Raw genomic sequence first — 72,089 nt, 5'->3', positions numbered from 1 at the left:
CCAACAACCTTGCATGGGATGGCTCAGAGTTGGTACAAGGGGCTGCCCGACGGCTCGGTATATTGTTACGCCGACCTAAGGGACGCCTTCTTAGCTCAGTACTCTTGCAATAAAAGGAGGGCCGTGGAGACATCGGACCTCCTGACTATCAAGCAGGAGGGAGGCGAGTCTCTCCGAAGCTATGTAAAGAGATTCGACGCTGGGTTCAAAGAGATTCGTGAGCTGAACAATGAGCCGGGCGCCTTCGCGATGAAAGGCCTCCCAAGGGGAGACTTAAAAAACGAGCTCATCAAGTGCGGCGGTTTGGGCTTAGACGCCGCTAGAAAGATGGCCGACCAGGCCATCAAGGTGGAAGACTATCACAAGACTTGGGTAGGTCACAGCGAGGCTGGGCACTCAGAGAAAAAGAGCCACCGGGAGGACAACCCGGATGAAAGACGCCGTGACAATAATAGGTCACGGTCGATAGATCTGCCCAGGGAAGCGAGCTCGGCGGGCGCCGGGGAGTTCGGGAACGTACCACCAAAGGCGGTGCGGTGGTGATGACACCCCCTGGTTGTATCTGCCGCCGAGGTCTTCGCCCGAGCAAGGGCGAGGGCCGAGAAGGGGAAAGGCCCCCAAGCCGAAGGGGGACGGTGACACGAGCCGATCGTGAGTACCACGGCCACACCGGTCACCTTACTGACAACTGCCGGCATCTGAAGAATGCCATTGAAGAGCTAATCCGGAAGGGGAGCCTCGGCAAGTATGTTGCCAAAGGCCAAAAGGCCAAAAGACCGAGGCCGGCGGTTCAAATAAGAAATCCGTCTTTGAACGGATAGGAGTGATCCATTTTGTCATCGGAGGCAACGAGAACGGTGGGTCCGCTCATGGGCATAAACGGCACCTGAACGAGCTGTATCAGGCCATCAACTTTGTGCCCAAAACAGCGGTCCCCGCCTCCAACATCCCCGACATGACTATTGGGAAGAAGGACTACGAGGGAGTCATCGCCCCTCACAGCGACCCACTTGTAGTCCACTTGGACATATCCAACCACCTGGTCAAGAGGTGCCCGATTGACACACAGCGCCTACACGAACATCATGTTCGGGAGTGCTTTCTCAACCTTGTCCGAAGGTTGAAGACTTGAGCCCCGCACCAATCCGTTGTACGCTTTTCCGGGGCCGGCCTGGTACCCACAGGGTTGATCGGACCGCCGGTGATGTTCGGCGAGGGGAATGCGGCGAAGAATGTCCTATCTGAGTTCGTAGTCATTGACGGCTCGTCCGCCTACAACGTCCTCATAGGCCGCGTCACTCTGAGCGAGGCTGATGCAGTAATGTCAATCCGAGCCCTGACACTGATGTATGTCTCGGACCGGGGGGAAGCGCATAAGCTCGTCTCCAAGGACGAGAAGGACGAGGTGGTCAACACCCAGATATCCGCCAGAGGGTGCAACATGCAATCCCTCAAAGTGGCGAAGAAGTCAGGGAAGGGGAAGAGCCCATCCTCGCAGCAGGAGGGCGATCCGATGAATACCGACGTCGGCATGGTTGAAGGAACCCCGACCGACCAAGAAGAGCCGCATCCCGGCGTATGGGAAATAACTACGACGGGTCCCCCACGGCGAACGGCTCGGGAGAGCGCCATTCTTATCACCAGCCCAAACGGGGACGTGTTTGAGCACGCCTTGAAACTTACCCTCTCGACCTCAAACAACGAATCCGAATACGAGGCGGTGATAAAGGGAGTCAAGTTAGCTAGGGCTGCCGGGGCGGAGCACGTCGTGGTGAAAACATGCTCACTATTGGTGGCCAGCCAAATCAGAGGAGAATGTGAGGCTCGAGACGACGGGATGGTAAGATACATGGAAAGGGTAAAAGCCGACACCGCCAAATTGAAGTCCTTCCAGATACAGTACATTCCCAGGTCTGACGCTCCCTCAAGACACACCGGCTGATAAACATGGAGGGTGCGCCTTTGATAAGCCATTGGGACGGACAATCTCGGAAAAATTTTGTATAGCGGCGGAGGTGCCCGAGACAACTGTGGGCACCCCGACGCATGTTTATTTCTAATGAAGAAAGGTCCCAAGTTTTCCATCAAAGTGTTCATTTCCCCCCATAGTCACTATCAAGAAGCAGGCGCCGTCGCAGTCACCCCAAGAAGTAGACGCTACGGCAGTCACCCTAAGAGGTAGACGCCGCAGCGAGCCACTCCAAGAGGTAGACGCCACGGCGAGCCACTATCAAGAAGCGTGCACCGTCGCAGCCACCCCAAGAAGTAGACGCTACGGCGAAATCACCCCAAGAGGTAGACGCCGCAGCGAGCCACTCCAAGTGGTAGACGCCACGGCGAGTCACTATCAAGAAGCAGGCGCCGTCGCAGTCACCCCAAGAAGTAGACGCTACGGCAGTCACCCCAAGAGGTAGACGCCGCAGCAGTCACTCCAAGTGGTAGACGCCACGGCAGTCACTATCAAGAAGCAGGCGCCGTCGCAGTCACTCCAAGAGGTAGACGCCACGGCAGCCACTACCAGCGCAGTTGATACTCGCAAAAGCGATCAGCATGCCTCAGGAACGTTAAACACAGTTGAGATACGCATTCTAACTGCCTCGGCCAGACCGAGGTAGAAACAAAAGAAGCGCTCAATTAATAACGTAAGAAGACAATTCAGACGAAGACAAGAAAAGACCTCGGCCAAGCCAGAGGCAAAATAAGCAAACTCTTATTAAAAATGACCAGGTTACAAAGTGAGGAAAATACAGACGACGGCCGTCCCCATAAGGATAAGCCAAAACACAACCTACCAAAGTTGTAAAAAATACAAGGAAAAGAAAGGCAAAAGGTTACAGACATATCATTTAAGCGCCAAAAGATGGCAGGGAGGAAAGGCTTAATAATTGGCCCCCGAACAGCTAAAGCTATCCGAGGCGCCGGGTGAGCCTGGTAACGACCGCTCGTCTCCCTATGCTCATTCTTTGCTTGCCATCGGCGAGTTAGCAATCGTCCTTAATGGGCGACCCGAAGTCGTCTCAACACCTCGGCGACCTCACGCCGCCTTCATCCTCTCGGCTTCTTCCTTGGCCGCCTTAGCCTTCTCAGCAAGGGCCGCCTTCTCCGCGGCCGCCTCTTCCTCCTTCTTCACCCTTACCTCCTCCTTGGCCTTTTCCTTCGCGGCTTCCTCCTTAGCTTCGAGCTTGTCATCAAACAGCTCGCCAAATCTATCCCACGGAAAGGAGCCATCGAGAGGGAAGAGCTCCTCAATCACTTCCCTGGCAGCTTCCTCGGCCGTGTCCCGCGATCAAGCGCACATGTTAGGGAGAAGAACGGTTTGGAGTCTCTCAATGTCCTCCTCCCTTTGGGCAATGATAGCATCCTTGTTCCGGACCACCTTCCCCTGGGCCTGGAACAAGCCCCTAAATTCGTTCCTCTGTGTGAGGTAAAGGTCGGCGTGCTTCTGAACGAGGTCACGCATCTCCCGCAGCTTAGCAGCTTCAGCCGCCGGCCTCGGCCTTGGCTCTCTCGGCGAGGACTTCCTTTCAGCGTCCTCCCCCCGTTTTCTCTCGACGGACGCCTCTTGACCTCGGCCTTGGCCCTCTTAGCCTCCTTGTTCGCCGCGTCAAGTTCCGGCCTTAGCCGCTCGAGCGTGGGGCGACCTCGGCCATGGTCTTCTCTGGCTCCATAATGTGGGAGCCGGCTAGCTGAGTCCATTTCGCCAGCCTCTTGCCTATTCTCATCCCCTCCGCCACAAGCTCGGTGGGGAAACCTTCGAAGTGGGGGATCGACGGTGACATTCCTATCACCCGCCTTCTCAGGCTGCTTCTCCAATTGCCGCACAGTGAGAACGGCGGCTGCCGACGGTTGATCTACAAAAAGTCAATTAAAGCATCCGTGTCAGTATACATGGACATATCGGAGAGCCTGTCATCAGGAACGCCTAATGAACCGGCTAAGTCTAAGCCACAGGATATATCTGTACCATGCTTGGCTTTCTTGGTCGGAGGGCCCATTTCCTCGCCGCCCTCAGTAGCAGCAGCAGCAGCAGGGGTAGACCTCTTCCTCTTAAGGACAAGGGGAGATCCCTCCGCATCGGAGTCCTCCCCATTGGTAATGTCAACAATCACCACCGTCTCCTTCTGGACTGAAGGGATGGGAGGTGGAACTGATGTCGATGCCGTCGCCGCCGAAGATTTCGTCTTCCGCGTCCGGCGCGACACGTTACTAGCAACCTTCGCTTGGGCCGCCTCCACATTCAAACCTTTCAGCTGCTGATCCATGAGATCATTCGGCGACGTTCTGCGATCACGGGCCAGAGCCTTAGGATGCAAATCAGCAACGGTCTTGTCCTTGTGCAGCCCCATTCTCCGAAGGGTATCCTCAGACAGGTCCGGTCCAAAGTGGTCTGCAAAGGAAACAAAGCAAGAGTTAAGTAGAAATAAATCAAAGATCAAGAAGCAGAAACATTGAGAGCAGAGATGGGCCTCACACCGGCCCCACTCACCCTGCGCTAGGGCCGGTATGAGGCCGACATGGCAGAGCAGCTCATCCTGAAGAATGATCTGCGTCGGGGGAATCCATCTTTTCGACACCCCACTCTTGTCCGTCTCAAAGAGCCTCATCGCCAGCTTCTCATCCTCATTAAGAGGGACCTTGCTGGCGTCCATCTTAAGCTTTTTCCGGGTGACCCATCTGTCATGCTCCGCCTCAGTCTCGCACCGCAAATTAACTTGATGCTGGAAGGACCGGGGCAGCGGATAGTCATCCGGTACCTCAACGTACACCCACCGATCTTTCCAGTCCTTGCAGGAGGAAAGCTTATCGACGGAGATATAACCCGGCTCCACTTGCACGCTGTACCATCCGACACGACCGGGAAACGACGGCCGAAGGTGGTGAAGCCAACGGAATAAATTAACCGTTGGGACCTCCTCCTTGAAGAGACAGAGCCAGACAAAGCCGACTATGGTCCTAATAGCCAACGGGTGCAGTTGGGCCACGGCGACGTTCATGGCTCTAATGATAGCCATGACGTAATCATTCAGCGGAAATCGGAGCCCGTACTCCAAGTGCCGGATGTATACGCCGGTGCAACCCGGTGGGGGACAACAGATGGCCTGGCCCTCCTCAGGGATAACAATTTTGTACCCCCTGCCAAAGTAGAAATGGCCCTCGAAAAATGTCTCGCCGGAACAACTGGCGAACTTATGGGTCCATACACGGTCCAGGCGGACCTTACAGGCCTCGCCGTGATCCATAACGTACTGCCTCCCCTCATCAGGATGAGCCCTTTCGATCATCATCACCGATCATCACCGTCGTCATCATCATCATCATCGTCCTCCCAATCCTCCAAAGCTTTTGGATCGACTTCGGAGACGGAGACCTAGGGCCCCTGCACCTTATCGGGATGGCATCTAGCATCTCCTCCTCATCAAGACGCGGTGGGGAACCCCCGGCGCACGGTTACTAGGACCGGCATCGCGAAGACATGATTCACAACGAAAACTTAATGAGAAGAATTAAAAATTTGATTGTTTACCTTGAAGAAAAATGCTACGCCGGAGTAACAAGTCTGAAAGCTAGAGAGAAGTTTCGTCAAAGAAGGCTAGAAAGAAGAAAATTTTATAGAAAATGAAATTGGTGGCCAATTTCGGGACTAATCGCCTATTTATAGGAAAAGCCCATGAAGAAGGACCAATCGGGCACACCCATGAAACGTCACCAATCAAAGAAACGGACACGTGTCGGACATGCAACCACGGAATGTCAATCGTTGCAACGCTTGAACATCAATCAATGCAACAAAGGACCAAGCGTCTTCAACACGCCCCTTCAAGGCTCTCTGCCTATTCATCTTCCTCAACAAATTCCTAAGTATCCGTTTCTCCGCCGGCCACACGATCAACCAAGCCAGAAAGCACCGGCCAGGGGGCAATCAGAAACAACCGGCACTCTCCACCCTGGTCTCAGCCAGCGTCATTGCCTTTTCCACATCGGATGTCCATTACACAACCATGTGGAGGGGGGATATGGTACGGCCATGATACGATCAAGCCGAGGAAGAAGAAGCCGGGGCAGAAATTTTTACTTGCGCATAATATACGCTCAACATACATCGGAGCCCATACCACGGCATAGACTACGCTGGGGGCAAATTGATGGGGCATATTCTCCACCCGCTGACCAGTCAACATATTGAGCAAGGTCAAAGATATCCACAGCAAGTCAACGGCTTAGACAGCCTAACCGACGCCACCTGTCGGCCTATCTCTTGTGCCTCGGCGGGGACAACTAGCCAGCCGAGGCACACATCCGCGAACTCATATCCAAGACCCCTCGGCGGTGAGTCAACAGGGCCCGCCGGCCTGCCATGGGTCCCTCGGCCGAGGGTAGATCAGTCTTTCCACCTACTAGCCACTTGGCCACTACGTGACAAAAGGTGAAAGTCTATAAATACTCCTCAACTATCATTGAGGAAAGGATCCACAATTTAACCTAAGAATCACTATTCATCTGGTAATATCTTCCTTATCTCTCTACAATAAATACTTGACCAAGTAACAACAACTTATATCTCTAAGTTTACTGACTAGAGCGTCGGAGTGAGTTCGCTCGGCCCAAAGCCGAGCCCTCAGTTTGCTCATTGTTTCAGGAGACCGCAAGGAGGATTCAACCAAAGACGACATTCTACAAGCACGGGTGGTAACGTATAACTGCTCTGGAATTACACCCGGAACAGTATCAATGATGAAATAAATTCCGATTTCATTTGATATTCAAAAAAAAAAATCAACTATCTAAATTTTTAAATTTTCTAGAGATAACCCGTGATTTTCACGGGTAATAAAACTAGTTTTACTATAAAAATGATCACATAAAGCCGTCTGAAACCTTCAGACGGAATTAATCCGTCTAAAATGAGAATTAGTGATATTAAAGATGACACTATAAACCTACTTTTGATTCTACAACTAAAAAGATCCATTAGCCTATACCCAATGTCCTTTTGATTTAGTTCTTTTTCCTTTAGACCACCCCCAAGCAAGGTCATGACCTAGGTCATGAGGGGGTGGGTCATGTTAATCAGAAATTAAGCAAAGGATTAAGACGACCCAAGGTGTGGAGAAGGTGTGCAGAGGTCATCCCATGACCTTCTTCCATATTCTTGACCTTGTCGATGACCCAACACATGTCATCTTCTCGTTTGTTCTCCAAAAATAAAAAGGATAAAGGCAATTAACTTGTCAGCCGACCTGCAAACCATCCCGTCATTTCTGTGAATAAGTAACAGATTCAATAACTAGTTAATTACAAAACTAAATGAGAAATATATATTAAATTTTAATAGAAAAAAATATGAGCATATAAAAACCGGCTTAATTTTTTTATTATCTATAAAATGAAATCAATTTTGACATATTTTGAGTTTTGACCTAATTAAATCCGCGAAAGTGGTAATTAGGCCCCTTAACTCTGATCAATTGTGAAATTAGGCCCCATAACTTTTATTTGGAGCAATCAAGCCCCTTAAGTTTCATCAAAAGTGAAATTCAACCCCATTTTTTAAATTTACACAAGAATTTTAATTAAAAACAATTTATATTAGTATTAAACAATTTATTAAATAACTAAAAATTACTAATTGCAACTTTACGAATTTTTACATAATTTATTAATCATTGAAGAACACTTTTACATACATATTTAGTAAATTGTTTATAATTTAATAACATTCATACATATATAATAAATTATCTATATATTATAAAATTCAAAATAAAATAATTCTCAATATTTAATATAAATATAAAAGTTCTAAAATTATAAAAAAAAAAAATTTATATTTGATAAATTATATTAAAAGTGATATGAATATAAGAATTTGGTGAAAATTATGAAAATGGGGTTGAATTTCACTTTTGGTGAAACTTAAGGGGTTTGATTGCTCCAAATAAAACTTATGGGGCCTAATTTCACAATTGAACAGAGTTAAGAGGCCTAATTACCACTTTCCCGTAATTCAATCACTGAAAAGGTTATCGAAATAGAGTGTATTTATTTAGACACAAAACATTCAAATTAAAAAAAATTAACAATTAAGTTAATCAATTAATTACCTCAAGTAAGGTTGTAATGGTGATGGTCGAAGATATTCATAGAGGTAATCGATGATGGTGACGATCTGTAATTTGAAGATGTGATCTGGGTAGGTGTTGTTGATGACGTTGATGATGGATGATAATAGGATGAGGATGATTCAGAAAAGGGGAAGGGAGTAGCGTACGATTTTTGGTGAGGGAGTAAATAGTTCGGGGGAAGAGAGTATTATTTGGGGAAGGTGCAATCTAGTTTACACAAATTGAAGACGGACACCTTGTGACGGATAGTGTCCGTCCCAAACAAGACTCTTTATATAGTTTAATGTACGACATAAAATTGAAATATTTAGCATATTGGAGCATTTTTATTTTATTTTATTTTATTTAGATATATAAGAAATTGTAAAATTGAAATTAACTTTTATAACTTGTTATTTTGTTAATAATGTGAAGTGAAAAAGTAAGAGAGATTTTGGTGGGGTAGAGAATGTGGGCAAATGATTGAATATGTGGGAAAGTGGAAAACGATTGGGTTGATGACCTAGGTCGTGAGCTTCTGCAAGGGAGGGTAAAAGTGAGTCGAAATTAATAAGGTACGATTAAGAGTAAAACGGGATGATGACCTAGTTAAGGCGACCCTTGCTTGGGGATGGTCTTACTTACTCCTTTTAACCAACAGTTACCTCAAAACATTTCTTTAAAGGGTGGAATGACCGTTTACTAGGTTACTATTTATCGTACTAAAACCCATAATTCTTTCTTTATTTAGTACAAGTGAAGTGTCATTTCATAGTTTAAAAGAAGATTATTACCTACGGGTTATAGACTAACGGTCGGTCAATAGTCCTATGAAAATTCTTATATCCAACGGTCAGTTTTGTTGAGCGGTCTATATCTCTCATATACAGTAACTTTGGGTGGTCCATTATCTAATATTAAACCGACATGCATGCATGTTTTGACGTATGTAAAGAATCTACGTTGCTGTTTATGATATGAATGTTGCTTTGCTTAGCTTAGCTTGTAGGAATGAAGCTGCTGCTTCTGCTGCAAATCTAATACTCCTACTTCACACTTCAATTTCTGAGTAAATAATGATAACTATTTTGAATTTCATTTACCGATTCTTATTTAAGACTGTTTTAACTTAAGACGGCTCATACATCCGATTATAGTTGTGAGAGCATTACAAGAATTTAGTGCTCGGACGACTAAAATTCGCAACCGGTATCCATTGCCAGATCTTGGTCTTATACTCTTATATGTTATAAGCAAGTTTAGGGTGTTTTAATTTGTAATGTTATGTTATAAGCAAGTTTAGCTTGTAGGAATGAAGCTGCTGCAAATCTAATAGTACTTCACACTTCAAATAAACTTTGTAAAAACAATCATGTGTTAGAATTATTGTGTATGCACGAATAAGGATTGACAATAATGAAAACCGCACCGAATCGCTATGCTTTCCTAATAGAACAATTCGACCCTTACTTTAGTGTCTGGGTTGTATCGAACTTTCTATTGAGATAAGACGGTTGCCCTCTCGTATTCGACCTTTGAATACGAGAGATATAATTAAGAAGTATTTTGTTGTAGAATGTTATATGTTCCTTGATGCAGTAGAAGATTTCGTTTCACTGTAACTTTTCCTTCTCATCCCTTTGTCTATTTATAATAACAAAAGAGGGTATAGGGAGATGTATTTCTGAAGAGTCACAACTCTTCAGAAATTCCAGTTTCAATTAATTAAAACCCGAGTAATTTAATTACTATCAACCTCCGTCATAGTTATTCGAACCGAATAACTATACCGTAATTTCGTAAATAATTATGCGAGTGTACACTCCGTACTTCCCGAACTCACATTATATTATTTAGAAATTACCCATCTACGAACCAATCTTAATTACGCTAAATGAACCGGTAATTACTCTTAAATCACCAACATCATGACCATTTAGAATTTCACCGATCCTTAGCTTGGCTTGTTTAAGATTGTATTAATTGAAGAAGGTTCTTACATCTGATTGAAATTGAGGTGGAAATAAAAGGAGGTTGTGAGAGGTTTTATGCTACGCTAAGACGGTTTAAGTAAAACTAACTGTGAGAATTTATGGCAAGTCTAGCTAGGGGTGTTGTAATTTGTAAATGTTATGTATGTTTGATGACGAATATTTTGATGAGACGAATTCTTAGGGTTTGCTTAGATGAAGGGAAATAAAATGATGGAATTAACAAGAAGGCTACTATATTTGTTTGGTTAGCATATAGGGTTAGATAAAAACATAGCGAGACAGAAATTGAAGGGTGTATTTTCGGTCCTTAGTCTAATTAGAATGTCTCAAATATCGGAAATATTTGGAGAGAAAACTCTATCTATCTTGTCCTCTAATTAATCTCCTCCCCTCTGGTTCCTTACCATCAAATGTCGTTATTTAAATACACCCTAAGAAGGATTATTGCATTAACTATAAGGTTTTCATATGTTTTGTTTTTATTATATATGTGAATTATTGTTTATATCAAATTAACTAAACAAGAAGTCAGTAAATAATGTTACAAAGAAAAAAGAATCGTGAGATCACAAGTTTGTAACAGTCACAAGTAAGATTTACTAATGTACATAAATTAGGTTTTGCAATACACAACATATATTCATGACTTTTGTTGAGAACACAGTGTTATGAAGTCTATTGAGTAATGACCCCTAGAGTTAGGGTAGTGTCCCAGCAGCTTCGAAATGGACTAGTCCCTTCTTGATTATTAACTGGTTTGTCACTGTTTATGACTTAATATTTACACTTTAAAGCTTCTATCCTCTGGTCTGTCACCTCTATACTTCTGATTTCTATAAGTTTCATAATTTTTGCCCACTGGTGGCAACTTATCCCTTCAAGTCCCCCATAAGACACCTGTTTTAATACCCTGCAGTCCTGCACTATATTGTAGCGTAAAACTGAGAGTTCGATACTAATCTCTTAATCACGGTTTCATAAAACGCGTTGTTGACGAACATTTTTCATTAGGTCAATGATAACGTTAAAGAGATAAAATACTAAATATTATTTTAATACTCGCTTGGGATGGGGTAACTATTATTAAAGCAATAGAACACTAAACAAAGACAAAATAGGAGGAGATAAGTGGTACTAGAGAAACAAATATAACAATGTAATTAATGTCATTGCATGAGCACTTAATAAATCAACTGAACTTAAACAGAGGTTTCGTGTTCAAGTTTCAAAGGTTTTGTGTTCGAGTCTTGAAAACGTAATACGTATTGAAACTCCCGAGGGAGAATTTTGCGTCTTAATGGTCGTACTCGGCTCGAATCTGTACTAAATCAGATGGTCTAACCAAAAAAGAATAACATTGCTTATCACATTTCATTATATCCACTTTTCTACATCTTATTTTAAGTTTTGCTGCTTTATCACCATATTATTACTCCCTCTAACTTAACACATTGTTTAAATTTGATTAAAATGTTCCTCACAAAATAATACTAAAAGTGTAAACATCTGTTGAGTCGAGGAGTCTTTTTTTTAGAGACACCATCACGATATTATTACCTCAATTTTAAGAAGAATTTGTTGTCATGAATTTGTTCTTTTTTTTTTCTTTTAAGAAAAACAATCCTCTTTTTATATTAAACAATCCTCTTTTTAATTACATGGGAGTCCCTTGGTTTCTGAAATTAATATATAGTATCAATACTATATATTAATTTCAGAAACCAAGGGACTCCCATGTAATTAAATAAATCTATACACATTAATTATACTATATAGTTTTAAATCGCTAGCGCCGTGTGATGGACCTGAACAAGACTTCAATGTAAATATTATATAGTTTTAGTTAAAATTATAAATTTAGAGAATATTAGAATATGACGAGTTTCCTTAAATAAACGGGTCCCACTAATGATATTAATTAGTAAATATGTTAATTATTTAGTAAATCAATTCAGATTTCCAAAAAAATATAATATTCCATAATTCATTAGATTTGTTATTTAATTAGTAAATAATAATGATTGCTCTTAAATGATATTCTAATCTAATATTTCATATTTATTTAAATATATAACTCTAATACAACTAGATAATCAACTATTATGATAGTAACCTTCCATGTGAGTAGTAAAAGTAACAATAATATATAGCAACAGGAGTAGTGAGAGTCATACTAGCAACAACGGGAGTAGTGAAATTAACAATAATAAATGCGGGAGTAGTGAAAAAAAAATAATGACGGCGGGAGAAGTGAAAGTAATAGTAGTCACAACACGTGTAATGAAAGTAACAGTAGGAACAACGGAAAGAGTATGAAAAATTAACTAACAATTCGATTTTAATAAAATATTAATTTATTTAAATATACGAGATTGACAAAACTAACGGGTTAACCGTAAAAATAGCAGGAATAGTAAAACAAACAACAGTAACCGAATAAGTAGCGAACGTAATAATATTAACAGGGGATGTAGTGAAAGTAATAATATTAACAGTGGGAGAGGTGAACGCGTCTCATAATTTGTTGATTAATTTTACCTCTCATCATAATTTCAATATATAAATTGTAAATGTATGTGTTAACCAAATTTAGAGAAATCATATTTCATAGAAAATAAAATTTAAACGTTAAATAAAGGTAGTCCGGGCGTAGCCGGGCACCAAACCTAGTCTATATTAATAAAAGAAGCTAAATTATATATCAATTCATGGGGAAAACAACTAAATTATTAGTATCTTTGTGACAAAAAAAAAGAAAAAAAAACTTTCCAATAAATAATTTGAAAAAGAATTATAAAATGACACAATTTGAGTATATTTTTTTTTGTGATATAAAAAAATCAGTAGAATACACATCTCATAACATTAATCAATCCTTTTAATTAGTTTTTTCAGTTTAATTTTTTTTTCTCATACCCATACACAAGGATACAAAAGTGTGAAAATTGAAAATCTATAAATATTATACTAAAAATAATAAGAATTTATAAATACCGTGCAAATTAGCACGGGCTCTATACTAGTTCCTACTAATTGTGTTAGTAGAACTTTGATCATCCTAGCTAGCATATAAAGGTATATAGGCAAAGATCTATTGGTTAAGAATAGCATAGATCCAATTGTTTAATGGCAAATCTTGTTTCAAACGGTGTAACGGTCCAGTAAGAATCCGCTGTCCCACTTTTGTGTCTCATTTTATGTGTCACTCCACTTATCTTTTGACACGTCACTTGCTGCAAATAAAAAATATGCAACATATATGCTAAAGTGTTGATGTGTCAAAATGTGTATGGAGTGGGACATAGAATGGGACAGAGGATCCTTACTGGTAACGGTCAATTCCATCTGAAACAAATATGACGGGATTTTGTAACATGTTATGGTTAAACATAACCACAATAGTTCAGCTAGTGTTACAATTTATAGTAACTTGTTTTCCAAAAGTGGTCACATTTTGTTGTACAATGGTCTTAAAATCTCGTCTTATTATTTCAGACAAAAATAGCCGTCTGAAAGAGAAGGGAGACCAACTGGTGTTTAATTATGTGAAGGACATGTATCCTTAAACCATGAGGTCGTGGATTATGAATATACGGAATTTGTGTTTTTGATGTATTATTCATCTTACATTCATTTTTTTTTTCTTAAAAATGTTTTATTTAAATGGATAGAAATATACTCCCTCCTATTCTAGATAAACTTCCCTATTTATGGGGGACACTAGAATTAAGGAGGGGGATTAAAATAAGGTAAAGTATTGTAGCGGGGTTTGGTAATTGGAGAGAGGGAAGGTATTGTGGGGTATTATTGTGGGTGGGTGATTAAAATAAGTATTGTTGTGGGGTAAGTTGATTAAAATAAGTATTGTTATGGGGTGAGATGAGGTATTGTTGTGGGGTAAGGTGATCAAAATAAGTATAAAACTTTACTAAATAAGGAAATAGGGAAGATATTGTGAATAGATGAAAACGGAAAGAGGGAAGTTTATGTAAAATAGGAGGGAGTAACATTTTTTTAGAATCGCTAATTAGATTTTTAACTAATTTTTTTTAGCTAAATTCATAGCATTTGTATAAATCCTTGGGGATTATTAGGTGCTTAATAAATACTATCTTCCATATTCCAGGAACACTGTTACATTTAGCCTTCATAGTCTTTACATTATTATCACGAATTTAAATCGAGAATAAAGATTAAAACGATTTTGAAAACCGAAGTAGAAGTTAAGGATTCGGAATACCTTCAAAGTAAACCAAGTATTTATTAAGTTTACCTTGACTTTGTATTATGTTTCGATCTTCCTTTTGTTTTTCATTTTTCCCTTTTCTATTTTTTTCGCATTTTGAGGTATGCGTTCACCCATGGAGGGTTCTAAAGGATGATTCATGTCAGCCGACCCCAAATTATTTTGGGATTAAGGCTCTGATGTTGTTGTTGAGTCTTTGCTAGGGCTATTAAGTTGGTGATAATTTGTTCCATTTCTTTCGAGGTGATTTAAAAGTCATTTTTCATGTATGTTTCATCCATTTCGAGTAGTTGATTGACTACTCCCTCCATTCATCCGTTAAAAGTATTTTCCATTTCTTTCGAGGTGATTCGATAATACATACTAGACGATAGTGCTATGTTCCTAGCGTGTGACGGACAGTGTACATGGAACAAACGTATATATGGTATAGAACTCATGTTATCAATTTTATGCATCAATGTAGGCATGGAATGATCTTTATTTCTGTCAGTTTGACTGTTGCAAATCTTGCAACTACACTACTATTGTGGATACCTCTACCTAGATTCTATATGCTTCCTCTTCCTCTTTTGCCTCTTCTATTTTAGTCTTTGATTTACTTAATAAATAGTCAAGTGAAAGTATTTAACCAGTATGCACTTTTCAAAGAGGTATATATGGTAGTTACCAATTTACCATTAGTAGAAAAACCCCTACCGTGGCGGTCCTAAATGACTTTTTATGGCGGTTTTTAGAAGTTTAGGGTCCGTCGTATATCGCGGCGTCGTATAAACTTTACAACGGTTGTACAACCGCCGCTATTGCTCACTTATTGTGGTGGTTGACGGTTGTTATAAAAACCGCCATTATAGACTTATATAAAACGACGGCTGTTAGACAAGAACCGCCACTATAATTCATCTACAGTGGTGGTTATTTTCTGAAAACCGCCACCATAGGTATGTCAATAATAACTTACTATCTCAAACCCGATACTATATATTCTCTATAACGTCGATTGTTGTTAAAGAACCACAACTAAAGGTAATTATGACGTCGTTTGTTAATAAAAAACCGCCACTAAAAGGTGAACTAATAGTAAAGAACCGCCACAAATAGCTTCTTAAATACATTTTACGTTGTTTCTTATTAGAACCGCCACGGTAACACCGATGTAATAGGGGTTTTTTCTACTAGTGTGTACGTAATATAACAAGCGGTTTCACAATTACTTTGTATGATTATCTAAAACAGTCTTACATAAATTTTTGTTTTTAACAAATTATATATATATATAAGGATTTTCATAATTTAGCAAAGCTTGTTCATTACAACTTTTACAAGGATCCAAATTGAAAGAAACAAACAATTTGAAGCACAAGTAGTACTTCAAATATAGCACTAGTACTTATTATTAGTACAAACCGTAGCATGCATATTAAATTAAACCATAATAATAATAATACAAACTCCATTAAACCATACTTAGTTTTTTTTCTTAATTACCTAATAATCCTAATTAAGTCACTCTCATAATACTCCTATCATACATAGAAGGTAGGTAGGGAGGACAGTCTTATTTTCGTAGTTATATTAGGATTTAATTAAGTAGACGTATTTAGCGTCTTCGAGCAGCGGTTTCTCGTTGGCAATTGAAGTAGACAGCAGCAACAGGAAGTCCAAGATTGTTGTTCTCAGCAAACGTGCGAGTGCAGAATCGATCTCGAGTGGTCGGAGTCCCAACGCTTGCCCTACGCTTCTGCTTGAACAGTAGGAACACAAACCTGTGGATTCCTATGTTTGGCCTTGGCATCTCATAGCTTACAATCTCTTTTCCTATATTAAAAACCCAATTTAATTCCGTCATTAATCGAATCATATATACCCTCTACGTCACACTCAATAGTTAACCTCATTTCGTATTTGTTATGTAGAAAATTTTGAATATTGAGGGTTATTGAAAATATTCGGATTTTCTAACATGTGCCCTCAGGGCACATGTTAATAACTTAATTAGAGAAAGTTTGTTGAGAATATTTCACTAATTATGGTAAATGTAAGTTTGTATATGTATTTTTCATGATTTATTCTCAACAAACTTTGTCTAATTAACTTATTAATAGGGCACATTTTAGAAAAACCCATGAAAATATTATAGTGTTTTAAATTATGCGTCTATATATTAGGTTTAGATGAAAATTTATATGATCGATGATCTTACCAAAAGTGGCATCCGTTGTGCCTGGAATGTCTGTCACAATCCTGTAACATACACAATACTCGGTTATATATATACACATACAATAAATAATACTGTATATAATATAATATAATTAGTGAAAGTACAATAATAATACACAGTGTAGTATAATTGGTAAAAGTTTGATCACAAATTATAATCAATGCAACTACCAGTGTAAATGCTCTTTCAGATATGGATCACTTGGCCCGGGAACATCCGGATCAGTCATAATCTGCTCAAAATGTAAACAAATGAGTTAAGGTTACAATGATTAACATCTTAATTACAATAACATAAACAAAAAAACGACTTAGGTCTTAGGTTGGTACGCTCGGCTTGATCAAAGTTCAAAACTCGTCATTATTAAAACTAAAATGATGATTATATATGAATCCTACCATGGGTGATTTAGTGATTGTTTATATAAAGGGATTTATGAAGTAAAGATGACAAAGTGAAGAAAATTTTCATGTCTTCACTCTTAGTAAACCATAATCGAGAAAATTCAAATATGGTCGTTCTGGGTGGTATTCATGGTAAAGGTTCAAAATATGTATGGTGAAACAAGGATTTATATATGAATGGGAAAACAATCATATCGGGAAGATTCAAGTATCGTTATACTGGGTGTTACTCGTGATAAAGGTTCATAATATGTAGGCCAAGTCGAGGATAGATGAATAATATGAACCCTACATACCATGATATATGCATGAGGAAATAGTTTATAACAAGATTATAATAATTATTATAAGAACATGATGACATGATTAAAGGGAATTATTATTGAAATAATAATAAAATTAAATTACCAAAGTGAAGAAAGTTTTCATGTCAGAATCATGAACTTGAACCCTAGGCTTAAGAGTGACAGAAGAAGGGAAGAATTCATGACCATTATAAACTTGTTTGTTAGAATTATAAGTGACAGACATAGTTATAGATGGACAAAAAGGGTCAATGACATCTCCCACTACTCTACCAATTATAAGAGGGTTTGACTTTGCCATTTTCTAAGATGATTATTGGTTAAAGTTATGTTTTTTTGGTGGTGTTTTTCGAGAAGGGTTTTTTTTGGAGAAGGTTACTCTTGTATTGATGCAATTGGTGGGGGTATGATCTCATTGTATATATAGGGCCATAGGGGTGGTAAAGTTATGCTTTTGCATCATTTATTGAAAAATTAAATATATTGTGGGGGAGGTATGTTGTATTATAGTTGAAAATTCTGTGTATTATAATTCTGATCTGTTAAGTGACGCGTTATAAAGTTATTTTTTTTGAATCACTTTTAAAGGTTATTGCGTTGAAGTATTGGAATTTGATAGGACGTGAAAGGAATGCCCACTCGGTGATGATTTGAACTTTTAAGAACTATCACTCCAGTTTAGCTGGCGGTTTTGTGTTTAATGATGAAAAAATTAAGGTATTATATATATGTTATGTCTTTAATTGAATTTTTGTTGTTCATCCTTGACATATTGTGGTGAGAGGGTGGAAATAAAAGTTATGGTGTAAATGAAATATATTATGATCAGGGGTATGTAAGTGTAGTATTATAGTCGGAAATTTATTTTTAAATACAGTTTTTTTAACATGTACCCGTAGGAGATATGTTAAATACTTAAAGTAGCTGAAAAAGAAAGTTTATGATGCATATCATAGAAAAGTAAAGTGTAAAGTTCCTTCTTCACTTTCCAATACAATCTTTATTTTTAAACTTTTTTTCTTAAGATATCTTAAGGGTATATGTAAGAAAATCTATTTTAAATATCATACATTTTGTTTTAATAACTCAGCGTATTCTAGTATGTTAGATGAGACGTTATAAAGTTATCTTTTCTAAATCACTTTTAAAAGTCACTACATTATTGCAATATTGAGGTAGGTTGTGAAAGGAATGTCGTCACTTCTGGTTATGATTTGAACTCTTAGAGGAGGATTGTCACTCCAGTAGTCCAGACCAGCTTGCGATTTTTGTGCTTAATGATTAAAATTAAGGTATCATATATACTCCGTATTATGTTTTTGATTGAATTCTGGTTGTTCATCGTTGATTTTATCTACGTTAATTAGGTCGCTAATTTCAATTTAGGAGTCCCGTCACTAGGGAATTTTTTGCCTATGCATGAAAATATAATATTCATTTACTTTTCATATAGAAAAGAAAAATAGCTAACTCAAAAGAAAACAAGTGAAATAGCACATATATCACATGTGTTGTAATATAGGGAACCATTTTTTGAAACTTAAACGTTGGCAAAAGAATTAGCAATAAGGAAAATGAAAGGGCGCCACCGGGTGACACCCAATTTGGGCGCCACCCTCTCACATGGGGTGAGTGCGGGCCCCTTCAATAAAGAATGCTTGTGAGAGGGTGGCACCCAATTTGGGCGTCACCCGGTGGCGCCCTATCACTATCCCTTGCTAATGTGCAACTATAATCTTGATTGAGGAGTACCAACTCTGCCAAGGCCCGCTCCTATTTAAAAAAAAAAATGGCCGTCAAAGGCCCACTCCAATAATTTAAAATCGAATTACCTATTCCATAATTCCATTAACACAAAATACGGTAGTTTAGATTGTGTACAATTTATGTATGTTATATACTGTAGTATTTTTACTTATATAAATTTGGTACCTCATTAATTATTAGCTTTTTTATCATTATATTTTGCTTTGAGAAAAAAAATTTCAACTGAAAATTAATCAAGTGAATTGAATAATGCGCTGAAATGTATTTAATGAAAATATTTTTTATACGACAAAGTCAATAATTTCAATTTATGAATTTTCTCAAATTGTTTTGTCATGAAACTAATAATAGCAGTTTACAGTTTTTTTATACCGAGCATGGGTCAAATCATTATCTAATAATAGCTTCAATAAAAGATCTGGTTATTTATTGTTTATCAATTTTATTTTATCTTAGTTATAATATTATACGAGTAATTTTTTAGTGAAAATAATATAATTTGATGAAAAAATTAATTTTAATGAAAAGATAATAGTTTTATGAAATAAATTGTCAGTATTAGTTTTCTTATTTACAAAAAATGCATTTTAGAGGGAAAATTTTTGAGAACTTGTATTCTCTTAGTATCATATACTTCTCTAATGGAGTAGCCACATCCGCTTATGTGGCATCATAATTTACAAGCATTGTCCTACGTGGCAGTTTATGAGCATCAGAAAAAAAAAATCCTGCTATATTGTCAACGTGATTATTGTGGAAATTACATATATTTATATCCATATCTTTATATGATTATAAGATGTGATGAGATGGGATAATGGGCTATTCCATATATTTATATCCTACTCCCTCCTATTCACCATTTTCTTCCCTATTTCCTTATTCGGATTATTCGGGTTTTCTTCCCTATTTCCTTTTTTTGGGTTGATTTGTGTGGTCCAAATTAAATTACATGTGGGGTAGTGTGTTTTGTGTGGTCCAAAATCGGTTTCTTATTCCTTGTGCAAAAAGGAAAGGAGAAGAATATAGTGAATAGGAGGGGGTATATTTTTATATTTGTTTCCTAATTTATCTCAAACAAAGCAATTTCCATTGATAATTGATAAGTCCAAGTCAAAATGATTTCCTAAACAAAGCAACGTGATTTCAAAAAAAAGATATTTTGGGAAATAAATTAATATCTTCCCCAAAATAAAACTAAAATTATAAAATTTGAGAACTGATTGCTCATATTTTAGGGAAGAGAGTGAGTGGAATAAAAAAAAGATACTGAATGAAATCAATTAATATCCTCCTCAAAATATTGCTAATCAGTTCAACCCTACTACCTAAATCACTATAAAATTCAGTATAACCTAGACGTTTCCATCCATCACCATCGTTCATCGTTCATAATTTTTTTTTTTTAAAAAGAGAAAATTTCACAACTTCGCTAAGAGTTTGATTGAGTGCGGCTCAATGGATATAATTGTAGTCTCAATCTATCAAATTTAATTTTTTAACACAACTTTTTGATGATATTTTTATTAATCGAGTTGTCTAGCAATCTGTAATACACACGTTTTATTGTAAGATTATTTTATATTTTAAAAATGGTGTAATAGATAATTAAATGTGTACTAATGTTATTGTAAGTCTTGATCATAGTACTGAACACAATATAGCTCAAAGATAAATAATAATTCAAAAATAATAACTACGTAAATCTTTAATCTATTTATCTTTGCTACTATTAACTATATTCATCTAAATTCTAAAAGTAGACCCGTGAATTTCACGGGTTTTAACCTAGTATACTGTAATAGATTAGTAGGGGATGGTCTGTCGTAAATCGTGAAGTGGCTCCGACCCAATTTTATGTTTAGGACCATATTTCCTTATATGGTTTTGCATAAATGTAGTATAGTGGCAATCAAGTTTGTGTTGTAGTCACATATTTTTACTGTTTTAATTATTTATTTATCTTTTTTAATTTGTGAAAAATTTATTAATCAAAGGTAATATCAAACAAACCTTACTTTCAAAAAAAAAAAAAAAATATCAAACAAACCACTATTACGTTTTGCAATTGTACAATCATTTAGAGATTCAAGTGGTTATCGACCTTCCAATTATTCATACAATTATGTGTCAAATTTGGTTGAAACAAATAAAATTGTATTTGATTTGTCGGCTTTAGTTCATTAACCTCTAAACGAAGCTCCTCGAATCTTTTTAGTATTTGATTATTATGATTTATGCAATATTGCAATTAGTCTTGTGCAAAACGCTTTAACTTAAAATCAGTAATATAGCTAGTGAGTTACATACATATACCTCTAATATCAAAATCAAATACTCCGTATTAAACATTAGTTAATACTCCGTAACAAATTAATACTCACTCAAATTCATCGAAATTACGATAATTTCCAACCCGTTTGGCAAATGTTGCCAATTTCAATAAATAAATGCATGGAATACGAGTATCATGCAAAGGTGTGAGAAGAACCAAGTGTTAGAGAATTCATTAATCTCATTAATTTACATATTCATATATGTGATTATTTATTTAATCATAAAATAAATACTAGATCTTATGCATGCAAACATAAAACAAATTAGAGAAGAAATCACCACTTCTTACATTTGTGTTTCGGATATTAGGGCACCAACAAGATCTCTTTCTTGTTAGTTCTTGAGCTTCCTTATAATGGATGAACAAGGTTCAAATTAGAACCTCTTCCAAAAGCATATACCCAAGAAAATCCCTTAATAACTTATATAATTATGAACTAGTAATAATATAAGTCTTACTTAAAATATGACACAAAATATTAATTTTGTTCTCTTGTATTTTTCGGCCAAGAGAGGAAGGATTTTTAGAGGTTTTCATTTCTCTAAGTTTTCACAATTGTAGAGAGAATAATTATTTTCTTACACTAGAAAATATATGTTGAAGTAGTGAATGATTCATTAGAGGAAAAGCCCTCTATCTTTCTCTTTTGAAAACCGGTGGGGAGGGAGGAGTAGTGCCCAATGCATGAGCTTGTGTTTTTCTCAAGATCAACTAGGTTTGCATGGCTATATTAGGTTGTAATCATTGTGTTTTCCACTTAAAATAAAAACACAATATACACCTTAAACTCCCTCCAATTTTCAGCACATTTAACATAAAATGGATGGTCCATTTTATTTTGTCATTTGTCAATTGTGACATATGTGACATGTTACTTGACATGTGAAATTGTAATGTATTTTTAACATATTAAAAATCAACATACTCATAAAATATGTCATATACAAAATCCATTAGTAATTCGTAATCACTTGTACCAAAATGGTTTATCAAATTATAAATTACAACGTCTTGTATTTATAATAAATTATTCATTCAATTTCAAATGTTTCGCAAACAATAATTTTATCTAAGTAATAAAACAATTCGATTACTTAGACCGTATCTGTAACACCCCCATATTCAGAGGAGCCTTAACTAGGCTTTCCTTAACATATAAGGGCGCTACCATCTCGGTTGCCCGAGGATAGTAATGATCAAATGTCGATAAAAGAACTATTATGTTAAACTACAAGCGATTTAAACCAACAAACGATATGAAAGACACAACTCAAAGACTACTCGCTATAGCTATCGATTCTCGTGAAGACTCATCCCTGCCCGGACTCCAGCTATCAACAACATCAACACCTGCTAAGACGGACTGCTCACCATAAGGGATCACGGCAGACACATAACAAACAAACAACCACACAAGGTCAGTACTGAGATAAGACACAACGACAATAACTACAATTATCAACACAAAACAACGCTATCAACCTCATACACAACCACGATAACCCAACCAACTCTATCACTGACTGTCCACTGGACCAGCCCTGCCAGTGGGGGACCGCAGCCGTTCCCACCTAAGCCCCGCTCATCATATTGAGCGATAACCCTGTCCATTAATGTGCACATCCCCTTCCGTGGCGGGTTCCACGAAGGGCGAAACTAGGGCGTGAAGCCACTCCCGCAAGTGACTCCACTCAGCCGAGAACGCATCTCGTGAACCAGAGACAACAACCACAATCACAATCACAACCGTCACAATACAACTACGATATTAAACAATCACAATACAACCACAACGACCGACACACTAGACCATCTACAGAAACTGAGTAGGCGAACCTACCTTTAAGCAACTGCAACCAATCCATGTCGACAACCAACATATCCAGCGACCAAGCAAAGCCTATAACCACAATGCAATTATCTATTACTATCAAGCAAACCCTAACTGTAAAGGACAAGGACACGGATGATGATTATGACATACCTAAGAGGAGAAGCTCGACAAAAGACCGCTACCCGACTCAAGTGACGCTCTCCTAAGGCACAAGGAACTTCAAAAGGCTTCCATGGAGGTTTTGAGGTGAAGGGAAAGGAAAGAGGCGACTGAAGGATAGGAGGAAAGTGGCGGAAGTGATTTGCGGATTTAACAAAACGCGATATAAAACCCTCGCTGAAAACTCGGTACTCGATCGAGTAGCCAACATACTCGATCGAGTGCCCCCCTACTCGATCGAGTAACCTAGCTAATCGATCGAGTAGCCTCTACTCTATCGAGTACCACTCTTAACACGCAACCCAAGATGGTTTTGGCACGCAATTCTAAGACTACTCCCGCTCCCAAGGTCAGTCAATGCTGGTCAAAGGGTCTCTAAAAGGGCGGGTATCACAGTATCTCATTTAATCAAATTACAATAAGACACGTTAACTTTACTCACAAAATCATCCGTCAATTTTAAGCAATTTAATTATCTCGTATCGGCATACGATTAATTAAATAATCAATTAATAGTATTTCCCTATAGGTATGACCTAAGGGGATTAACTGATCACAACCGTCGCACGACAGTAATGTCAAACTCTAGTCAGCCAATCATTACCGATATGTGTGGACCAGTTGACTGTAAAATATTACATCCCACATGTATTCTTAAAATGAGATTTAAACATGTGATCATTATGATCAACAGTTGTGATCGCATTATTGTCGGAGGACACTTATTCCAACAATCTCCCACTTGTCCTCGACAAGTGTGCGTCACCAATTCTCTTGTCCTATTACTATCTCCCACTCAATGCAAGGTGTCTTTCATGTCGTACTTGCAAGTGATCATATCGAGAGTGGTTTCCTCGATCTGGAGAATAACTGATTGACCGGAGTTATCTACCATAGATACCTTCCGAGCGTGGCCACGCATTTCCAGTTCATTACTCCTCGAGTGGCCCTGAGATATTGTTTTAACCCTGACAAGAGGGTGGACAATTCCTATCGCACTATTCCCTTCGACTAGCCACAACCATCATAACCCAAAATATGCCCATTTGACCCCATTTACGAAGGTCGTAGTAACATAAATCAAAGTTAATCTTAAACTGTGCCACCTTAGGCGAACAGTCTTTAGTCAAAAGAATCGACTCATTAGAATACTATAGTAGCTCTCGCCACGACCAGGCTATATAAATTTGCCAGAACTCTATAAGCGGTCATAAGGCCCGACAAAGTGTTCCTAACAGTTTGCCAATGTGATCGACTAGTCATCTCATATGACTCTATGGCACTTGAACTTGCCATCAATCGCATCACACTCTAGTCACTTCGAGATGTCACCTCATACAAGTGAATATGGGCAAATACCATGTTAATCCGAGTTCACTTTAACGGGGTTCAATATTGTCTCTACAACCCGTTTGGATGTAACAAAGTATAAAAGAAGTTTTTAGATTTTAAAAACTCGAACGACAAATGTGATTATCACATATGAATAGTCAATACCTGATTACTACTTCATAATTTTATAATCCATTTTCATATTATATGTAGTTGTTCATCTCAATGCAATTTAAATGACATATGACATGACTCATCATGTAAAGCCTATGAGAAGGCTTTGGTTAGTAGGTTTTATCAACTTCTTGTACCTTACTCAACCTTACTATATACTTGTTTTCCTTTGTAATGTATACATTTGCATTACAAAACTTTCTGAGTACGTGTCTAGATCCAATCTAGACTAAGCTCTCTAGCCTTGGAATAGCTCCCACTGTTTTCACAGTGTGCGGGACCTATCCCTCTCGCACATCTCATGATTGCAAGTGTACTCAATTTCCGTTGTAAGCATCTCTCATTGTTCTTTATTGCCTAGAACAATTCTAGCAAATCCATTTCTTAAATAACATAGCCACAATGGTTCCTTAACCAGCATCTTTACGTGTTTTGAATATGATCTTATCTGAAACCTTTCGCAATCTCAATTGTCATTTGTGTAACACCCTTACACAAATTAGTCAATTGCATCAAAACACTTAACTTTACATCCTTAATGCTTCCTCAAGCACTTAAAAATAATCTATATGGCTACTTGGTAACTATTACTTAAATTCGATTTTGAAACAATTCATCATACTCAAAGCATATGAAGTGTTATACATCATTACTTATTTAATTGATCCGGCAGCGGAAGCAAATGGAATCAATCAAATATGTTCGACTCGATTGAACTAATCATGAATCTTATCAACATAAGACTTCTTATTTGGCGCTAATATCATGTGGATTTATCTCCATAAATCCAAATATTATAGATGTATTATATTTCTCCTAGTCTTAAATCATTCCCAATGATCAATATGTCATCCACATATTAGACTAATTAAAATTTCCGTAACTCCCACTAAACCCCATGTATAAACACAACTTCTCGACTTATCGAGAAAAGTTTTATAACATGATCAAAACATTGATTCCAACTCATTGATGTCCTACTTAAGACCCTCTCTTAAGTTTCACATTATCTTAGGATTGCAAGAATCTACAAAACTCAAGACATGTATTGAATACATTCCTTCTAATTGAAGAAGTGGGTTTTAGATTCACTCGCTATAAATATATCATCATAATGAAACACAATTCCTAAGAAGATCCAAATAGACTTAAGCATTTCAACTAGTGCAAAACCCTTCGCCACCAATCAAACTTTGATATCTAACAATTCACTTGGAATTTATTTTGGATTTTCATGGCTCTAAGCCTTGAATTGAGTTGTGACTTAAACACTCCGATGTAAGTCATATATTCATTACTTTTAGAAGTAACTTGAGTCAAACAATTTCTTTGTAAGTTGTAAGCTCTTTACTTTCTTAAAAGTAACATGAATTCATCATCTTCAACAAGTGATGAATTTAACCTCCTAGGTTTCGAAGAAACAACGTCATGTAGCCAAGAAAGACCAGTTTCTTGAGACATACAAATTTGACACAATTCTTTTGTGGCTCTTGAATAATTTTCTCTCACTCTGTCTTTTAGAAATAAACTTGTATTCTAGAAAGACAGCTTTACGAGTCACAATCCTGTTGTACTCGTGATTATTGTAAGGAAAAATGAGCATTTGTTTCTTGTGTAAACTTACAAACATGGTACCCTACAATTTCATATCTCATATGATTCGTTTTAGATTTAGTGGAAAAATAATTTAGACAAAATGATAAAATCCTGTAACACCCCCATACTCCAAGTGCCTTACCAGGACCACTTAAGGCATGGAAGTGCTACCATCTCGGTTACTCGAGGCAACGATAATCATAAGACAATAAAGAAACGTACTTTAAAAGTAACTATAATTTAAGTGATTACATGTCTCAAACAAAACTGTTAAATGAAATACAAAGTACTCAAACGGTCTACTGATAAAACTATCAAAGCTACTAGACATCGCTCGTCTGACACAGCGGAAGACTTCTAACTGCAACGTGATGACTTATCCCAGCTATCCCATGCGCATCAATCATACCTGCTCAATAATCGCTCACCACCCCGAATGGATCACCACAGCTTTTTTAAAACATTTAAACGGGGTCGCACTAATTACACAAAAACAATGCCACAATGCAACAAGTACACAAACAGTTCAAACAACTCAACACAACCCCGCCTCCATCTTCAATCTCCACACAACCGACTACACACTAAAGTGTGTAGCCCTGCCAGAGTACCCATCGCAACAGTTACTCCTCGCCGCCAGCTGGGGGACCGCACCGTTCCCACCTAAGCCCCGTTCATCTCCATCGAGCGATAAACCCATGTTCATTAATGTGCACATCCCTCCCTGTGGGGGTTCCACGTAATGCGAATCAAGGGCGTGAAGCCACTCCCACAAGTGACTCCACTCACCAGGGACGCACCCCAAAGATCACGACGATACAACAACAATCAATGATATTAATCAACAACCGTCACAAACACCAAGAAGAACTTTAACAATAATCACAACCGTCAATCAATCAACAATACGAAATCACAAATCCTCAATCAATCAACAATCACCACACATTATGTAATTAATACTGAGTAGGGAAACCCTACCTGAAACAAGCCATCACCAAGATCGTCACAATCAGCTAATCATAATCATTCTTCAACGAAATCACCTCCTATAGACACACACAATCATACAATCACAATCTACAACAACAATACTCCCCAAAACCCCCAAATTACCCAATTAAGGTTTTAAAGAAACTCAACGAAACACTACATAAATTATACAAGGAACTTACCCCTGACATGACGATCACAACGGTGTAAAGAATAAGATGATCCGACCAACCAAGCCTTGGGATTTGCCACTAATGCGATGAATGTGAAGAACGTAACTTTCAATCTTCTCTAGAAAGGTTTTAGGATGATAAAAGTGTTTAAGAAAAGTGACGGCACCTTTTTATATTAATCCCGCATTAGTAACAAAACCCGTCAAAACAAACCCGTAAAACACACTTACTCGATCGAGTAACTAACGTATTCGATCGAGTGCCCCTTACTCGATCGAGTACCCTACAGGAAGAATACTGTTTCTTAAATCAAAACATTCTTACTCGACAAAGTAAGCCCCACTCGATAGAGTACCCATAGACATAGAAAACCGTAGTATTACAAATCCCCAAAAGGATCAAGTAACTCAAAGTAACTTGATTGAAGTCCAAACCATATCGAATAGCGTTTGAATTCTTTATCCAATCACACATTATCCCATAATGCGTGCTAAGAGAGATTAATTTGTGATACTATATCACATTTCCTTTGGCTTATATCAAAGTCTTCACTTATTGGATAATCACATCACGACTAAATCGTGATTCCTGGAACTCTTTGAACTTCTTCAAAGATTTCTCTATTTACCTTATTAAGTGAACACAATAGTGTCAACTTAAATCGTTGATAAAAGAAAATGATCAACCTATTCTGGATCAATGATTTACAACCTCGATCTCCTTTTCAACCAAAAAGCACGAGACATCTTGCTTTGAATACAAGATACGCATATACCATAAGATTAACAATCTAATTGTAACACCCCCATACTCCAAGTGCCTTACCAGGACCACCCAGGTATAAAGATGTTACCATCTCGGTTCCCTGAGGCAATGATAATCATAAGACAATAACGAAACAACATTTAAATAGTATAACTTTAGTGAATAAGATACAATCCGAAACCAAATACCAAAATACAGTTACATGTTCTCAAAACCAACTGTCTACTCAACTAAATGAAATGTTTAATAAACTACTCATGCTACAGCGGAAGACTCTATCATCTGACGGTGGCTCATCCCAGCTATCCCATGTAACTCGACTCATACATGCTCAACCACTGCTCACCATCCCCGAATGGATCGCCACAGTTTTTAAAACAATAAACGGGGTCAGTACTAATCACACAATTTATATAATCCAACAACACAGTAAGCAAACAGCTCAATCATCACAGATATACTCCGAACTCCATTCCCAACTCCACAATACTGACTACACACTAAAGTGTGTAGGCTTGCCAGAGTGCCCATCGCAACAGGTCACTCCACGCTGCCAGTGGGGGACCGCAGCCGTTCCCACCTAATCCCCGCTCATCTCCGTTGAACGAATAACCCAAATTCCTTAATGTGCACATCCCTTCTGTGGCGGGTTCCACAGAAGGCGAATAATGGGCGTGAAGACACTCCCGCAAGTGACTCCACTCAGCCAGGGACGCGCCCCGAAGAACATAGACAGATACAAACAATCACAACTACTAAACAGCAATCAAAACCAACAACCGTCACAATACTCGTATGATACCAATCAACAATCACAAATCACCACCAACACATTATGGGACTAATACTGAGTAGAGAAAACCCTACCTGGAAAGCAATACAGTCAGACGATCTCACAGCTGATATCAAAAGGCCTCTTCTACGAATCCTCCTCCTAACATACAATCATATAATTACTACCAATCAAGAAACACAACAAAACCCCCAAATCCCCAAATTAGGGTCTAACTAACTTTACCAAAATACTATAAAAACAGTACGTAGATCTTACCCTCGACGCAAGGATCACAAAGATGTAAAGAAAGGTGAAATCCGACCGTCCAAGCTCCGGGATTTGCCAATAATGCGATTGATGCGAAGAACGTAGATTGTTTTCTCTTTTGAAATTAATTAGGTTTGTAAAAGTGTTTTAAGAAAGTGACGGAAGTAATTATATATTAAATCGCATTATTAACAAAACCCGACAAATCATCCCCCCGTAAACCGGCTACTCGATCGAGTAGCTGACATACTCGATCGAGTATCGAGGTTACTCGATCGAGTACCCAACAGGTCATAAATTGTTTTAAATCGTACAACACCCTTACTCGACAGAGTAAGGCCCACTCGATAGAGTACCCAGAGACTCATAAAACCGTAGTATTACAGTCTTCCCTCCTTAAAAAGAACTTCATCCCCGAAGTTCAAGCTACAACAAAACAAAGCATACTACTACACTCCCGACACAACAACCAAAAGAAAACTCAACATAAAAACATGTTACTAACCAAGCTCGACCCGACTCAAACCATTACTAACCATACTGACACAACACCAAAAAGATGTAAAGACTCTTAAAAACTCTTTGCGATCATCTCCTACCCCCCTAAAAGAAACAAGGTTACGTCCCCGTAACCATACATACCTGATCAAAAAGGAAAGGGTAACGCTCTCTCATAGCCTCCTCTGCCTCCCATGTAGCTTCCTCAGTCTCGTGGTTAGACCAAAGGATCTTAAGCAAAACTGTCTCACCACTCCTAGTCTTCCTAACCTTCCGATCAAGAATCTGTTTAGGCACCTCAAGGTATGACAATGACTCATCTAGGTCTAAGATCTCTGCCTCTAACACATGTGACGGATCACTCACATACTTCCGCAGCTGAGATACATGAAACACATTATGCACCCTCTCTAACGCAGCTGGTAAAGCCAGACGAGATGCAACCTCTCCAACCCGCTCTAAGATCTCATAAGGCCCTATGAACTTCTGACTCAGCTTGCCTTTCATCCCAAACCTCATAACCCCACGCATAGGAGACACTTTCAGAAGAACCTTGTCCCCAACCAGAAAATCTATATCCCGGCGATGTAGATCTGCATAACTCTTTTGCCTATCCTGAGCCGCTCTCATCCTTTCCCTGATCATCTTAATCTGCTCAACCATCTCATGTACCATCTCTGCCCTAGAACCACCGCCAAAGATCATCCCAACAAATCGGACTCCTACATCTCCTCCCATATAAGGCCTCAAACGGTGCCATGCCAATACTAGCGTGATAGCTGTTGTTGCAAGAAAACTCTATCAAATCCAACCTCTGTTCCCAGCTACCACCAAAGTCCATCACACAAGCTCGTAACATATCCTCAAGAGTCTTGATTGTTCTCCCAGTCTGACCGTCTGTCGCAGGATGAAATACTGTACTCATCTTCAAAGTCGTTCCCAAAGATTCCTGCAACTCTTTCCAAAACCTTGAGATAAATCTCGCATCTCTGTCAGATACTATGTCCTTAGGGACCCATGTAAATTTAGCACATTCTTCCGATAAGCCATAGCTAATTGTGCCTTAGTCCATGTATCTTTCATTGGAACAAAGTGAGCTGACTTGGTCAGTCGATCCACTATTACCCATATCATGTTGTTACCCTGTTGACTCTTCGGCAAACCCACGATAAATCCATAGAAATGGATTCCCACTTCCACTCAGGTACCTCTAAAGGCTGAATCTTACCTTGTGGTCGTCGCTGTTCCCCTTTAACTCTCTGGCATGTCAAACAACGAGCCACAAACTCAGCTGTCTCTTTCTTCATCCCAGGCCACCAAAACGTGTTCTTTAAATCCTTGTATAGCTTATCACCACCCGGATGTACTGAATACGGTGTACAGTGTGCCTCTGTCATGATTGTCTTTTTCAGCTCCTCATCATTGAGGACACACCACCTACCATCAAACCTCAAACTACCATCTGTATGAATAGAGAATCGAGACACTGTTCCCTTCTCTTCTCCAGCTCTCCACTCTACCATCTTAGGATCCATGACCTGTTTACCTCGAATATCATCATAAAGATCAGGCTGCACTGTCAAATCTCCCATGGCATCCCCTCTCTGCATCATATGTATCCCAAACGTCCCCACCTCATCTCTCAACCTCATCAAAGATAAAGCTGTACACAACGAATGTACACTCTTCCTACTCAAAGCATCTGCAACAACATTGGCTTTCCCTTCATGGTAGATAATATCCATGTCATAATCGCCAATCAGCTCCATCCATCTCCTCTGTCTCATGTTCAACTCTTTTTGAGTGAAGATTTACTTGAGACTCTTGTGATCAGAAAATACCTTAAAGGTCGCCCCATAAAGGTAGTGTCTCCAAATCTTGAGAGCAAACACCACGGCACCCAACTCCAGATCGTGTGTAGGATAGTTCTCCTCATAAGGCTTCAATTGCCTAGAAGCATAGGCAATCACTTTACCGTTCTGCATCAACACACATCCCCACCCATGCTTTGAGGCATCTGTATAAACCTCAAAGTTCTCAATCCCTTCAGGCAATGCTAAGATAGGAGCTGTGGTCAAACGCTCCTTTAATGTTTGGAACGCCGTCTCACAACTCTCATCCCAACGAAACCTGTTCTCTTTCCTCATCAAAGCTGTCATAGGTCTAGTAATCTTGGAGAAATCCTTCACGAACCGTCTGTAGTATCCAGCTAAACCCAAGAAACTCCTAATCTCAGCAACATTCTTTGGTGCTTCCCACCTTGTCACTGCCTCAATCTTTGTCGGATCCACAGCTACCCCATCTTAGAGATCACATGCCCCAGAAAAGCAACTCTCTCTAACCAGAACTCACACTTAGACAGCTTAGCATATAACTCATGGTCCCTCAAGGTCTGCAACACAATCCTCAGATGCTCCGCATGCTCCTCCTTAGTCTTGGAATAGACTAAGATGTCATCGATAAACACCACCACAAACTTGTCCAAAACTGTCAAGATTCTCGTTCATCAAATCCATAAACACAAATAGGTGAATTAGATAACCCAAAAGGCATCACCACATACTCATAATGGCCATACCTCGACGTGAAAGCTGTCTTTGGTATGTCCACCTCTCTAATCTTCACCTGATGGTACCCCGACCTCAAATCAATCTTGGAAAAGACTGATGCACCACTCAACTGATCAAACAGGTCATCTATCCTTGGCAAAGGATACTTTTTCTTCACCACACTCGGTTCGCTCCCTGTAATCTATGCACAACCTCAAGCTCCCATCTTTCTTCTTCACAAACAAAACCGGTGCTCCCCACGGTGATACACTAGATCTAATGTATCCCTTCTCTATCAGATCATCCAACTGTTTTCTGAGCTCCTCCATCTCCTTAGGACCCATCCGGTACGGTGCCTTAGAGATTGGCCCCGTCCCCGGTTTCAACTCAACTGTGAAATCTATCTCCCTCCTCGGTGGTAACCCCGGAATCTCCTCTGGAAAGACATCTGCAAATTCACCCACCACTGGTATCTGATCAACTGTCGGGCTCTCTATCCGGTCATCTCTTACGTGGCACAAGATCAAAGGGCATCCCTTCCTCAGATAGGACTTCAAGGTCACAGCTGCAATCAACTTAACTTTGGGTTTGACCACAAACCCACGATAAGACACACTAACGCCCTTAGAACCTCTCAAAGACACTTTCTTTTGATGACGGTCTATCTTAACTTTGTATTTTCCCAACCAATCCATCCCGACTATCATCTAAAAACCATCAAAAGGAAACTCTAGCAAGTCTACAGGTAGATAAACTTGCCCAACTATCATAGATACATCCCTAAACAACCTCCCGCATGATACAGACTCACCCGAAGGTATAAAAACTTTCTCACTTACAGACTCATATACCCTCAAACCCAACCATTTAACATGACTCGAAGATACAAACGACTGAGATGCCCCCGAATCAAACAAAACAAAGGTATGAATACCGTTAACAAGAAAAGTACCAGTGATAACATGTGCATCGTCCTCAGCTGCGTTCTTGTCCATCATAAACAAACTTTCCATTTCGGTCTTCTCGTCCACCTCCCTGGACAAGATCTTGGGTGATGTGGTCGGCTTAGCACCCGACCCCTGATTGTTGTTGTTGTTCGTAGCTGGTTTCTGATAAGAATTACCGCCATTGCGGTTACCTCCACCCTGGTTACTCTGACCTCCCCGGTTAGACCATGACCCAGCCGGTCTGTTGCTCGCATAACTCGTGCTGGCCCCCGAGAATAGCTCCCCGAGCCGGTCTCGAAAAGCTCCAGTACACTCGTGCACTCATGTCTCTTGTGGCCTACACCGCCACAGCCATAGCAGTCATCCCCAACCGCCACTACCACTCACACGGCCACGCCCAAAGGAAGCCCCAAAGATCAACCCCGAACCGGAAAACGCTCTAGCCTGATTGTGGTTGCCTTTCTTGTAGTTAGATTGGCCACCACCTTCACTCTCAGCCTTTCTTTTCTCACTACATCTCTCCCGAGCCATCTCCACCAACCTCTCAGCTCTTCCAGCCCTCTCATAAGCTTCCTTAACATCAGTAAGGACTCCCACTGTAACTTGTCCATAATCCTGGGTGTCAACCCCCTCTCAAATCTCAGCGCTAGGTTCTCCTCACTCAAACCCATGTCCTCAGTATACCTAGACTTCTCATTAAACTGCATGTAGTACTCAGCTACCGACATATCAGATGTCATCTTAAACCCATCAAACTCCTCCCTCGGCTTACTCCTCACATGCTCAGGTACAAACTCCTTCCTCATAGCTTTCCGAAACTCTTCCCAAGGTATAGCAGGTAGACTCTGCTTTGTGTACATCTCCCTAGCACTCACCTTCACCTTATCCCACCATTCACCAGCCGCTTCCCTCAGGTAGAACGAAGCTTGTTCTACTTTCATCTCATCTGGGCAATGTACCAGGTCCAGTATGTTCTCCATCTCACGATGCCAGTTGTCAAGAAGGTTTGGCTCCCCGGTCCCCTTGTACTCTTTTGGGTTGAACCTCGCTATATAAAGACTGATCTTAGAGTGATCAACGTCCTTATCCTTTCCCACTCTCTTTAGGGCATCCGTAAGAGCATCTTGATGCTCCAACATCTTAACTATATCATCGATGTTCATATTCTTAGCTCTTGCATACAAAGCGTTTCTCTTGGGTGGCATCTTGAAACTATATAAGAAAGGTTAGATATAAACATACGCACTATAACCCCAAAACACGAAAACAGACTGCCCAGAACACACTCGATTGAGTGCCTAAACCTACTCGATCGAGTAGAGGCTACTCGATCGAGTGCCCACTATACTCGATCGAGTGCCCCGACTTCAGACCCAAAACATACCTTCTGATCTCTAATATACTCGACCGAGTAGCATAGCCACTCGATCGAGTGACCCCCTACTCGATCGAGTGCCCCCATGTACTCGATCGAGTACCTAAAAACTCGATTCTGGTTATAAAAACGTCAAATACCCACTCGATCGAGTCAGACCCACTCGACCGAGTACCTCTCCTACTCGATCGAGTACCCCCTACTCGATCGAGTCATGCTGACTCGTATATACTACCCGCATGCTATCTCTTATAACTCAACATGCTAAGCAACTTTATAACTCAACATTATAATATAACTACGCATGCACTTCTACACGATTCTTCATATAATCAACAAAATAAACTATCTCATCTTATCAAATGCCACATAATTAAACAACCATCATGCTTCTTTATTCAAATCAACATATATACACACCCCACCAAATTTTTCAATCACAAAATCAACCTTCTACCCTCAACATCCAACAATTCACAACATACATCGTTACGTTCACATAAGCTGACAAACACAGCACACGACTTTGACATATACCCCCAATGTGACCGGTTCAAAATTGTAGGGCGAGTTCGCGACTTTAGGACGTCTCCCAAGCCTTTGCATTAGCTCCTACAACCTTTACCCCGGGTTCATTTTAATTGACTCCCTATATTCATTATATTCATTAGTTACAGGTTTCAGGATCGTCGCTCTGATACCATTTTGTAACACCCCCATACTCCAAGTGCCTTACCAGGACCACCCAGGTATAAAGATGTTACCATCTCGGTTCCCCGAGGCAATGATAAGTATAAGACAATAACGAAACAAAATTTAAATAGTATAACTTTAGTGAATAAGATACAATCCGAAACCAAATACCAAAATACAGTTACATGTTCTCAAAACCAACTGTCTACTCAACTAAATGAAATGTTTAATAAACTACTCATGCTACAGCGGAAGACTCTATCATCTGACGGTGGCACATCCCAGCTATCCCATGTAACTCGACTCATACCTGCTCAACCACTGCTCACCATCCCCGAATGGATCACCACAGTTTTTAAAATAATAAACGGGGGTCAGTACTAATCACACAATTTATATAATCCAATAACACAGTAAGCAAACAGCTCAATCATCACAGATATACTCCGAACTCCATTCCCAACTCCACAATACTGACTACACACTAAAGTGTGTAGCCCTGCCAGAGTGCCCATCGCAACAGGTCACTCCACGCCGCCAGTGGGGGACCGCAGCCGTTCCCACCTAATCCCCGCTCATCTCCGTTGAGCGAATAACCCAAATTCCTTAATGTGCACATCCCTTCTGTGGCGGGTTCCACAGAAGGCGAATAATGGGCGTGAAACCACTCCCGCAAGTGACTCCACTCAGCCAGGGACGCGCCCCGAAGAACACAGACAGATACAAACAATCACAACTACTAAACAGCAATCAAAACCAACAACCGTCACAATACTCGTATGATACCAATCAACAATCACAAATCACCACCAACACATTATGGGAATAATACTGAGTAGGAAAAACCCTACCTGGAAAGCAATACAGTCAGACGATCTCACAGCTGATATCAAAAGGCATCTTCTACGAATCCTCCTCCTAACATACAATCATATAATTACTACCAATCAAGAAACACAACAAAACCCCCAAATCCCTAAATTAGGGTTTAACTAACTTTACCAAAATACTATAAAAACAATACGTAGATCTTACCCTCGACGCAAGGATCGCAAAGATGTAAATAAAGGTGAAATCCGACCTTCCAAGCTCCGGGATTTGCCAATAATGCGATTGATGCGAAGAACGTAGATTGTTTTCTCTTTTGAAAGTAATTAGGTTTGTAAAAGTGTTTTAAGAAAGTGACGGAAGTAATTATATTTTAAATCGCATTATTAACAAAACTCGACAAATCATCCCCCCGTAAACCGGCTACTCGATCGAGTAGCTGACATACTCGATCGAGTGCCGCCTACTCGATCGAGTATCGAGGTTACTCGATCGAGTACCCAACAGGTCAGAAACTGTTTTAAATCGTACAACACCCTTACTCGACAGAGTAAGGCCCACTCGATAGAGTACCCAGAGACTCATAAAACCGTAGTATTATACTAATGGTTCCAAGAGTACTTGATAACTCTTTGCGTTCATCATTCCAGAATTTAAGGTTTAATCTTGGGTTACCAATTTGAGTCTTGCATCATCTACATGATATATCATTCTAGTTTGGTTTAGAATATAATCACCTTGATAATGGGCTAGCCATACATCAAATCATGGTGTATAGGGTCACAAAAGTGAAACCTCTTTTGTATATCTTAACAAGTTTATATTCTTATTTAGAGTTTATGCACTTAATAGTCACAATTAATTACAACTTTAAACCCAAAAACTAGATTGAGTACACGATGACTCTATCTCTCAACATCATTGTTGCTAGTCGTCATATTCTAATCATCCTATGTATCAAATACAATGATGAAAACCACCACTGGTTTCCAATATTGACGAAGTAGTATTAGCAAAATTTATGTCAATCAAATAAACATTTAAAGAAGAAGGTCCCATTAGATGTCCCACAACTAACTTGTTGATTCTTCAATAATTTGGGGTAGTTTCCTTTCTAGCGTCCAACAATTAAGACAATGGAAACTTTATTGGTCGGGATTGATAGGTTTAGTATCGTTATTCTCAATAACTTAACTTTTACCATTACCTTGTATCAATTCCATTCTAATTTTACTTCTTGGCACCTCGTCCTTATCTTAACGGTTAAGAGAATGCTCCCACTCATTTTAATGAGTCTTTGCTTAGAGAAGCAAAATTGAATTTCATGAAGACTACTCTTCATTCGTTCGTTTAGTCTTAAAACTTTCATTGAAGTGGTTGCGGTATTTTGGTCAATTTTGATTTCCAACAAATCTAGTTACCAAAATGATGTAACGTTTTAAAGTACTTAACTCAATTAAGCACATGAGAAACAATTCGTTGTAAGTAGATATGTTAGTCAAGAATCAAAAACCCTTTTGATCACGAATAACTTATATCTATACTCTTCACAAGAGATCCTTTCAATAGATAATACGAGGTTTTTAGAAGAAAATTCAAATTTTGTCTTTCGTTACGATGTTTTAATGGAGATTTGAACTAAAATCGAAATGATATCGTATAAATTGAGGTAAAGAAATAGAACAATATGACAACGGAATAATGAAAACAGAACATTTGTCATTATAATAATACTTGTAAATAATTTAACAAATAAAGCATTTATCTAGTGACCTCTACCCAACTTGATAAATGATTCCAAGATCCAAATTCATATTAACTTGGGCATGGTGTAGCCGATTCATCCCTTATCAATATAACTCGGTGAATTAACTCTTTAATCGATTCTACTTTTAGAACTCTTGGTCGATAAAATTACATTAATATTTATCTTTAGCCCAAAACACATCCGGCTATGGTCGAGAATACTTTTGTTGAGTTCAACCCAAATTTCGAATAAATGTGTCCATGATCCAAATCCACATCAACTTGGGCACAGTGTAGCCGATTCATCCCTTATCAACATGAATTCGGTGGATAGACATTTATCACTCACTTCCCCTACGTAACAAGGTTTGTACCCCGGTGCGGCCGAGCGCACTCCCTCACGAAATAGGTTTTCATGGTTTCTACTTTTTTGTAAGGCTAAGTCTCAATTGTTTATTTTAGCGAGAGGTCATGTCAATTTATTATCTATCACGGTTTAAGTGAACTAAAGCGGTAAACTACGATAATTGTAATTGACACTGTCGATAAACTTGATTTAAAATGCATGTTTAGTTATGGCGATTTAGCAATGCATGCAACATATAAATAAAATGCAAAGCATAAAAATAAAATCCTAGTATGGCCTTCCTAAAATAGTAAATCTAATAAACTATTACAAATTCGGAAACCAACTCCTTTGGTCCCTTGAACTTCGGTCTTGGCACGCATTTCAAGGCAATACTTTCTTTGATGGATCGCCTTCTCGAATGGCACCGTCTTCAAGGAATTCCGGAATAATTAAATTACAAAATGAATTACATAATTTCCTATTATACATTTGTAATTAAAAATAAATCTATTAAATTACAAAACGGTGATACGAGATCACAATAATTACAACCGAATCGATATTCCCATACATTTCGGGTAATATCAATTAAAACGAAGGCCATACTAAGTAAAATTACATAATTCAAAAATTACATAAAATTAAAATATGACAATCATAAATAAAATGCAGCATTATAATATGTATGAACATGCTAGATTTTATGCTAAATCGCCTTTAAAGAGCCAATATCGTATATTTATCGGTTTTCATGGATTTGCGTGATTATAACTTGTTAAAATCACAATAATTACATAAATTCATATTTATGTACAAGTTAATTACCCTAACCATCTTAGGACTCAAAAATTAGTCTTCACTAACAATTTGACAATAATTCAACTTGATTTCTTAATATTGTTCATAAATGGACCCAAAAATACAAAATTATGCTATAAACTTCAAATTAAATTATAAAAAATTTCAAAAAATTTCAAAATTTGAAATTTAAACTCATGAACATTCTGGAAAAAAATACCATGACACTCATAATGTTCAAAACTTAGGTTAAAAATTTCGAAAATTAATCGAGAAAAACAATGTTGCGGTTTATCGGTTTTAACAAAATGACCATTAAAATATGAGAAAATTATTTTCATCAACTTTTCACTTTTAGATCTGAAATATATGATAAAATACAACATGTGACGTTTTTCCTTTAGTCATGAAATATGTTTTAGCATTATTACTAATTATAGTCACTATTTATGTGATTTTTCATCAAAAATTCATAAATCATGCAAAAAGACTTCATTATATCCAAATATTTTACACACATCTTGTAAAATTGCATGTGACAACATACTAAATTTGCATGACCAGATTCGAAATATAACTCATATTAACCTATTTACCCATTTAAATACGATTTTAACTTATAAAATTCATATTTCGAGGAAAACAACTTATTTTAACATGAAAATTTACAGGCCATCAGTAGATAATATATGTGAAAACATATCCAAAAACCACTGAAAAATTCGAAGTTTAGCTATTTTTCGTCCAAAAATGACATTTTTATCATAAAAATCACATTTTAATGCCAATAATATATAAAATGAAGAATAAAATCCATAAATAAATCAAAATATCCTTAAAATCACTTAGGGCCAGAAACTTTTAACATGCAAAGTTATTTTTAGGTTTATCTTCATAAATCCAAATTAATTATTTTTGTATGTTAATCTTATAACTCGGAAAAACCATAAACCGATTTGCATGCGAACAACCTAAGGCTCATGATACCACTTGTTAAAATTCATTAATCTCATTAATTTACATATTCATATATGTGATTATTTATTTAGTCATAAAATAAATACTAGATCTTATGCATGCAAACATAAAACAAATTAAAGAAGAAATCACCACTTCTTACATTTGTGTTTCTGATATTAGGGCACCAACAAGATCTCCTTCTTGTTAGTTCTTGAGCTTCCTTATAATGGATGAACAAGATTCAAATTAAAACCTCTCCCAAAAGCATATACTGTAACACCCTCATACTCCAAGTGCCTTACCAGGACCACTCAGGTATAAAGATGTTACCATCTCGGTTACCCGAGGCAATGATAATCAAATAAACAATAATGAAACAACGTTTAAATAGAAATACTTTAGTGAAAGGTTACAATCCAAAAACCAAACCAAAATACGAATACATGTTCTCAAACCAAATGTCTACTGATTTAACTGAAATGTTTATGAAAACTATTAAGCTACAAAAGACTTCTATCATCGACCGTGGCACATCCTTACCTTATCCCAAGACTCAACTCATACTGTTCAATATCTGCTCACCATCCCCGAATGGATCACCGCAGGTTTTAAAACAATAAACCGGGTCGCACTAATTACACAATTTATATAATCAACAAGATAAAGAAACAACACATACTCAAACAATCACACACAATCACCCACTCCAATCAATCTCCGTCTCCGACTGTCCACTGGACCAGCCCTGCCAGTGGGGGACCGCAGCCGTACCCACCAAATCCCCGCTCATCATACCGAGCGATAACCCTGTCCCATTAATGTGCACACCCCCTTCCGTGGCGGGTAACACGAAGGGCGAAACTAGGGCGTGAAGCCACTCCCGCAAGTGACTCCACTCAGCCGAAAACGCATCTCGAGAACCAAAGACAAGCAATCACAATCACAACACAACATCAACAACCGTCTGAATCAATCAAGAATCACTAACTACAGCACAATCACCACACATTATGTAACTAATACTGAGTAGGGAAACCCTACCTGGAAAGCACAACAATCGACGATCTCACAAACCGATATCAAAAAGCTTCCTCTACGAATCCTCCTTCTAACATACAAACATATAATCACTACCAAGCATAACATACTACAAAACCCCCAATTCCCCAAATTAGGGTTTAACCAACTTTACAGAAACATTATAAAAACGGTATATAGGTCTTACCCTCGACACAAGGATCACAATGGTATAAAGAAAGGCGAAATCCGACCTTCCAAGCTCCGGGATTTGCCAACAATGTGATTAAAGCGAATGACGTAGTTTGATTTCTCTTCTCACAGTGATTAGGTTTTAAAAAGTGTTTTAAGAACAATGACGAGAAATCGCATTATTAACAAAACCCGAGAAATCGTCCCACGTAAACCGGCTACTCGATCGAGTAGCTAAGGTACTCGATCGAGTAGCTAAGGTACTCGATCGAGTGCCCCCTTACTCGATCGAGTATCCACGGTACTCGATCGAGTACCCAACAGGTCAGAAACTATTTTAATTTGCAACTCGCCCTTACTCGATAGAGTAAGGCCTACTCGATAGAGTACCCCAAGACTCATAAATAGGTAGTATTACAGTCTTCCCTCCTTAAAAAGAACTTCGTCCCCGAAGTTCAAACCACAACAAAACAAAGACTCACACTACGCACTCCCGACTCAACAACCAAAACAAAACTCAACATAAAACATGTTACTAACCCAAACTCATCCCGACTCAAAGACAACAACCATACCGACACAACATAAAAAGGGTGTAAAGACTCTTAAAAACTCTTTGCGATCATCTCCTACCCCCCTAAAAGAAACAAGGTTACGTCCCCGTAACCATACATACCTGATCAAAGAGGAAAGGGTAACGCTCTCTCATGGCATCCTCTGCCTCCCATGTAGCTTCCTCAGTCTCGTGGTTAGACCAAAGGATCTTAAGCAAAACTGTCTCACCACTCCTAGTCTTCCTAACCTTCCGGTCAAGAATCTGCTTAGGTACCTCAAGATATGATAAGGACTCATCTAGCTCTAAGCTCTCTGCCTCTAACACATGTGACGGGTCACTCACATACTTCCGCAGCTGCGATACATGAAACACATTATGCACTCTCTCTAACGCAGCCGGTAAAGCCAGACGATATGCAACCTCCCCAACTCGCTCTAAGATCTCATAAGGCCCGATGAACTTCTGACTCAGCTTGCCTTTCTTCCCAAATCTCATAACCCCAGGCATAGGAGACACTATCAGAAGAACCTTATCCCCAACCTGAAACTCTATATCCCGGTGATGTAGATCTGCATAACTCTTTTGCCTATCCTGAGCTGCTCTCATCCGTTCCCTGATCATCTTAATCTGTTCAATCATCTCATGTACCATCTTTGGTCCTAGAACCACTGCCTCAGCACTGTCATCCCAACAAATCGGACTCCTGCATCTCCTCCCATATAAAGCCTCAAACGGTGTCATGCCAATACTAGTGTGATAGCTGTTTTTGTAATAAAACTCTATCAAATCCAACCTCTGTTCCCAGCTACCACCAAAGTCCATCACACAAGCTCGTAACATATCCTCAAGAGTTTTGATTGTTCTCTCGATCCACGACGTCCTGTCGCAGGATGAAAAGCTGTACTCATCTTCAAAGTTGTTCCCAAAGATTCCTGCAACTCTTTCCAAAACCTTGAGATAAATCTCGCATCTCTGTCAGACACTATGTCCTTAGGGACTCCATGTAACTTTAGCACATTCTTTCGATAAGCCATAGCTAATTGTGCTTTAGTCCATGTATCTTTCATTGGCACAAAGTGAGCTGACTTGGTCAGTCGATCCACTATTACCCATATCATGTTGTTACCATGTTGACTCTTTGGCAAACCCACGATAAAATCCATAGAAATGGATTCCCACTTCCACTCAGGCACCTCTAAAGACTGAATCTTACCTTGTGGTCGTCGTTGTTCCCCTTTAACTCTCTGGCATGTCAAACAACGGGCCACAAACTCAGCTGTTTCTTTCTTCATCCCAGGCCACCAAAACGTGTTCTTCAAGTCCTTGTATAGCTTGTCACCACCTGGATGTACTGAATACGGTGTACAATGTGCCTCTGTCATGATTGTCTTTTTCAGCTCCTCATCATTAGGGACACACCACCTAGCATCGAACCTCAAACTACCATCTGTATGAATTGAGAATCGAGACACTGTCCCTTTCTCTACTCCAGCTCTCCACTCAACCATCTTAGGATCCAAAGCCTGTTTACCTCGAATATCATCATAAAGATCAGCCGCATCACAAATCTCCCACAAGATCCCTCTCGCATCATATGTATCCCAAACTTCTCCACCTCATCTCTCAACCTCATCAAAGATAGAGTGTACACACAAGGAATGTACACTCTTCCTACTCAAAGCATCTGCAACAACATTGGCTTTCCCTTCATGGTAGATAATATCCATGTCATAATCGCCAATCAGCTCCATCCACCTCTTCTGTCTCATGTTCAACTCCTTTTGAGTGAAGATGTATTTGAGACTCTTGTGATCCGAAAATACCTTAAAGGTCGCCCCATAAAGGTAATGTCTCCATATCTTGAGAGCAAACACCACTGCACCCAACTCTAGATCATGTGTAGGGTAGTTCTCCTCATACGGCTTCAATTGCCTAGAAGCATAGGCAATCACCTTACCGTTCTGCATCAGCACACATCCCAACCCATTCTTTGAGGCATCTGTATAAACCTCAAAGTTCTCGATCCCTTTAGGCAATGCTTAGATAGGAGCTGTGGTCAAACGCTCCTTTAATGTTTGGAACGCCTTCTCACAACTCTCATCCCAACGAAACCAGTTCTCTTTCCTCATCAAAGTTGTTAGAGGTCTAGCTATCTTGGAGAAATCTTTCACGAACCGTCTGTAGTATCCAGCTAAACCCAAGAAACTCCTGATCTCAGCAACATTCTTTGGTGCTTCCCACTTTGTCACTGCCTCAATCTTTGCCGGATCCACAGCTACTCCCTCCTTAGAGATCACATGCCTCAGAAAAGCAACTTTCTCTAACCATATCTCACACTTGGACAGCTTAGCATACAACTCATGCTCCCTCAGAGTCTGCAACACAATCCTCAAATGCTCCTCATGCTCCTCCTTAGTCTTAGAGTAGACTAAGATGTCATCGATAAACACCACCACGAACTTGTCCAAAGACTGTCTGAAGATTCTGTTCATCAAGTCCATAAACACAACCGGTGCATTAGATAACCCAAACGGCATCACCACATACTCATAATGGCCATACCTCGACGTGAAAGCTGTCTTTGGTATGTCCACCTCTCTAATCTTCACCTGATGGTACCCCGACCTCAAATCAATCTTAGAAAAGACTGATGCACCACTCAACTGATCAAACAGGTCATCTATCCTTGGCAAAGGATACTTGTTCTTCACTGTCACTCGGTTCAGCTATTTGTAGTCTATGCACAACCTCAAACTCCCATCTTTCTTCTTCACGAAAAGAACTGGTGCTCCCCACGGCGATACACTAGGTCTAATGTATCCCTTCTCTATCAGATCATCTGATTGTTTCCTGAGCTCCTCCATCTCTTTAGGACCCATCTGGTACGGTGCGTTAGAGATTGGCCCTGTCCCCGGTTTCAACTCAACGGTGAAATCTATCTCCCTCTTCGGTGGCAACCCCGGAATCGGGTTGTTATATATACCCAAGAAAATCCCTCAATAACTTATATAATTATGAACTAGTAATAATATAAGTCTTACTTAAAATATGACATAAAATATTAATTTTGTTCTCTTGTATTTTTCGGCCAAGAGAGGATGGATTTTTAGAGGTTTTCATTTCTCTAAGTTTTCACAGTTGTAGAGAGAATAATTATTTTCTTACACTAGAAAATATATGTTGAAGTAGTGAATGATTCATTAGAGGAAAAACCCTCTATCTTTCTCTTTTGAAAACCGGTGGGGAGGGAGGAGTAGTGCCCAATGCATGAGCTTGTGTTCTTCTCAAGATCAACTAGGTTTGCATGGCTATATTAGGTTGTAATCATTGTGTTTTCCACTTAAAATAAAAACACAATATACACCTTAAACTCCCTCCAATTTTCGGCACATTTAACATAAAATGGATGGTCCATTTTATTTTGTCATTTGTCAATTGTGACATATGTGACATGTTACTTGACATGTGAAATTGTAATGTATTTTTAACATATTAAAAATCAACATACCATAAAATATGTCATATACAAAATCCATTAGTAATTCGTAATCACTTGTACCAAAATGGTTTATCAAATTATAAATTACAACGTCTTGTATTTATAATAAATTATTCATTCAATTTCAAATGTTTCGCAAACAATTATTTTATCTAAGTAATAAAACAATTCGATTACTTAGACCGTATCTCATTTAATTAAATTACAATAAGACACGTTAACTTTACTCACAAAATCATCCGTCAATTTTAAGCAATTTAATTATCTCGTATCGGCATACGATTAATTAAATAATCAATTAAGAGTATTTCCCTATAGGTATGACCTAAGGGGATCAACTGATCACCACCGTCGCACGACAAAGAATGTCAAACTCTAGTCAGCCAATCATTACTGATATGTGTGGACCAGTTGACTGTAAAATATTACATCCCACATGTATTCTTAAAATGAGATTTAAACATGTGATCATTATGATCAACAGTTGTGATCGCATTATTATCGGAGGACACTTATTCCAACCCCAAGTGTTTACAAACAAATAGTCTATCTTCAAGTAATTAATTAAACTCAAAAGCTCAGACAAGAAGAATTTAGTGATAACTTGCTTGTACATTCTGAAGCTACTAAAGGTACTAGAGACTTTTGCATATTTGGGAGCACACTACATTACAAAAACAAGAGTTTCAACTTTTCATTTTATAAAATAGAATCCACAAAATAAATAAATAAGCTATCGGTAAGTTATTTGGATCCTCCACTCCTTTCTAAGTTGTCCAAAATTTATCCTATGAGGCTATGACGATTTAATTAAAGTTTCCATTTTATCCCGAAAAATAATTGTTCATTGAGGTGGAGAAAGAATTACTCTATAACTAAAAACAATATCAATTATCAAGGGAAATAAATAAAGTGGATCTAAACTCCTCGGTAGAGCATGACACTGGGTTGGGCCAGTACGAGCCGGTCAGGTCGGGTCTCCGAGTCCATAAAAATTTGGTGACCAGCCTACGGTCCGGTCCCACTCGTAAAAAAAAAATCTAAATTTACTTTTCTTCACCATACTGGTCTGGTCAAAGCTTGGTAAAAACCAGAGCTAAAGGGTGTCGGTTCGGGTCCCTTCATATCCGATTTGGTCCAGTCTCTGGTGGGGCTGTCCGGTTTCTGGATTCTTGCGACCCGGACTGGTGAACACCTCTACCTGTCTTGTCTAGACCTGACCCATATAAGGTTAATTATTTTTTTTTAATTACTAAGCTTGGGCTGGGCTAAAATTTTTTGACTTTGGCTCGACACTTGGGGTGGGGGTGGAGAACTTGGGCACAAAAGTGCTTGGATTAGGCTAAATCGAGCTGGTCCGCACTGTTGTGTAGCTCTACTCATCGATAAGCTATTTCACATAGAACATGTATATACTATTTTATACACCATAAAAGTTGGAATTTGGAGTATAAAGTGACTTCGCCAATCAGTAACGTACAAAATTAATATCTTAATTAGAAATTTAAAAAAAAAAGATTACTCCACTATTAGCATCGTAATAACAAGGTGGTTTGATGGTGTTGAGGTGGTCTCGGAGAATACTGTAAGAAGGGTGTGGGGCGTGATAAATGAAGGGGTAGGAGAGAACATGGCGGTGGCTGGTGGGGATGATAGGAGAAGGACAACGAGGGGTGGTGGTGAGAATAAAGGAGCGGGGTGAAGGGCGGCGAAGGATGGCTTCGTCAAAGTTAATGTAAATGCGGGGCCGGGGTGGAGAGAGAGGGAGTAGGGATGAGGTAGTGTGTCGAGATGCCATGGGTGTCGTGCTGTGGGGTTTGTCTATTGTTCGTGAGAAAAGTTGGGAGGCTTACATTGCGGACGTGATTCCGGTGCTAGATGGCCTCGAAGAAGCTGCTCGAAGAGGTTTTCAACAAGTGGATTTGGAGAGCGGTTGTTTGCAGGTGATTAAAGCGATCAAGGAAAGAAAGCAAGGGAGAAGTATTTTCTCGCTTATCATGTAGGATATTGAGTTGAGCTATAACTTTCAGTCTATTATTTGGTTCATACGAGTCGTGTTAACAATTATGTTGCACATGCATTGGCTCATATTGTTTTTACAGCTATTGGTAGATTTGCTTGGGCGAATGATTTACCACCTTCTTCTGCAAAACCTACTATATTATTCGATCATTTATTAATTGAGTAACGCCTTAGGGCTTCTTTAAAAAAAACAATATTAAGAAGGGAAAGAGAATAAACGGAGAAGGAAATAAATAAAGAGGATCTAAACTCCTTGGTTGAGCGTGACACTAGGTTGGGCCAGTGCGAGCCAGGTCAGGCAAGGGGTAGGCTGGGTTGTCGGTTAGTGGCCTAGGCACGTCACTGAAGAGGGGGCAGGCTAGGCTGGGCCGTGTTGAGCTCCCTTTTGTCCGCAGAGTTGTTCATTAAGTGGCCTGACCGGTCGGCCAGTCCCGGCCTCCCGAGTCCATGAAAATTTGGTGACCAGTCTACGGTCCAGTCTAGTTCAACTAAAAAAATAATCTAAAATTACTTTTCTTCGCCATACTGGTCCGGTAAAAACCGGAACCAAGGGGTGTCAGTTCGGGTCCCTCATATATATCCAATCTGGTCCAGTCTGCGGTCTTAAAATGTGGGATTGTCCGGTTTCCGGGTTTTTGCGATCCGTCCGGTGAACACCTCTACTTGTCTCGCCCAGGCCCGACCCATATAAGGTTAATTAATTTTATTTTTACTGAACCCGGGTCGAGCTGAAAATCTTTGAATTTGGCCCCACACATGGGGTGGGGGTAGAGGTGACAATTATTGACACGACACGAACACGACACGAAGTTAATGGGTTAGGGTTAAGACTTTGTGACCCATTTAAGTAATTGGGTTGACACGAACATGACACAAAATTTAAATGGGTCAGGTTAGGATCGAGCTCTTTTGACACGAATCCGACACGAATAACCCGTTTATTTAAAAGTGTCATAATATATTTGAGTTGAATCAATAATCCAAACAAACAACTTAATTAAAAATATGCATTTTCATTCATCATTTTTGAGATAATAGGGCGATAAAGCTTAATTTAGTTTATTAGTTTATTTGGTTAAATGAGTTAAAAATGACCTTTTAAAAGATAAACGGGTTAAACAGGCCAGGTTTGGGTTACAGAAATATTAAATGGGTTGGGTTAGGGTTAGACAAATGACCCGCTTATGTAATTTGGTCGGATTAGGGTTGGGATTGTGATGACCCGTTTAAAGTTAATACGAACACGACACGACCTGATCTGTTTGCCAAGTCTAGGTGGGGGTGGGGGCGGGGCGGGGAACTTGGGCATATAATTGGAGGTTGAGTCTGGCTGAGCCAAGCTAGTCCGCATTGTTGTCCAGCTCCACTCGATCATTAATAAGCTATTACACATGAAAATGCATGCTATTTTACTCCCTCCCATTCACTATAATGTTCCCATATCATATGGGCACAATACTTTAGGAAAAGTATAAGAAAACGAGGAAAGGGTTGGGTGGGGTTTGGTAATAGGAGAGATGAATGAATAATTAGGAGTTAAATAAATAATTGTGAGGCCAAAACATTAAGGAAGTAATAAAATAAGAGTAAAAGAGTTGTGTTGGATGTGGTGATAGGAGACATGAATGAATAAAATAAGAGTAAAAATTACCAAAAAAGGAAAAGAGAACATTACTTGAATAATCCGTTTCGGAAAAGAAGGAACATTACAGTGAATGAGAGCGAGTATAAAACTTGGAATGTGGAGTATAAAATGACTCCACCAATCAATAACGTACAAAATTAATATCTTAATTAGAAATTAAAAAAAATTACTCCACCATTAGGAATTAATCACTTAGTGGGTAATAGTCATTTCAATGAAAGAATTTCAATCTTTTTATCACCTTTTATACTTGATCTAGTGAATTGCAAGAGTGGAATACCGAATTAGGTGGAAAGATTAATGCGCCCTTTGAAATTTTGCAATCCTTTGTACAATTGTACTTGTATTATATTTGTGATTTGCATGTGGTTGTGGCAACACTAATATTAGTGCTTGCTAACTTCTACGGAAGTGATTAGGTTATTTTTTTTTTTTTTTATGATAAAATGAGGCCGAACCCGATTACATAACTGTGGATCCGAGTAACACTCATGCAGTCATGCCTTCTGCATCATGAGTCAACAAGTCTTGGATTTGATGTAGAGGGACGTGAAGCACCAAAAGGCAATGGCAATGCCATTTTTGATAGTTTGTTCGCCCTAAAATTAGTTTTATGATAAGCATGTCGAACAATGATTACTGCCCACTTTAAAGCAGTGGTGGAGCCAGGGAGGGGCTAGCAGGGGCGGCCGCCTCCGCTGGCGTTCGAAAATTTCGAAATTTTTAGCTACGATTTTCGAATTATTTTGAGGCCCCTTTATAATATTACCGTTTCGTCCTCGCTGAAAATTTTCGACCCCGCTGACTTACATTCATGGCTCCGCCACTGCTTTAAAGTAGTCGCTTACAAACCTTAATAAGAGGCCCGTAATTTAAATTATCAGCCCTCTCTTTATTGATGAGGTTTACCACCACTTGTGACTGTAGAGCTGACAAACAATGACAAGACACGAAAACACGACACGAAATTAACGGGTTTGGGTTGAGGCTCTATGACCCATTTATATAAATAGGTCGACACGAGACATAATTGGATCGGGTTTGTGACTAATATATGACACGAACACAAAACCAACAAGGCCAGTTGAACGGGTCGTGCTAAAGATCGTCGACACTTTACTAATTATCGTCGACAATTAACACATCTTTCCAATATTGCCCCTCATTAACCCCATTTGTCTCTCTCTCTAATCTTTCTAAAACAAAAAGATGGTTTTTTGGAAAAAAAACCGTAATTTAATTTACGAACTTTTCGATTAAAACGGTTTTAAACATATCGACTAATGACGGTAACAACGATCAAGCTAGTAACGATGTTCAAGAGATATGTTTACGTTTCAAGTTTATGATTTGACGAACGGATTAGCGATTATCGATTCACGCACCCAAAACTAATTTAAGACGGAAATTAATAATTTTTTTAAAAAAAAAAAAATTGTTGAAAAAGGGCCTGGATGAAGAATTTTTTCGTCCAGACCAAGGCCCGGACAAAGAAATTTTTCGTCCAGACCATGGTCCAGACAAAAATATTTTTCGTCCAGACCCAGGAAAAAAAATTTTGTCTGGACCATGGTCTGGACGAAAAATTTCTTTGTTCGGACCTTGGTCTGTTTTTCGTCCGGAAAAAAAAATATTTTCTGACTTAGATTAATTTTTGGTGCGGTAATCGATAATCGCTAATCCGTTCTAACAATAACGATTCTATTCTAAACTACCTAAATCTACTAACTAATTACAATTTTTTTTAAAAATTAAACTAGTTTAGATTACTTGTCGTCGATTTCTTGAATTTGCTAACGGAATTGAAGCGGTGGTGACGGAAATGTCGTACTTGAAAAAAAATGTTAATATATGGGAGCTTTAGAGTGAGGGGTAGATTAGGAAAGTCATTACAAATTGTCGACGATAATTAGTAATGTGTCGACGATCTTTAGCAGGCCAGTTGAACGTACACATGATATGATATGGCCATTGGGCTTGGGCCTCCCATTATAATATTATGATTCTACCATATGACTTAGCTAGACCCGGCAAATTGGCCTGATCCAAATGACCCGTCTCGAATAACCCGACTTGTACGTGATAGTCAAATTCAAGGCACAGGCTTGACTCATACTGACCCAGCCCAATATAATCCTATCAGAATGCTTATTGTTGCACACTGATTATTGTTCGTTCGTAAATAAGTCAGTAAATGACTCGATCCGAAATGACTAGGCCCAATCCAACCCGACCTGACCTCAACTCTTGTGAACCCGAAATTTACCCAGCCTGAACTGACCCGACCCAAACCACCTATTAACCCGTTTGCTAGGTCTAGACTTAGCTAGTAATATTATAAAGGTTAGTACTCACTCAATTTAGGTTCAAGTTTCGTTAGCATCATATCCACTTGCGTAACTTCCATTATATCAAATAAAAAAGAATAGTACCCCTTTCTGTTAGATTTATTTGATCTTCACAATTGTAGTATGTAGTTTAGTGGTTGACCTGATATACTTTAGTTTACCTAAAGCACTAACATTCCACATATCTTTCAGTACAACCTGCCATTTCTGCAAGATGACAATTGAATACTGTTAAAACTACATTGGCCAAGTATATGACTATTATTTGGTCTTTCATTAATACTAGTTGCAATATGATTTAGCTGAGTAATTTACAGCTAGACGATTGATTCATTCATGGGGAGGCATAAATACACTCTACAATGTACAGAAAAGACCCACTATTGGTTATGGCAAATTCTCATTGAAGATCGGCACTATCCGTCACAAGCTAAAAACGGATAGTGCCCCTCTCACAATATGCAAGTGGTACTATTCATGGGGTGGTCCATTTTCCCCCCCACTTGCTTTATTGTGAGAGGGACACTATCCGTCTTCAGCTTGTGACGGACAGAGCCCACTTATTTTTGTCCACATGCAAAGCAATCCGTGTTCCCGTACATTGTCGCCGTGCATTTATGGGCTGCCTTCATTAATCATGTGGGAACATGCGATGTAGTCATGTTTAATTTTCACTTGTTTGGAAGACAATTTTTGTGGATTAATGTAAGTCATGTTCACATTCGAGAATATACAATAACATTATCCAGTGCCTCAGTAACTTGGATAAATTATCCCTGTATTAACAACACAAAGAAATTGATTGTTTAAATGATACAGGATGAAAATTGCGTCATAGACTACATCTAAGAGCACTAGCAATAGAGGTTTGTCAAGGGTTTGTAAGATGACATGTCAAGGTTTGTTAACAAACCTTCTATTGCTAGACAAAGGGGTTGAGGTTTGTTGATAGGAATGATTACTAGACAGTATACCGGGTTTGTTGAGTAACTTGTCCATAGATTCTGCAAGCAGTGGCCCCTACATTTTGTCTACTTCTCTTACGGTGGCTTCTTAATTTACATTTAGTGTGGAAACAAATTTATTTGTGTGAGACGATCACGCAATAAATTTACTTTCGCACTTAATTTATTAATGAGGCGATGCCTCGTAATAAATTTATTTTGAGACGGTCTGACATTAGATTTAGTATGAGACAGTCTCTCAATAAATATAGTGTGAGACGGTCTATCGGATAAATTTAGTGTAAGACGGTCTCTCACAATAAATTTACTCTTGCAATAGATATTATAGTGAGACGGTCTCACAATAAATTTGGTACAATATTGCCGTCTCACAATAAATTTGGTACAATATTGATCAGACGGTAGTTAATACATTTACTGTCATTAATTTGACGGTAGTTTGATACCATAAATCTGATGGTAGTTTTATACAATAAATTAGATGGTAGTTTAATTCATTTATTGTAATTTAAGCAAAAACTCCTCCCACTATATACGTGATAATGAGATACATCACCAACTTCGAGCTGATTTGGTAAATCATATTTGGCAAAAATATGGAGGAAATGAAGACTAATTATTGATTTTATGAGGCAATTTTTATAATTATCATTAATCATAATTTCTTAATTTATATAATTTTTAATCTAAGAAGTACTTAATTATGATGATGGATTTGTTTTAATGTTTAAAATTTGACAAAATGTATCCAACATATATATGAGGGAAAAAAATGGATAATTTTATGTGGATCCTATGATATGAACCTTAAAAAAGTTTGTCTATTGTTATGTATGGGTTTGTTATTGAAGGGGTTTGTTAAATTGGTGATGTGTCATGTGGATCACAAAAACTTCCGAGAGACGGTCTCTCAATAGCGTTATTGAGAGACATCTCTCATGATGGGGTGAGGGACCCAGATAATTTATTTTTCCCCTATTATGTTTCTCACTAAATTAGTGAGGGACAGTCTCTCATGAGACCTACTGTGGATGCCCTAAGGATTGCTACATCAGAATTGAAAAAAGGACATCAACTATATTTAGTGAAACATCTGCTTTACTACATCATAATCCACTAAACTTTATGATAGTATATGCTAAAAATACCAAACACAAATATTTTTAGATGAAAAAAGTTGAAGTTTCGCCTATTCATTTAGTAAATAGGGGATTTAAAACGGATAAATCTCTGTTAAACAAGAATGTGTTAAATGACTACAAAAATCAGAGTTGACTAAGAACATATAAGACATACCCTTCACAAATTCTCCTTTATACCAATTTTACAAACATTTCGTTCCAAAAGAGAGCAAAAGAAAGAAGAAAATGGGAACCTTTAGAGTGTGTTTTTGCTATACAAGGAAGTTTAACATGATGGACCTCGAACCGCCTTCGGACATCAAAGAGATGTTCAACAAGTACATTGAAGGTGGTGGCGCGTACATGACACAGACTCAGCTGAGCAGGTTTCTGGTGGAGATACAAGGGGTTCAGCCCGAGAACGCTACGGCCGAGGCCAAGAAGATTGTGGAAGAGGTGTTAAAGAGGAGACCTCACATTGCTAAGAACACCAAAAATAATTCAAATTCTTTTACCCTTGATGATTTTTTTTACTACCTCTTTTCCGTTGACCTTAATCCACCTTTCCAATCTCATGTAAGTACACTGTCTAGTTATTATACTTTCTTCAACTCAACAGGTTGTTTACATGTTTTTGATTCGTTTCATGACATCGCAATGTTTATAAAATAAAGAATCCTAGTTTGGTTCGATTTATACTTGATATAAGATCTGTTGTGCGGAAGTGTGAATATCCTCGTGTTGGGCCTCTGCTGCATTGGTATTTACTGTTCATAATAATACGATATTGTCCGCTTTGGACCAAGATCAATATCATATCGTACTTTACCTATGTTTGGAGAAATTAACTATCAAATGCAAACCTTCTAAATTATAACCAACCCATAATTTTAAAATTTTAAAAGGGTTGACCGATAAATTACCTTCAAATCGAGGTAGAATTTGTATATTATTATATCCATTAACATAGGCAGAATGAGCCACCCGAGAAAATGAGTAGAAGCCTATAAAATATATTGTCTTCGGTTTCTTTCGATCATTCTTGCTAGTAATAAGCTAAAGTATTTAATTTCATTTGCAACATAAATCTACATAATTTTCACTAAAAAAAACTTAAATATTATTTTCTTGTAGATTCACCAAGATATGAAAGCTCCATTATCACATTACTTCATATACACTGGCCACAATTCCTACCTTACCGGTAACCAATTAACCGGAGATTGTAGTGCTAGACTCATCATCAGGGCCTTGCAGCTTGGCGTTCGTGTTATTGAGCTTGATCTTTGGCCTACTTCATCCAAAGACGACATCCGAGTTTTCCATGGCAGGTTTTTATGAATTCCTTCACATATTAGTAACCCAAAATGACTCGCTAAATCCTTTATTCATCGTTTTATTAATTACTCCCTCCGACCCAGACGAAAGGTAACATAGTGAAAAATGAGTTATTTAAGAAAAAGGTAAAAAAGAGGGGCAAAGATGGAAAGATTGGTGAGTGGGCCACATGAGTAGTGGGTAAAATTAAAATTAAATGGCTTTAGGTGGGTTAAATAAGGGGTTGGTGAGTGGGTCACATGGCATTTGTGTAAATATAAGGAGGGTATAAGGATTATATTGTCCAAAAACATGTCATTTATAGTATGTTATCTTTGATATGGTTCGTTCATTTTAGGTAACTGTTACCTTTGGTCTGAGTCGGAGAGAGTATGAAGAAGCAGTTGGTCGATATAAATTATTTATGCAATTCTCGTCATTCGCCGTTTGATAACCGTATATACATTGCCATCAATTGGGCCAATAAGCCCATTTGAGGGTATTAATGCTATCTTTTACGATATTGTTCCAAGACTTCAAACGTGTGTGAGGCACTGAGGTTATGTTGTAGTTAGTATTGTTGGTTATACGGTACCTGTTATTTAAAAAATAAGATGGACTTATGAAGTATGTTCTAACGTCCTTTTTTTTTCGGTTATGGTGGTGAAAGGACGTTGACAACTCCGGTGGACCTCTTAACATGTCTCAGAGCAATTCGAGACTATGCATTTGAAAAATCTGAATATCCTGTTATCATTACTCTCGAAGATCATCTAAAACCGAAACTTCAAGCCAAAGCTGCTGAGGTACGATAACTAAGCTAGGAACACACAAACTTAAATTAATTTCACATGTAAGACTGTCTCATGCAAAACTCACCAGCTTTTTATTCTTGCTTCCTAGATGATCAAGGAAACATTTGGAGATATGCTATATCGTTCTGAATCCGATAGCATTGATGAGTTTCCTTCCCCAGAAGAACTGAAGCACAGAATACTTATTTCTACAAAGACACCAAAAGAGTGTCTTGAAGCTGAAAATGCCTCAGTAAATGCTTCTCGTAGACGAAATAATTCTGATTCCGAACATCCTTCATTGCATAAGGTGCTCTCATCCGAAAATCTTACAGTCTCTACTCTGTAATAACATGCTCTTTTCATTCATCTCAGTTACTCCCAGTGCACTAGATTTTTCTTTTCAAGTCTTTTTTTTTTTTGGTGTAAAGGGAGCCAGAAGGGCGATTTTGATGCTTACGGGATTTGAACCTGACTAAGCTAGTTGACATCTGCTTCTTTTCGAGTTTTGAAGATGATGAATTCACTACATTTGTATCTTCCATAATTATAACTCGAGAAATCTTGGTCGAAATATTGTGAATTCAGTTGAATTATTGAATGCTTGCAGATGGATGAACTTGAGAGTGGACATGCGGAACAAGTTGATGCAAATGGTTATAGTTCATCAGATAGCTTGGAGCCACTTGTATATAAGAGTTTGATCTCAATTCACCAAAAAAAATGTAAGATCGAAGAGGCAATCAAACTCGATCTTAAAGCAATACGAGTTAGTCTAAGCGAACAGAAACTCGAAAAATCAGTCAAGCCTCTTGGAAAGGATCTTGTTAGGTAATAACCCAACGTAAATAATTTAACACCTCGAATGCATGTCGTGTCTGACACCTGTAGCTGAGCTCGAGAAACATAGAACACGACTACTTTCGTGATTGGTATTTCTTAAATTCTAATGTTTAGATTGTACTAAAACAGGTTTACGCAGAAGAACATCCTAAGGATTTACCCTAAGGGCACTCGTTTTAACTCTTCCAATTACAAACCGTTTCTTGCTTGGATGCATGGAGCACAAATGGTCGCATTTAACATGCAGGTTTACTCTTAATCACTAGGCTAAGACCTCTTCAATGACGTTGAATATTCAACGATCACCTAGTTTTATTGATTCATGATATAAGAAGATTACTTGTTTCTAAAAACAGGGCTATGGTAGATTTCTCTGGCAAATGCAGGGGATGTTTCGAGCAAATGGAGGATGTGGATACGTTAAAAAACCGGAATTTCTTATCAATAGCGACCAGTCCTTTGATCCGAGGTCTAAATTGCCATTAAAAACTACCTTAAAGGTAACCTAACTCACTAGTTACCCCTTTCATTGTTACTCTTACACTTTTATTAAGACTTACATAAACAGTGTTTTCCTCTATGGTAAAATGGAATTATTAGGTGAAAATATATCTAGGAGATGGTTGGAGAGTCGACTTCAAGAAAGATCATTTCGACAAATTTTCACCACCCGACTTCTACACACGGGTAAGTACTAAGTAGTAAAACAAAGCTATAAATCCTTCTTTCATTTTGAAGTAACAGTTAAACCGCCCCTGCGAGCCCCGCTAGATCCACAAATGCGGCCATTATCATCATATAAAACCGTCAATGCAGATTGGCATAGCAGGAGTTATAGGAGATGAAGTAATGCATGTAACAACAGTGAAAGAAGATCAATGGACTCCGATTTGGAATCAAGAATTTGAGTTTCCATTAACAGTTCCTGAAATGGCCTTGCTTAGAATTGAAGTATATGAACATGATTCTGATAAAAAAGATGATTTTGGAGGGCAAACTTGTCTTCCTATTTCTGAATTAATCTCAGGAATTCATGCAATTCCTCTCTTTAATGTTAAAGGGGATTTGTACAAGTCTGTCAAGCTTTTAATGAGGTTTGGATTTACTTGATTGTAAATAAAAGTTTTTTTGAGGGATACTACTTATGATCGGGGTTCAAACACCGTCAGCATTATACTCGCTCCTTTACAACAACAAAACATTTACTATTACTTCTAGCAGTTCAACAATTGGCTCATGAAAATGGTCTTGGGGGTTAAATTAAAATCCGTTAAACATAAATCACAAGGTTGTGTTATAAATTTTGAATAAATAGTGAAAAGACTAATTAATCATTGAAACAATAATTTAATCTCATAATCCTCCTTCAAAAAAATAAAATAATTTAATCTCATAATCTGATAAACGTTGGAAAACAAGAAGAATTGGCTTTAGAGTCGTGATTCAATTGATGAAATAAAAGGGATACAAAGCAAGCTATTTATACAACAAAATTAGTCAATTAAACCTAGGGTAAATCCTATGAAATAGGAAAGGATGAATACAAAAGAGCAACAAACTATTTACAATATATTATGCTAATATATATTCCTAGTATATCCCACATAACTCGGAATATATTTCCATACTCCCTCTTAAGTTGGAGCAGTAGGAGCTCGAATGCCCAACTTACGACTCAAATACTCGAATGCTTCTCCTCCAAGGGCTTTGGTGAAAAGATCTGCTATTTGCTCTTTGCTTTGAACATGGCTTGCTTCAATGTTTTTGCTTACCAAATGTTGTCTAATGAAATGACAGTCGACTTCGATGTGTTTCGTACGATCGTGAAAGACCGGGTTTTTTGCAATGTGTAATGCCGACTTGTTATCACATAAAACACGCATAGGATGTACATGATTAATACCAAGTGAGGAAAGAAAAGATTTCAGCCAAATTAACTCACTTGTGACCGCCGCCATAGCTCAATATTCTGCTTCTGCAGTGGACTTAGCAACCGTTGGTTGTTTTCGAACTTTCCAAGAAATAGGAGTTGAACCAAGAGCCACGAAATAGACAGTGAGTGACCTCCGGGTCAAGGGACATCGCGCATAATCCGAGTCAGAATACCCATTGAGTTGCATTGCCGTGTCCTTACTCATCACTATCCCTTTCCCTGGATCGCTTTTGAGATAACGAACTACTCGAAGGACCGCATCCAGGTGATCTCTCCTCGGTGCTTGCACAAATTGTGATAAACTGTGGACAGCATACAACAAATCTGGCCTCGTAATGGTAAGGTAAACAAGCCTCCCCACCAGTCGCCTATACATGAGAGGATCCTTTAACAAAGCACTGGTGGACAGGGCGAGCTCATGATTCTGCACGATAGGGGTTTGCACGGGTTTCGCACCTTCCAACTTTGCTTCTTTGATAATCTCCATCGCATATTTTCGTTGGCAAAGAAATAAACCCAATGCTCCATGAGCCACTTCTATCCCCAAGAAAAACTTCAATCGACCTAGGTCCTTTATGCCAAATTGTGCATCGAGAAAAAATTTCAAATCATCACTCGTTTTGGTGTTGTTGCTTACAATAATCATGTCATCCACGTAAACCAACCAACCAATGAAAATACCAGCTTTGTTCATTGTAAACAACGAGTAATCCGCGAGAGATTGAGTGAACCCATACCCTTTCAATGCATCCGTCAACTTTGCAAACCAATTTCTCGAAGCTTGTTTCAAACCATATAAGGATTTTAAAAGTCGACATACTTTACCTTTCTTGGTGACTTCAAAACCTTGTGGTAATCTCATGTAAACTTCTTCGTCTAAATCGCCATGAAGGAAAGCATTGTTGATGTCTAATTGAGCAATATTCCATTTCTTGGCCACTGCAACTGCTAATAATAGGCGGACACTAGTCATTTTAGCCACTGGTGCAAACGTCTCATGATAATCTACACCTTCTATTTGGGTAAATCCTTGAGCCACTAACTGAGCTTTGTACCTTTCGATCGTTCCATTTGCTTTGAGTTTGATTTTGTATATCCATTTGCAACCGATCGGCTTCTTTCCATCAGGGAGATCAACAATTTTCCAGGTGCCATTTTTCTCGAGGGCTTCAATTTCTTTCCCCATAGCTTCTCTCCATTCGGGTTGTTTTACCGTCTCAAAATAATTTTTAGGTTCCCGAATGGTATCCACAGCTCCAAGAAAATTCCTGTGACACAAGGAAAAACAACTACTAGTGGAATAATCAATTATTGGATAACGAGTACCTTTCACATATGACGGAGTTTGAGACGAGTGAGCTGTCTTCGGTGAGATGACAAGAGTGGATTGACAAATATAGTCCTTTTTCCATGCGGGTTCAAATCTTTGTCGTTCACCACGCCCTAGTCGCTCTTCTCCCTCGACTCCTGAAAGCTCACTCTCAACATCAACATTCACACCCTCTGAGTGCTCCCCCTCAACCCCAACATTCTCGGGTTCCCCATGGTTACTCACGAGTCCCGAGACATCACCAACTTCCGTAGCATCGCCCCTGTCAGTATCATCGCCCCTGTGTGGTGCAGTGGTCTGATCGATGGGGTTGTCGAAAACTGAAGGGTTATGGGGTATGTCATCAATGAATGGAAGAGCATCGATGGGGTCGTGTATGATGGGTGTCTCGCTGCTCGTTTCAAGCTCAAAAGGGAATACATTTTCATAAAATTGCACATCACGAGAAACAAAATGTCGTTTTGTTTTTAAATCATAAACGCACCATCCCTTTTGAGTCTTCGGATATCCAATGAACACACAACGGATTCCTCATTCCTTAAACTTGTCCTTTGGTCGTTGCTTATTGTGGGCGTAAGCAAGGCAACCTAGAACTCTCAAATTGTCAAGATTGGGGCATGACCATGCAATAACTCATAAGGTGTTCGTCCATCTAAAATTTTCGTGGGGGTTCTATTAATAAGGTAGACAGCTGTTAAAATACATTCTCCCCAGAACTCGATAGGTAGGTTGGCTTGGAATCGAAGGGCCCTCGCTTTTTCTAAGATGTGTGTATGCTTTCTTTCGACACGGCCGTTTTGTTGAGGGGTATCTACTACACTCGTTTGAAAGAGCATCCCATTTTCTTTATAAAAATGTTTTAACGGTCCCGAAAGAAATTCGGTGCCGTTATCACTTTGGACAATTTTGATTTGCTTTCCAAACTGTGTATGTACCATTTTGCAAAAATACTTCATCAATTCACAAACCTCCCCTTTATCTTTCATAAGGTGAACCCAAACACTCCGGCTATGGTCGTCAACAATAGTTAAGAAATAATGTGCCCCGGACAAACTACTCTCACGATATGGTCCCCATATATCTCAATGAATTAAATGAAACAAAGTGTCATGCCTCTTATTATTCAACTGAAAACTCAAACGGGTTTGTTTTGAACGACAACAAGGGTCACAAATAAAATTGTGATCAATAGCCAATTGTTTCGAAATTAAATTGCTAAATGAAGAAAAAACATGACTTGAAGGATGACCAAGTCTTCGGTGCCATACCCGAGCTTCATTAACATCAACCCGCGCAAGAACTTCTCCAACCCGTGTCATGTAATAAACGTCATCTCTCAGCTCACCCCGTCTAATCTCCGTCTTTGTAGATTGGTCATGTATTATACAATAGTTAGAATTAAAAACCACTAGGCAATTATTTTCACGGATGAGTTGAGGGATAGAAATAAGATGACACGTAAGATGTGGAACATAGAGCACGTCCTTTAAATGAAACGTGCTGGTGAGCATGACTTTCCGTGCTCATTGGCGACAATGGACGAGCCATCTGGTAACCCAACATTGGAAGGTGCTCCTTGCCATGGTTCGCAAAGAAGGTCTCAACAACCTGTCATGTGATGCGAACACCCACTATCGAGCATCCAATCATTTAAATTAATAGAACGATTACCTTGTAATTTCTCGCTAGTGTCACCTTTAGCACTGAGAAGGGTCCGCAACTGTGCAATTTCAGCCGCTGTCAAATCTGGTTTGGAGGGGTCTCCTTCTTCATCGGTAGTCGCGGCGTTTGCAGTCTGATTGCTACTGCCTGACCCGCGTCCACCTCGACCACCGTGACCTCCTCTCCTTCCCCTTCCACGACCTCTGCCATTAATACCCAACTTTTCCCAACAATTGGCTTCCGTGTGGTACCATTTTTTGCAGTGAGTGCATCGTGGGGGTTCGTATTCTTTGGAATCTGTCGTCTGGGTGATGCCACGGCTACTGTCAGGCCGTGCACTCATGGCAACTTCAGTGGCAGGCTCGTCACGAATGCGAGTGACAGCCTTATGTCTTTCTTCCCGCAAAACAATCCCATAGACACGATTAAGAGAGGTAAGGTCGTCTTCCATCAATAAATTGGAACGGATATTGTCATATAGAGAATTGTATGTTCAATCCCATAATAAATTGATGAGTCTTCTCCTCCTCCTTTTCTTTAAGAAACTCGACAGCAGCACCACAAGTACAGGCCGGAACTCGACTATAGGTAGCAAGTTTGTCCCATAAAGATTTTAAATTTGTAAAATAATCAACAACGGATCGATTACCTTGCCTGCACGCTGTGAGATCGCTCTTGATTTTATGAATGCGTGCTGCATTCCCGGCGGCATATCTCTCTTTGAGTTCTTTCCAAATTTCGACAACAGTCCCAGAAAAGGCGATGCTTGGATGCAATTTTTCATCTATCACACTTCGCAACCAAGATTTTATCACGGCGTTGCATTGACGCCAGGCCACGGCCTCACAATCTTCTTCCGTCCCTTCAGGTTTCGGTACAGTCCCATTAACAAGCCCTAATTTGTTTTTTGCTTCGAGACCGTTCTTAACTGCATCAGCCCAGAGATCATAGTTCTCACCATTGAAAATGATTGAGGTTAACTTGAGACTCGGACTCTACGAAGGATGTAAAAATAACGGGGAAGAAGGGGAAATCGTTTTGGGTGTGGAATTTTCAGATTCGGATTTGCTTCCGATCTTCGTCATTGTAATTGAATATTTGTGTATGAGGAAAAATTGACGGATGCTATGAAATTAAACCTGCTCCGATGATACCATGATTAACGTTGGAAAACAAGAAGAATTGGCTTTAGAGCCGTGATTCAATTGATGAAACAAAAGGGATACAAAGCAAACTATTTATACAACAAAATTAGTCAACTAAACCTAGGGTAAATCCTATGAAATAGGAAAGGATGAATACAAAAGAGCAACAAACTATTTACAATATATTATGCTAATATATATTCCTAGTATATCCCAAATAACTCGGAATATATTTCCATATAATCCAATATTAACATAAGTCATTTGTTTGCCAATATGTTCATCGCGATGTGGTTCACTCGAACACAAATAGGGCAAAAAGGTTATCTTAGGATGCCTACGAGTTTAGCTGTAACTTTAGCTGTGATATTTTATCATTAAATTGTCACTTTTTCTAATTCTTTCAAAATAACGATATTTTTTCCGGTCTTAATTTCAGACAAAAATAACCCGTCTAAAATGAGACACAATTAGTCCATTGCTCTACAATGACCATTCAATTAGCTAACACCATCATACAACTATATAAGGTCCACTATTACCAAAAATCAATGAGTAACAGTTGAAATTTCCCTGTCATATTACCAAGCTATAGTGTGGCCTTGGACAAGTTAAGGCCAGCCGACCTTATTTAAGATATTATAGGTCCCAAAAATGTCTATTTTCAATCTAATAATAAGAGAAAAAGGAGGCCAAAAAAGAAGAGAGATCGCACTCAAAACTTTGTGAACCAAAACTTTTGTTCACAACATCTAGATTTTTAATCTTATAAACAACGTCCCAATTCTTTTATTATTGATCGTGTTTTAAAGTGACTCGTTCATATGATACATGTTTTACGATGAGTATATTCATTTTATTGTAAACTGTGACTAATTTTATTAGTAAGCCATGTATGTATTATATGTACTTTCTCTGTCCTGGTTATTTGTTTTACTTTTCCATTTTGGGATGTCTCACTCAATTGTCGTCCTTTCTATTTTAGGATTGCATTTGATGAGCAATTTGATCATTCACACTCAATTTGGTCCACTTGTCATCTTATCATAGGCCTTCCCCTCTTTCCTTGGTCTTTGTGTCAAAACCAAAGAACAACATTGACCGGGACAGAGGGAGTACATTATAACAATTTTTGTACATTTTTACTTCAAATTATAAAATGTATACTATAATTAGGAAGCTTAGTGAGAGTTTGTCTCTCGGAAAACGTATGCTAATCACAAAACCAAGTATCTTAGGCGGCTATGCTATCATCCACATAAAAGAATAGTAGAACAAGCTTAGAAAGAATATTGTACAAGTTTGATGGTAACATATTATTACTCCGTCTGAATTCTGAAGGAATAATGTACGATAAAAACACATGTGACAAAGTGATGGTTCGTCTTGTTTGATGGGATATTAGATATCCTCCTCCCATAAAAACCAAACATGTAATAATCCACTGGACCGAATACGTTATTCGGGTAGGATATTCTTTCGAAGAGGTCTATTGATAGACTTAAAATCTGACTAATGCTTAAAGGGATTAAAAGTAGTACTCATATTAACAAAGTGCACTTTCTTTTCTGGTTATCCATGCGAAAGAGCTCCACAGTTAAGCTAAGCGTGCTTGGCTGAGAGTAGTTTTAGGATAAGTGACCTCCTGAGAAAGTTTCCGGGAATGCGTTGGAAAGAACTCGTGTTGATCTGTGGGCCATATACACAGCCGGACGAGTTACCGTGAGTGACCGCTCCCGACCCTAGGTTTGGGCCGGGTGTTACAAAACATGCTTACTAATTTACATACAATGTACTTTGTGCCACTACAACAACATTACCTCGGTGTTTCAGTAGCACTCGTAAATTGTGGGATACGAGAAATTTTACCCTTATATTAACAAAAAAAGAAAAAAAAAATACTTCTTAATGACCGAAGATGAAAATTATGTCGAGAACTCCTTTGTAGTGTACAAGTAATCTTTCCCCCTTAGCTTACACATCAATGATCCACACACTTAACTCTCATGTCCCCATGTCTAATCTCTTAATCATAGAAGACTACAAAGCTAGAGTATGACATTATAAAGTAGCTATAGACTAAACACTTGAAAGTATATAATACCTTGAGTTATATAATAAGATTTCATATTATAACTTATATAATAATTCTCCCTTGTACTAAAAAAAACATAAAATTTCATATTATTACATATTTACATTAGGGGAAAAAAATGGACAATTATAAGATATGTGGATGTTTTTCAAGAAAGTTTAAGAAGGAAGAATTGAACCCACCCATGGATATCATAGAGTCCTTCAAAAGTTACGTCGAAAGCGGGACCTACATGGCGCCGGAACAACTACAAAAGTTCATGGTGGAAGTCCAAGGTGAGACCATGGCGACGGTGGCGGATGCAGAGAAGATTGTGGAGGATATCATGAGACTTAAGCATCCTCATATTTCCATTTTTAGTACTATTATAAGAAAATCACTAAGTATTGATGATTTCTTTTTTTACCTCTTCTCAGTTGACCTCAACCCTCCTATCAAATCCCAGGTACAAATTCTTATTTGAGACGGTTATAAGTGCGAAATGGGTCTAACTCATATACTGATATACCTGATTAATCATAAGCAATAATCTCCCTTACTACTAAGATAATAAAAATTCTCAAAAGTTTTCCCTCCAAACTCCACCCACTTATATAAGGAAAGAAATAAATGTTACCCATTATACTATAATTTTTTTCTTAAAACATTATTTTATCATTAAATTCTAAACTATAATTATAATGTTTTAATCAAAATAAAATATAAGGGGTACAAAATTATAAAATATAAAACCGTTAATTTTTCTTCGAAAATGACTTGATGCATACTTACACTATATAAAACAATAAAATAATATTTTTAGCTACGTGAAAAAAACTTATTAAGATAATTTAATAAAAGTTATAAAATAAAATCATTAACTTTGCGATAAAAAGAAAAAAAAATTCATGATATACTTAAATTTTTTTTATTATTAATTTTTTGTTGTTTAATTTTTTTTTTTCTAATACGGAGTATCAAAATACAATTAGGTGAATAAGTAATAAAATAAAAAGTAAAAACTCTATAGTTACCGCGTAATTGCGCGGGATTTATACTAGTTACTTAAGTAATTAGTGTTGGAAATTTGTTTTTAGACCCGTCTTAAGTTTACAACGGTCTTAAGAGAGACTTACTGAAGTGGTCGTTATTTTTGGTGGGCATTTGGTTGGTGAGTAAACAGAGCAAACAATTATGTGACATTTTTATTCACACAATATCAAACTATGCTTCTTTTTCTGTTAAAAGTGCATAATAAAACAAAACCGTCAATTAGATTCGAACCTGGAACTTAATGTAATTAAAGATGTTGCTAGATTATATGTTCATGATTTTATTTTTGGTGAATTTGAAAGGTTTACCAAGCGATGACATCCCCATTATCACATTACTTCATATACACCGGCCACAATTCATACTTAACCGGGAACCAACTCAGTAGCGATTGCAGCGACATTCCGATAATCCAAGCACTTCAAAGAGGTGTAAGAGTTATAGAGCTTGATCTTTGGCCAACCCCTTCCAAAGAAGATGTTCATGTTCTTCATGGAAAGTAAATTTACTTAGTTTCCTTGCATTTTGTCATTTTTACTGTGTTTTCGACATTTTTAATCATGGTAAAAGACAATTTCAAAAACCGTGATGACAAACAAATATCTTACTTCGTATAATTTTAGAAATTTTTAATGTTTTCGTTATATTTCATGGGGTGGTACAGATATCAACTAGTTTAGTTGGTAAGTTATGAGACATGCCGCTCAATCACGTATCACCTAGGTTCAAATCCCATCAGCATCAAATTGCTCTCGTGGCTCCACTTACTTGTCCTGTCTCTCTGTTTCGCTATGCCAGTGTTTTACTAAAAACACGATGTTGTTCGTCATAGGACTCTTACAAATCCGGTGGAACTCGTCAAATGTCTAAAAGCGATCAAAAATGACGCCTTTAGTGCATCTCCGTACCCAGTGATCCTCACTCTTGAAGATCACCTCAATCCGAAACTTCAAGCCATAGTAGCTCAAGTAAGTACTAACCGTCTTAAATGAGACTTATTACTATAAGCTTTCGTTCATCAAAATTGCTAAACTATATATGATGAAATTTTCCTAGATGATTACTCGAGAACTTGGAGATATGTTGTTCTACCCTGAAAAGGAGATCTCACAAGACTTCCCTTCCCCGGAAGAATTGAAGTATAAGGTCATTATCTCTACGAAGCCGCCTAAGGAGTACCTTTCTGCTGAAGTTTCGATAAATGAAGGCAAGGAGTCACAAAAGGAACAACCATCTAGTGAAGTAGAACAAACATCAATCGACAATAATGAGGTGCCTTCTTATCCTTCCTTCGTCTTTAATGCTTTTTATCGTATTCTTTTTTTTTTGTGTGTAACGGGAGTTACAAGGGAAATATGTTGCTGACGGGATTTGAACTCATATCATGACTTTACCAGCTATGCTAGCTGACATTGCATTGTGAGACCGTCAATGTGTATTTATTCATGGATCCTTCATATCATTAGTTCATGACTTTTTATTAATCCCTTATTCAACAGATCAACGACGACAAATTAAAAGAAAACGTAGATGCAGATGTATATGAGGACGAGTATATCTCGGAATATGATGCAATGCATGAGGAGCCTCCAGCATACAAGAATTTGATCACAATACCCGGAATTAAAAGGGGTAAGCTTAAGGAATCACTTAAGGTCGACACTAATAAACTGAGCCGTCTTAGTTTGAACGAGCAAATTCTGGCTAAGGCCATTACATCTTATGGGACCGATATTGTTAGGTACTTAGCTTCTCTAATTTTTCGCGATAGTCTGATTATCTAAATGACTTGACTGTCAAGTCTGATTCTAATTCCCATTATACATTCTAATGTTTTTATTTTAGGTATACTCAAAAGAACATTTTGAGGATATATCCTAAGGCAACACGGGTCGATTCTTCAAACTATCAACCTCTTGTAGGGTGGATGCATGGAGCTCAAATGGTCGCGTTTAACATGCAGGTTACCTTTCCGAAACATTAGTATTATCTCTAACTGACTCTAAGTAAGGTCACCATTCGAGGATATAATTAACCTCTGAAAATTCTCTAAATATGATGGAATAAAAGAAAATGACTAATAACTTTTTAACGCGTCTTATTTTATGACTAACTAACTGTTGAGGCACTTAGGTAATGTTGGTGTTGTCGTTTGTCGAACATATCTGTTACTACAATCTATAAACGGACTGTGCTTTGATTGCAGGGATATGGAAAACCACTTTGGTTAATGCAAGGATTGTTTCGAGCCAATGGAGGCTGCGGTTATGTTAAAAAGCCGGATTTTTTACTGAATTTAAGCCCTGATAATCAAGTTTTTGATCCGAAAGCAGATTTACCAATCAAGATTACATTAAAGGTACGAAATCCCGAAATCAAAATCCATCTCTCTATCATAACATCATCGGAAACCTTAATTTCACACCTTTTCCACTGTTATATATATGTAGGTGAAAGTTTACATGGGAGTTGGATGGGATGTTGATTTTAAACGAACTCATTTCGATTTCTACTCACCACCCGATTTCTATGTCAGGGTAAGTAAACAGATGATCACTTAATAGTTAACACTCCCCGGGAGTAGCCCCTTGCCTTATATAGTGGAATACTCTTCTCTAATTCTCCAATGTGGGATCCTTACATGCATGTGTAACTCATATGGACTGGAGCTTTGCTCGAAAACAAAGAGTTCCTATATGTTACAGGATTAACTCAAAACAGTGGAAAATTCTTGTATAATCTTATTTTCTAGTTCTGTCACTGACTAACAGGTAGGAATAGCTGGAGCTCCGAAAGATGAGACGATGAAGAAGACTAAAGTGATTGAAAATCGCTGGATACCCGCCTGGGACGAGGATTTTAGTTTTCCACTAACTATCCCTGAGTTAGCTTTGTTGAGAGTAGAAGCCCATGAACATGACACATCTGAAAAAGATGATTTTGCAGGGCAAACTTGCCTGCCTGTTTCGGAACTAAAGCCCGGGTTTCATGCAGTACCTCTTTACAATTTTGAAGGAGATAAATATACTTCAGTTAAGCTTCTTATGAAGTTCATGTTTGTATAGATTGGTCTTTCTATATACTTCTCTATAATCGTCCTCGTCTCTTCGATACAATGATAAGGGTTGCGTATATATCTAGCCCTTCACTCGCTATAGGCGGGAGCTTTTGAGGTACTGAGACGACAATGTTGGTGTTTTATGTGATTGTCTCGGTTTATCATAAATCAACAGCTAATAAGTGAGCTATAATACACAGATATTTGCATTTATCTTCTTGATATTTGCAGTTTTGGATGTTATCATTGTTATGCTTAAGATGTTTCAACCAAAGTTCGTTGTAAAGTATCGTCTCTTAAAATAAGTGGTCAGCAATTTGATCCCTGACTCTTGCGAAAGAAAAAAAACGAACTTGGGAGAGATCTATCCCATTAAGTTGACTTCAGTATACCGAAGGAGAGATTATCCCAGCTGTCGGGAAAAGGATAAAAAAAATGTTTCAAGAAATTGTAAATTTGAAGGATTCCTAGTACCTTAATATGTACACTTTTATTTGTTTACTGTATTCTCAAGCCAATCAGGATTTGTGACAACCAACAAGCTAAGTACTACTCATGTAGCATCCAAAATTAAAGCATTTTCTACAATTTGGTTAAAGTTATATACTATAACAAGCTGTAAAAATTCTTACTTTAATAAGGGGAATTCCATACTGCATGTAACATGTTTTTGGTAGACCTTCAATCAGTCTTACTATACAACAAAATGGAACGTAACTTAAATACTTCAAAAACTTTCGCCTATATCAGGATAATAAAAGTCGATCAATGTGTCAAAAATGACATTATTTGACCGATACTTCATCATAAAAAAAAATCGTAATTTATTATGTTTTTCAACCTATTCGATCATATTTCGACAACAAAATGCATGAAATAAGCATTACATTATTCTTACTTTAATAAGGGGAAATTCCAAACTCCATGGAACATATTTGTATTTGTATGTAGACCCTCTTTAACCTTGACAAACAATAACATCGGCATTACTCCAGTGCCTTAAATGCTCCCGCCTATACCAAGGTAAAGTATCGTCGTGCAAACCCTACCCACACAAAAAATCCTACATTTATAAATTTATAAATCCTCATCTGTATCCTTCATTCCTATATCCTTCATCCTATCATTGAACACATTTTTTTTTCCAGGAGGAGTTAAAAGGCAAGTGATCATGTCCGAAACATACGAAAAGATATGTTATCTCTATCGGCGATGGTTTCAGAAAAGAAAGAAGGAATTAGCTCCAACAGAGGTGAAAAATCTGTTTAACATACTTGCTGAAAATGAGAAAATATTGACAGAAATAAAACTGAAAGATTTTTTGGAGAATGTACAAGGAGAAGAAGAAGCAAATGCTAAACAAACCGCGAAAAAAGCTGTAGCGAAAGTCCTTCAGAGATCAAGAACTTTCAGCAAGAAGGGTCTTAAGCTCAATGACTTCTTACACTTTCTTCTTGGAGATATGAATCCTCCACTGTTTCAACAAGTACATGCTTAAACCATTCTTATTTTTAATTTCGCTCTTATAATTAATGAGATTTCGTTTTTTTTTTGTTTTTCGTGAAGAAACAATGAAAAATGATGTATTAAATGATGCATCAGGGTAATGTTATTGTGGTTTGGATGAAAATATTTGGCATTCGATCTTCTGATAAACTGTTTCGGATACATGAAATGCAGGAAGATGAGCTGCAACATACATTGCCTCATTATTTTGTGTACACAAGCCATCATTCATATTTAAAACAGCAAAAAAAAACAAACACAAACACAAGCCATCATCCATACAATATCCCTACATTGAATGAGAGCCTTTCAATGCACACACTGTCACACCGGAAATCCGATGATGAACTTTACAAGATACCTAGCAGTATTTCTGCTATTGTAAAGACACTAAACAGAGGTGTCAGAGTAATTGAATTGAATCTTTTTCCAACCAGTGATGACAAAACTGTTGAAGTGCACCATGATAGGTATGTACGCTAACTCGTCATGAAACAACGAGAACAGGATGCTTAATTACATGAGACCGTCTCATATAAGACTCAGCGTTATTTCTTTTCAAACTTGTAGGACTCTTCATTCTAAAGTGAAACTGAGTAAATGTTTGGATGCCATCAAAGAGCATGCTTTTAAGACTTCAGATTTTCCTGTCATTATTATTCTTGTGGAACACATCAGTTCAAATCTTCGCGCTCTAGTTGCTGCAGTGAGTTCTCAGGCCTCTCTGTATACTTCTTTTTGTTTGAAATAAAAAAAAAAAACTCGGTCTTTCGTGTAAAATGCAGTTTAGATAATAACATAAGAACTCTTTTTGTCATTTACAGAAGATCAGAAAGAGATTTGACAAAACAGTGTGCAGTTCAGAAGAAGCATTCAAGAAACCTCTAAAAGACCTTATGAAGAAGTTTATAATATTAAGCAGAAAGCCCGAAAAACAATCCCAAAATGTAAAGTTTAAATTATGTTTTATGTCACCTTAATTTCAACAGTAAAAGTTTTTTCAAGTTTTCGGAATCCTAAAATAACCTGTTTTCCAGGAAGAACCATGCGACGATTATAAGAAATTGATAGCAGGTCATATCGAAGATTCTGAAGACGGGTCTATGAATCTGGAGGATGGTGATGCTAGCAGTGTCAGGATTTTAAGCACAACTGAGAGCGTCTTGGAAAATGCCGGAGCTGAAGCTATTATCAGGTCTGGATTTCCTGGTTGTCATACATTTAGACATCGATTGTTCAATACATGTCAGGCTGTCAGCTAGCTTAACTGGTAAAGTCACCAGGGGCAAATATCATACCCTAGATTTAGACACCGTCACACCAAAACTGACCCGGTGGATCCCTTTTTTCATTCCGTTTAAGAAACTTTGTCGTGCACTTGCTGACTTGTGGTCATCAACCGCTTTCTTCAGTTTTACGCAGAAAAATCTCTTAGCAGTTTATCCAAATCAATGTGCTGAGGATGGGAAGATCATCTCATCAAACTACGACCCTTTTATAGGATGGACACGCGGAGCTCAAATGGTTGCCTTTCATACCCAGGTAAGGTCACATGTCGAATTCATCAGCTAGTTTAACTGATAAAAATATAGGAGTAAAAGTTAAAATCTTGATTTTCCTAAAACTCCTGCAAAACAGATGTTAGACAAGTACCTTTGGATCATGCAAGGCCTGTTTCGAGCATATGGTAACACGGGGTATGTTAGAAAACCCGATATCTTGCTCAACAAAGAGCAGAAATTCAATCCTACTGTGTGGCGGCCTGTTAAGAAGATCTTAAAGGTATGCTGATCTAACCCAAATGACAAAATCAGGTCA

At 38.4% G+C, this 72,089-nt stretch overlaps 3 protein-coding genes across 3 annotated transcripts; 2 read left to right on the top strand and 1 right to left on the bottom strand.

Annotated features, from left to right (window-relative positions):
- Window positions 1–15,680: 15,680 nt before the first annotated feature.
- On the bottom strand, window positions 15,681–17,662 carry LOC141621220 (CEN-like protein 2). Its single transcript, XM_074437876.1, has 4 exons — window positions 17,379–17,662; window positions 16,737–16,798; window positions 16,546–16,586; window positions 15,681–16,160 (listed from the first exon to the last, which is right to left on the bottom strand). Exons 1-4 carry the CDS (start codon window positions 17,574–17,576, stop codon window positions 15,943–15,945), a joined length of 519 nt encoding a protein of 172 aa, XP_074293977.1. The 5' UTR covers window positions 17,577–17,662; the 3' UTR covers window positions 15,681–15,942.
- Window positions 17,663–53,545: 35,883 nt separating this feature from the next.
- Window positions 53,546–57,669, top strand: LOC141622894 (phosphoinositide phospholipase C 4-like). The gene is made up of 9 exons (XM_074438920.1): window positions 53,546–54,132; window positions 54,691–54,887; window positions 55,544–55,679; window positions 55,777–55,977; window positions 56,278–56,498; window positions 56,640–56,757; window positions 56,867–57,010; window positions 57,111–57,197; window positions 57,327–57,669. The coding sequence occupies exons 1-9, from the start codon at window positions 53,803–53,805 to the stop codon at window positions 57,618–57,620; spliced, it is 1,728 nt and encodes a 575-aa protein (XP_074295021.1). The 5' UTR covers window positions 53,546–53,802; the 3' UTR covers window positions 57,621–57,669.
- A 7,013-nt stretch (window positions 57,670–64,682) lies between these two features.
- Window positions 64,683–69,003, top strand: LOC141622892 (phosphoinositide phospholipase C 4-like). Its single transcript, XM_074438919.1, has 9 exons — window positions 64,683–65,120; window positions 66,010–66,206; window positions 66,540–66,675; window positions 66,764–66,979; window positions 67,207–67,448; window positions 67,553–67,670; window positions 67,914–68,066; window positions 68,158–68,244; window positions 68,479–69,003. The coding sequence occupies exons 1-9, from the start codon at window positions 64,794–64,796 to the stop codon at window positions 68,770–68,772; spliced, it is 1,770 nt and encodes a 589-aa protein (XP_074295020.1). The 5' UTR covers window positions 64,683–64,793; the 3' UTR covers window positions 68,773–69,003.
- The last annotated feature ends 3,086 nt before the right edge of the window (window positions 69,004–72,089 follow it).

This window comes from Silene latifolia, chromosome X (assembly GCF_048544455.1).
Source record: "Silene latifolia isolate original U9 population chromosome X, ASM4854445v1, whole genome shotgun sequence".
Lineage (NCBI taxonomy): Eukaryota > Viridiplantae > Streptophyta > Magnoliopsida > Caryophyllales > Caryophyllaceae > Silene > Silene latifolia.
Note: the sequence above shows the minus strand (reverse complement) of the source record. Positions and strands in the feature narration are given on the sequence as shown.

Bases quoted from the DNA above. Each gene is read 5' to 3' on its own strand.
- LOC141622892 (XM_074438919.1), top strand. From the start codon at position 64,794: ATGGACAATTATAAGATATGTGGATGTTTTTCAAGAAAGTTTAAGAAG. The intron at 66,676-66,763 runs GTAAGTACTAAC...AAATTTTCCTAG, and splicing joins TTCAAGCCATAGTAGCTCAA to ATGATTACTCGAGAACTTGG. The intron at 67,671-67,913 runs GTTACCTTTCCG...CTTTGATTGCAG, and splicing joins TGGTCGCGTTTAACATGCAG to GGATATGGAAAACCACTTTG.
- LOC141621220 (XM_074437876.1), bottom strand. From the start codon at position 17,576: ATGGCAAAGTCAAACCCTCTTATAATTGGTAGAGTAGTGGGAGATGTC. The intron at 16,799-17,378 runs GTAATTTAATTT...CATTTTGAGCAG, and splicing joins TGAAAACTTTCTTCACTTTG to ATTATGACTGATCCGGATGT. The intron at 16,161-16,545 runs GTAAGATCATCG...TTTTTAATATAG, and splicing joins CACAACGGATGCCACTTTTG to GAAAAGAGATTGTAAGCTAT.
- LOC141622894 (XM_074438920.1), top strand. From the start codon at position 53,803: ATGGGAACCTTTAGAGTGTGTTTTTGCTATACAAGGAAGTTTAACATG. The intron at 55,680-55,776 runs GTACGATAACTA...CTTGCTTCCTAG, and splicing joins TTCAAGCCAAAGCTGCTGAG to ATGATCAAGGAAACATTTGG. The intron at 55,978-56,277 runs GTGCTCTCATCC...GAATGCTTGCAG, and splicing joins AACATCCTTCATTGCATAAG to ATGGATGAACTTGAGAGTGG.